Consider the following 71893-nt stretch of genomic DNA (forward strand, 5'->3'; position numbering starts at 1 on the left):
GACACTGCCCTGTGTAGGGTGCTGTCTTTCGGGTGGGATGTTTAAACAGGTGTCCTGACTCTCTGAGGTCATTAAAGATTCCATGGAACTTATCGTAAGAGTAGGGGTGTTAACCCTGGTGGCTCATTCCTTTCCCCTTTAACTATTCCCCAGGTCATTGATGTAAATGAGAATGTGTTCTCAGTCAACTTACCTGGGAAAATAATAATGTTTATTTCCTAAGTGTTCATTATTTCCACCACTATTCTGGCTGGACATCCCTTTTCAAGCACTTGTCTTGGGTACCTGTAAATGAACTAATAGTGAACCCCCCTCCCAGCTCTGTTGTGTGCGACTGGCTCCACAGAGAAGACAAGCCTCAAAGTGTTCCTTTTATTCTGTCTTTACTCCTCAAACATATAAACACACACTTGCTGACAACAGTACAGCGTAAAAGAAATCCCTGCTGGCGGAGGGTGGCTATGTGACACGCTGTCACTCCCTAACGTAGCGACAAATACTGCCCTCTCCCCCCTACCCATTCAGCCCCCCTCCCACCTCCCACTCCATTCCACTCCCATCTCCTGTGTACTGCCTCTCTATTTATGAGGCCTTGTCTTTTGCTGCCGATAGAGGATCATAACTCCCCCCGGCTCCCTCTGCAAATGAGATAAGGGCCCTAATATGATTGAGTGGGACTCTCTCACAGCATAGGGCAGAGAAAGGGGGCCGGGGACTGAGTGAGCATCCAGAGAGAGAGAGAGAGAGAGAGAGAGAGAGAGAGAGAGAGCCCTACAGGCTAATTTAATAAAAAACCCATCAGCCTAATGGAGCCTGGGCCTGAAGGACTCAAGGACCACCCACCCTCCTCCCTCCTCCCTCCTCTCTCGTCCCTCGTCCCTCCTCCCCCTAATCTCCTCCACTCCACTTCCGCGGCGTGGGAACCCATTGGCATTCATCACCATGCGCTCAGACGTCCAACACATGCCAAAGGAGAGACGGAGAGAGGGAGAAGGAGAAAGAGGGGGATGTGGACGACAGGGACATGGGGGGGACAGAGGAGGAGAGGGGCACAGAAGCCTAGTCTAGTAATAAAGGAAAATAGGATTTAGAGGACAATAGGCTATCATACAGAAAGGGTTGGGGGACTCAAGGGGACTCAACAATGCAGCACCGTGCCTTTAATGAAAGTCAGAACTTCTGCAAAGGATCATCCTCTCATGGCCAGGTACCCATTTCAGCAGGTCCACGGTCTTCGCATTAATAAAAGTACCTTCAAAGAAAAGTGAGATGGGAACTTTCTACACAGTAAGGGTTGTGTGTTCTAGTGTCTGATGTTACAGTACAGAACACATTTTATACAATCACACACCACTCCCCCCCCCATCCCCTCTCTCCTTTGTTATCTGTGATATATTTCCACTTGCTTAACCAAGTGAGGAAATTTGGACCAGCGTCAAAAAGTCAGAAGAGGACTTGTCCCTGAGCAGTAAAACCTTTCCTCTTCTCTCTCTCTCCAAATTTCCTCCGATCTCACTCACTCTGTGAGAGTGACTGTCCTCTATGTATTCTTCTGTCCCAAAATGCACTTTTATCTTGTCATTTATTCCCTTCCCTGCTTACTATCAATCGCTATCTTTCCCTCTGGGGGGGTTTACAGAGATCACAGATTATGGACGGTGTTATGAATGTGAGGATTTCATGTACATGGGCTCGCTGAGAACTCAAATGATACAGAACATTACACTTTGATTGACGGGTGGGCTCATCGTTTAGAGTGGTCTGTGTTACATGACGGACCCAGGATGAGAGGAGTGACGGAATTGATTGGTCAGAGGGTTGTTGCATCATTGTGAACAAGAATGAGGTGCGAGGCACTCCAATCAGGCTCTGCTCTATTCTGGACGTGTGAGTCTGCATGCCTGGCACTGGGCGGAAGGGCCACTCGCTTTCCTACGGGACCGGGAAATGAGGAAGAGGTTAATCTCTCCACTTTTGCCTGGGAATTTTTTTTCCTTCGTGCTTTTCTTGGCTTTGAGCTATAAAGGCCGATAAGCATGCATGGCTGGTACAGAGCCTACGGAAGAAGAGGCAGGGGACTATCATAACAACGTTGTGAGGAGAGAGAGGTAGAAAGGGATTTTCTGAAAAGTTGAGTTAGAAAAGTTTAGACAGTCCTACGTTCTCCTCCCCAGAGGACAGAGAAAGAGAGAAAAACTTGAACAGAGTCATATAAAAGCAGAACATTGATTTAAGCACGTCATAAAAACGCAATGATGAGCGGTCATGGGCAAAGTTAATGGCTTGGCTTGGCTGCGTGGAGCGACTGAGAGAGTGACGGCAGTGGAGATTCCCTCCAGCCACACACCCACAGCCACACCCTGCTGCTGTGTCCATTAACCCTCTCAGGGACCCACACTACAATACATTACAGCCAGGTCCAGTCCAAACACCAGGAGACATAAGTCTGGGGTGGAACACATCGCTATGTTAAATCCCAGCCTCTGAGGCGTCACACCCCATAAGGCTAAGCTAGGCAGTGTGTGATGTGTTTTCCATGGCTGTCCCCATCATCGCAGCTCTGAGATGGCCCATGCAGAGCTAATTATGGCACGGTCTTGTTTGTTAGGCAGAGGGTGGCCCTGGTAACAAACCATACTGTAGCTGTCTCCGTGCATCAGGAATTCCACCGAGCTAGCAGCCAAGTTTTATAAAAAGGGATTCAGAAACACAGCAGGCAAACACTCATGTACTTATAGATGCTATTGGGGGATAATGTTGCTCGGCCAAACCCACATTTAGTAACAAACACATATGTCAATGCCACACTAGCATCTAGTTTACGACTTTGAAATATCTCTTTAATACCATACAAAGATAGACAACACATTTCTCACAGACCAGTAATGCTGCCTGTCAAACGGAGAGAGAGAGAAAGAGAGAGAGTTTGGGAGGGAGAGAGAGAGAGAAAGAGGGTGTTTAACTCTTGGAGAAAGCAAATGTATAACAAGAAAATACCCTCACGTCAGTTCACTGTACTTTGAGGCAGAGGTTCCCTCGATGTTTAGAGCTCCTGCAGCTCACAGAGTCAGTCAGTTAATCTGGTACACAGCGAGGACTCTGCCTAGTCTGGCAGTGAGCCGCAGCCAGCAGCATCTCTGGCTTGTGATTGGACAACAAGAGGTTCTGGACTCAGTCAGGCCGCCAGGCTCTCCTCCTCTTTTACTGTCAGCAGTTCACTTTTCCTATACAGTGCATTCGGAAAGAATTCAGACCCCTTCACTTTTTCCACATTTTGTTACGTTACAGCATTATTCTAAAATGGATTAAATAAAATCATCAATCTACACACAATAGCCCATAATGACAAAGTGAAAACAAGTTTTTTATTTTTATTTGTGCAAATTCAAAATAAAAAACAGAAATACCTTATTTACATAAGTAGTCAGACCCTTTGCTATTAGACTCGAAATTGAGCTCATGTGCATCCTGTTTCCATTGATCATGCTTGAGATGTTTCTACTACTTGATTGGAGTCCACCTGTGGTAATTTCAATTGATTGGACAAGGTCCCACAGTTGACAGTGCCTGTCAGAGCAAAAACCAAGCCATGAGGTCGAAGGAACTGTCCATAGAGCTCCGAGACAGGATTGTGTCGAGGCACATATCTGGAGAAGGGTACCAAAACATTTCTGCAGCACTGAAGGTTCCCAAGAACACAGTGGATTCCATCATTCTTAAATGGAAGAAGTTTGGAACCACCAAGACTCTTCTTAGAGCTGGCCGCTCGGCCAAACTGAGCAATCGGGGGAGAAGAGCCTTGGTCAGGGAGGTGACCAAGAACCCGATGGTCACTCTGACAGAGCTCCAGAGTTCCTCTATGGAGATGGGAGTACCTTCAGAAGGACAACCATCTCTCCAGCATTCCAACAATCAGGCCTTTATGGTAGAGTGGCCAGACGGAAGCCACACCTCAGTAAAAGGCACATGACAGCCCGCTTGGAGTTTGCCTAAAGGCACCTAAAGGACTCTCAAAAAATGAGAAACAAGATTCTCTGGTCTGATGAAACCAAGATTGAACTCTTCAGCCTGAAAGTCAAGCGTCACCTCTGGAGGAAACCTGTCACCGCTCATCACCTGGCCAATACCATCCCTACGGTGAAGCATGATGGTGACAGCGTCATGCTCTGGGGATGTTTTTCAGCGGCATGGACTGGGAGACTAGTCAGGACCTGAAGATAGCTGTGCAGCAACGTCCCCATCCAACCTGACAGAGCTTGAGGGGATCTGCAGAGAAGAATGGGAGAAACTCCCCAAATACAGGTGTGCCAAGCTTGTAGCGTCATACCCAATAAGACTCAAGGCTGTAATCGCGACCACAGTTGCGGGTCTGAATACTTATGAATACTAATTAAATATTGATATTTCAGGGTTTTTTGTACAAACATGTCTAAAAATCAATTTTTGCTTCTTCATTATGGGGTTTTGTGTGTAGATTGATGAGGGGGGAAAAAAATTAAATTCATTTTAGAATAAGGCTGTAACGTAACAAAATGTGGAAAAAGTCAGGGGTCTGAATACTTTCTCAATGCACTGTACACACACACTTTCACACACACTTATCCACACACATGGTCCATGCAGTGTGTACAGTATCCAGCCTAACAGCAGGGCACCAGGGGAAGCTTGGACGGAGAATGTGTGGTCATGAAATTACCCAGAATACTGGCAGCCATCCGTTAAAAGAGAGGCCCAGAGAGCACTCTCTGAGGCACTTAGAAAAACACACATAAACCCACACATCCATGTGGGTTGTTCCACCAATTAGGTGCCTTTTGAGTAGTTTAACTTGGTGATTTTTTAACATTTATTTCACCTAGTTTTAACATTCTGTCATAAAGAGCTTATGTTCAACTTAATATAAAACATGTTTTCCCATCTGAAGAGTTACAACAACAACAAAAAAATACTATAGTAAGTGCCTATTTAGTGCCAGGGTTGACGACTTCATCTCAAATCATCCATAAATCCCCTTGTGACAGGGGGAACAGAAGCTGGTGTGTGCAACAAGGAAGGGCAATTGAATGCAGGCTTCACAAAAACGTTTAAATTGTTTAAGCATTTCCAGCCTGTCTATCTATGGATAACAGGGTTGATGTGTAATTACTAGGGCTTTACAATGATGGTGAAAACTTGGATAAATGTAATGTTGGGATTAAGTTGGTTAATTGTTCCTAGAAGTCAAACAGGATGCATAGAGGGACAGAATTTTGTCACTTTAGCAAGTCTTTATTAATATAAAAAATCGGCTTTAATGAATTTTCCATGTTGTCTGTATTAAAGGGCACTACATGAATATACAGTAACAGGCTTTTAAAATTCTATATTTGTGCAGAATTTCTACTTAAAATATCAAAGGGACGCAAAAGGCACTTATTTCGTGGAATTACCCACACACACGTGCCCACACACATAAACACACACGCACACACACACGCACACACACACACATCCCACTCTTCTAGTTTTAATGCTGGTCTCATTAGTGATAGCTTTGCTTGGCTTTTCTCTCTGATGGGCCTCAGACCCATCAATTCTCCTTTTTGAATTTGCCTCATCACAGGACTGATATCCTTATTTGAATCACAACAAGCCTTTATTCTCATTGTCAGAGTGTTGTTTCACCCCCTTTTGGTCAACTTCCACTCTCTGATCTACAATTTATGGCTAAATCAGAAACATGCTTTGTTCGAAGTCCGCCAAATTCTATTTTACACACTAAGCAGGAAAGCTGAAGGCAGATGTTCCACCCTGTTACTGAGGCTTAATAATATTTGTACGAACCTGAGGATATATATTGTGGATCCATACAGTACCACGTGCATGCAAAGCCAAAGCACACAACTAAACATAGGCCTGTTGCAAAATGCTGTCGTTAAAAGTCTGGATGCAGCTTAGACCATGAGTCGGATGTACCACGATCAGGATAGGATGGCATAGCACTGTAGAACAATAGAGTAGAGTGGCCCACAGAGAGGGGGAGATGGGGGGGGGGGGGGGGGGGGCGTGGTTTATGTACGTTTAGGGACCTTTCACAGGAAAGCCTGGGCTCTAGCCCTGTCTGTTTCTCTGTCTGGGAAAGGAGAGAGCAGCCGGGCACAGGCCTCGGTGCTCTGGCACGGAGACAAATTGGAGGAAACGGGGGAGGGGCCTTTCCAGGCACATATCATGACCACTAAGAGTCTGCTATTGGGGTGGGTGACTTGGATGTTGTGTGTTCAGTATTTGAGTGTTTTGTGTCTGTGTATGTGTGATTGCACATGATCTGAATGTTTTTCTCCCTGTATCTGTGCGCTTAGAGAGGTGAGCAGGGGGATTTTGACTGTCGTGTATTCAAAGCTCCAGTTGCTTTGGTATCGGTCACAAAGCCAATGACATTCAGTATGGCTAAAAACAGCTCCCGTATGAAGTGAATATATCACATGTCACATTGACTGATGATATCTAAGAATGGGCTTTGCTCTGCCCAGACTGCCAACCGCCTTGCCCACCGGGGCTAAACAACACACACAGATTTTTATCCCTGATAGATTGATGGGCAGTCGTGGCATCACTAGCCAGAAGGATTTTAAAGTGAGACAATGAGTAAACCTTTGACAGAGCCCCTGTTGTATCAGGACACTCATTCACTTCTCCCTCAGTCTTTTCCCTCATCCTCCTGCCTTGACGTTTTCTCCCCCAAAAACATTGTAAACACTCCGATTTAGATAGTTGACTCCTTTGTCACTCAGCACACTTTTTTCTTCATTTTATCTCCGTCAACCACGAGTGTAAAAGCAGCTTTCTCCGTTCCACCTGACCCACATTCACACACTCACATTACAGCTTAGTCAGAAGTGGGTCACATCAGCACTGGGAAGGGGAACAGAGGGGCAACAACATCTATGAACCTCTTCCTGGAGATCAAAAATACCGCCCCAAAAAACTCTGCATGTCATTGAAAGCTTACAAAGCAACACTGCTACTGCCGATGCTCCAGAGGAAGCAGGGACTGTGGCTGCTGACGACAATAGTCAAATTCAGTGGTCGGTATCCTTTCGATTCACCTCAGGTAATGTTCGCAGGCGGACAACTTTCTCATGGCTTCTGGAGGGAAATGCTGCAGGAATGCTCAACCGGTGTCGCTCATTCAGCCGACAGAAACTTTCAACCGGTTTTCCCCATTAAGCAGCGAGTCGGAGTCTGAGGCCGAGCCTTCTCTTGTCTCTACTCCTCCCGTTACGGGGTCTGAGACGCCGAAGCTTCCCACCATTAGCTCTGACAAATTGAAAACCCTAGTCATTGGCGACTCCATTACCCGCAGTATTAGCCTTAAAACGAATCATCCAGCGATCATACACTGTTTACCAGGGGGCAGGGCTATCGAAGTTAAGGCTAATCTGAAGATGGTGCTGGCTAAAGCTAAAACTGGCGAGTGTAGAGAGTATAGAGATATTGTTATCCACGTCGGCACCAACGATGTTAGGATGAAACAGCCAGAGGTCACCAAGCGCAACATAGCTTCAGCGTGTAAATCAGCTAGAAAGATGTGTCGGCATCGAGTAATTGTCTCTGGCTCCCTGGTATACAGAAAATACCCGAGCTCTGAAGCAAGCTTCCAGAAAATTGGAACGGAAATGGCGCCACACCAAACTGGAAGTCTTCTGACTAGCTTGGAAAGACAGTACCGTGCAGTATCGAAGAGCCCTCACTGCTGCTCGATCATCCTATTTTTCCAACTTAATTGAGGAAAATAAGAACAATCCGAAATTTATTTTTAATACTGTCGCAAAGCTAACTAAAAAGCATCATTCCCCAAGTGACGATGGCTTTCACTTCAGCAGTAATAAATTCATGAACTTCTTTGAGGAAAAGTTCATGATCATTAGAAAGCAAATTACGGACTCCTCTTTAAATCTGCGTATTCCTCCAAAGCTCAGCTGTCCTGAGTCTGCACAACTCTGCCAGGACCTAGGATCAAGAGAGACACTTAAGTGTTTTAGTACTATATCTCTTGACACAATGATGAAAATAATCATGGCCTCTAAACCTTCAAGCTGCATACTGGACCCTATTCCAACTAAACTACTGAAAGAGCTGCTTCCTGTGCTCGGCCCTCCTATGTTGAACATAATAAACGGCTCTCTACCAAACTCACTAAAAGTGGCAGTAATAAAGCCTCTCTTAAAAAAGCCAAACCTTGACCCAGAAAAAATAAAAAACTATCAGCCTAAATCGAATCTTCCATTCCTCTCAAAAATTTTTTTTAAAGCTGTTGCGCAGCAACTCACTGCCTTCCTGAAGACAAACAATGTATACAAAATGCTTCAGTCTGGTTTTAGACCCCATCATAATACTGAGACTGCACTTGTGAAGGTGGTAAATGACCTTTTAATGGCGTTAGACCGAGGCTCTGCATCTGTCCTCGTGCTCCTAGACCTTAGTGCTGCCTTTGATATCATCGATCACCACATTCTTTTGGAGAGATTGGAAACCCAAATTGGTCTACACGGACAAGTTCTGGCCTGGTTTAGATCTTATCTGTCGGAAAGATATCAGTTTGTCTCTGTGAATGGTTTGTCCTCTGACAAATCAACTGTACATTTCAGTGTTCCTCAAGGTTCCGTGTTGGGACCACTATTGTTTTCACTATATATTTTACCTCTTGGGGATGTCATTCGAAAACATAATGTTAACTTTCACTGCTATGCGGATGACACACAGCTGTACATTTCAATGAAACATGGTGAAGCCCCAAAATTCCCCTCGCTAGAAGCCTGTGTTTCAGACATAAGGAAGATGATGGCTGCAAACTTTCTACTTTTAAACTCGGACAAAACAGAGATGCTTGTTCTAGGTCCCAAGAAACAAAGAGATCTTCTGTTGAATCTGACAATTAATCTTGATGGTTGTACAGTTGTCTCAAATAAAACTGTGAAGGACCTCGGCGTTACTCTGGACCCTTATCTCTCTTTTGACGAACATATCAATACTGTTTCAAGGACAGCTTTTTTCCATCTACGTAACATTGCAAAAATCAGAAACTTTCTGTCCAAAAATGATGCTTTTGTTACTTCTAGGTTAAACTACTGCAATGCTCTACTTTCCGGCTACCCGGATAAAGCACTAAATAAACTTCAGTTAGTGCTAAATACGGCTGCTAGAATCCTGACTAGAACCAAAAATAATTATCATATTACTCCAGTGCTAGCCTCCCTACACTGGCTTCCTGTTAAGGCAAGGGCTGATTTCAAGGTTTTACTGCTAACCTACAAAGCATTACATGGGCTTGCTCCTACCTATCTTTCTGATTTGGTCCTGCCGTACATACCTACACGTACGCTACGGTCACAAGATGCAGGCCTCCTAATTGTCCCTAGAATTTCTAAGCAAACAGCTGGAGGCAGGGCTTTCTCCTATAGAGCTCCATTTTTATGGAATGGTCTGCCTACCCATGTGAGAGACGCAGACTCGGTCTCAACCTTTAAGTCTTTACTGAAGACTCATCTCTTCAGTGGGTCATATGATTGAGTGTAGTCTGGCCCAGGAGTGAGAAGGTGAACGGAAAGGCTCTGGAGCAACAAACCGCCCTTGCTATCTCTGCCTGGCCGTGCCCCTCTCTCCACTGGGATTCTCTGCCTCTAACCCTATTACAGGGGCTGAGTCACTGGCTTACTGGTGCTCTTTCATGCCGTCCCTAGGAGGGGTGCGTCACTTGAGTGGGTTGAGTGACTGACGTGATCTTCCTGTCTGGGTTGGCGCCCCCCCTTGGGTTGTGCCGTGGCGGAGATCTTTGTGGGCTATACTCGGCCTTGTCTCAGGATGGTAAGTTGGTGGTTGAAGATATCCCTCTAGTGGTGTGGGGGCTGTGCTTTGGCAAAGTGGGTGGGGTTATATCCTTCTTGTTTGGCCCTGTCCGGGGGTATCATCGGATGGGGCCACAGTGTCTCCTGACCCCTCCTGCCTCAGCCTCCAGTATTTATGCTGCAGTAGTTTATGTGTCGGGGGGCTAGGGTCAGATTGTTATATCTGGAGTACTTCTCCTGTCTTATCCGGTGTCCTGTGTGAATTTAAGTATGCTCTCTCTAATTCTCTCTTTCTTTCTTTCTTTCTCTCTCTCGGAGGACCTGAGCCCTAGGACCATGCCTCAGGACTACCTGGCATGATGACTCCTTGCTGTCCCCAGTCCACCTGGCCGTGCTGCTGCTCCAGTTTCAACAGTTCTGCCTGCGGCTATGGAACCCTGACCTGTTCACCGGACGTGCTACCTGTCCCAGACCTGCTGTTTTCAACTCTCTAGAGACTGCAGGAGCGGTAGAGATACTGTTAATGACCGGCTATGAAAAGCCAACTGACATTTACTCTTGAGGTGCTGACTTGCTGCACCCTCGACAACTACTGTGATTATTATTATTTGACCATGCTGGTAATTTATGAACATTTGAACATCTTGGCCATGTTCTGTTATAATCTCCACCAGGCACAGCCAGAAGAGGACTGGCCACCCCTCATAGCCTGGTTCCTCTCTAGGTTTCTTCCTAGGTTTTGGCCTTTCTATGGAGTTTTTCCTAGCCACCGTGCTTCTACATCTGCATTGCTTGCTGTTTGGGGTTTTAGGCTGGGTTTCTGTACAGCACTTTGAGATATCAGCTGATGTAAGAAGGGCTATATAAATACATTTGATTTGATTTGATTTAAAGAAGGTATGTGTGTGCGTGTGTGTGGTGGCTGGGAAAGGGTGTGGAGGGCTGAGTCTGGGAGAAAGGCATTGTGTGTGCATGTGGTTTGGGTGTGTGGGTTGGGAGGGGGGTGGGCTATGGCTTTTAGCACGTGAGCTGTAATAGTTCAGATCAAACAACTGGGACGTAGCAGCGGGGGGGGGGGGGGGGGCAAAGCACGCAACAGATGTGATTATTCTAATGAGCTTTGTTAGATAGAAATATGTCACATTCAGACGAGTTCCTTTCTCTCCCTTGATCTTCAACACTCCTTCACACGAACCACCGAATCCTCACCCGCATGACCAATTGTCAGCATGTCACAAAGAGTATGATGAAGGGGAACTCATGATACTATCATCCATCCATCAACAACCTCTTCCCTTATGTGAACATAAGTCAATAAATGCTGATGAGGCAAGACACTCTCACACCGGCCCAGGCTCCACCACATCTCACAATAAATAGATAGAGAAGAAGAGAACATGTAGGGGACTGACAGAGAAAGGAGAAGTAATGAGGTTTAGAGTAAAGGAGCCTGAAAGAGTGGGAGAGGAAGAGGGACTCGAAAGACAAAAAACAAACAGAAGGTGGAGAGCTGAAGAAAGAGAGGGGGTAGAAATAAATGGATGACAGAGGATAAAAGAGTTAGCGACCGGCTAGGTGGGTGGAGAGATTGGGAAGTTACATGGTTAGGGAGTCTCTAAGGACCAGTTTCATGCTTTTTAAGTTGATATATCCACTCTAAATGCACATATGTTTGCTATTTATTTCCAGCACTGATTCTGGCATGAGTTCTCTGGCTCTGTATCAAACCTGAAATGGTCATGCAAAGGTCACTATCGATAATATGGCAAGTCAAGAGGTTTTCTTAACCTAAGCCGTTATAAACTGTGTATAGTGTGAAGTGTAATCGTCTGGATTCATTTCATGTGTGATTGAGTCTAATGGAAGAATGATCACCCCCCAATGATTTATTAAAGACAGGACATTAAAGTTGTGCGCTCATAGAAGCACTTTACTCTGTGGCTCGTTCGATAATGACATCCGGTACAGACCAGACCATTTAACCACTGGAATGGGCTGAGCCCTGCATGTGGATCACTGGCCAGGTGTCTCTGCAGTGGGTATGGCTCAGTCCTGTCTGCTAGGGTTGAACTGGATGACGGGGTGACCTTGCTGCCTTGTCTCTGCCAAGTTTCGCAACGGGTCCGTGGGCTGTATTACCACCCAGCCCCCCTGGACAGCTGGCCACTGCCCACACACCCGCCCCACCCTTTCACACCCATTCCAGGCCAAACGCCCGCTAGTCTCCTAGATAACCAAACGTGTCGACCTCCTCCCACAGGAAACTCCCCCACCTGTTCCCTGCTGGGTGGAGAGTTATTCGTTACGGGGTTAATGCTGCTGGACCAAGGGAGAGAATGGAGAAAAAAAACCATCTGAGATAAAGCGAAGTATTGTAGCATTGCACGTGAATGCAACACATGCTGACCACACGAATGTCAAGTAAGCCTCACATGGCAGAAGCCCATCCCTTGCACCCTCCATCAGAATTGAATGGACTATTTCAGACTGCAGGCCTCGCCAGAGAGGGATTTGAGTAAGGTCAGTGTCAGGGTGTGTGCGTGCGTACGTACATGAACATGTTCGTGTATAAGGGTGTCTGCGTACTGTCAGGATGGGAATGTCCAGGGAAAAATACATTTGCCACTCCTGTTGGATTTCTTCATAATAGTAGAGATTCAGGAAATCTGTCCAGCTGATTATGTATTTCCACAGTAATGTCCTGCCTATAACTCCCAGACCACATGGGGAAGTTCTAATTACAGTACAGCGTGTATAGTTCTACTGCACTATCATATCCTATCAATATCAAATACTTCTCAACTGCACTGAGCACAATGAGTTCATCTCCACGCCTCCATCTTCCTGGCTTACCCAGCAGCCTTCTCCTGGGATGATTAACACTGTCAGTGGTTAAGGGGATACAGCTGGTTCTATGGTTAGGGTCAGAGAGTCAGGGGTTGAACATGGGGTTGGAGATACAGTTGGTGCTAGGGTTAGACATGGGATAGGAGTTGGAGACAAGGCTGGGGCTGGTGTGTGTGTGTGTGTGTGTGTGTGTGTGTGTGTGTGTGTGTGTGTGTGTGTGTGTGTGTGTGTGTGTGTGTGTGTGTGTGTGTGTGTGTGTGTGTGTGTGTGTGTGTGTGTGTGTGTGTGTGTGTGTGTGTGTGTGTGTGTGTGTGTGGTTCTGTTGAACGGAAAGAGACTGAGGTCAGTGTCACTCTAAGGCTAGGTGTGTTTAGTCTGGTTTTTCTCTGGTCATCTCATCACTCCTCATGATGGCAGGGAAGGGCAGGAGAGGGCAGGGCAGTGATCATAAGTGTAGAAGAGTCCTCAGCTCTTGGCTGTGACAAAGAGATGATCACAGGCTGAGGGGGGAGAATGAGAGAGACCTAGGGAGAATCTCAATTGCATACTCCTCGCGTCCTCTCTTCTCGCCCCTCTTTCTCAAAACCTATTGGAGGAGAAGGTCAGAAGGGAGGGACCTCTGGCTTTTTCATCCGATGGGTTTTGAGAAGGAGACGAGGAGAGAGGACGCGAGACGTATGCAATTGAGATTCTCCCACACGATGTGAGACATAGAAAAAGTACATTAGCACTAAATACACAATAGTTCATTCCCAAGAGAAATATAGCAGCCCACTACTCAATATGTCTGCTCCATTAGCTCTTTCCACCAGATCAATCAGTCAACCAACCCCAATGACCACAATCTGAGATCCTCTGTTCAGGGGCCCATGCAGAGGACTGCTATGTCACTGCTTTTCTCTGCTAACACACACATCAAGCCCACATCCCCCCTCTGCCTCCAAACTCACCTATAAAACAAATTTGGCCTCTTGGGAAATCATCCAGAGTTTATTCACAGTTGGCACTCAGTCCAAATAGTTCATTGTACTTTTTGTATATCTTATTTCGTTCCACTCGCTCACACTCTCTCGCTCTTTCTCTTTGTCCGGCTGATCCCCAGTGCTTTGTCGATAAAACCATATTGTCTTTAAAGTCAGAATGAAAAACAGATAAAGAGGAAGTCAAAAGAAGTGAAAATGTTCAGGCTGCTTGACAGTATGGTCATTTGGAAGCCATGTGTGGGGTGATGTTTGGTTTAATTCTCACAAAACTATCCCTCATAGTTTTGTCAACGCCGTTTTGTAACGAGAATCAATAACGTACACTAGGACATTAGTAATAATGAGAATCGATAATATATATTAGGACATTAGTAATAATGAGAATCGATAATATATACTAGGACATTAGTAATAATGAGAATCGATAATATATACTAGGACATTAGTAATAATGAGAATCAATAATATATACTAGGACATTAGTAATAATGAGAATCGATAATATATACTAGGACATTAGTAATAATGAGAATCGATAATATATACTAGGACATTAGTAATAATGAGAATCGATAATATATACTAGGACATTAGTAATAATGAGAATCGATAATATATACTAGGACATTCGTAATAATGAGAATCGATAATATATACTAGGACATTAGTAATAATGAGAATCGATAATATATACTAGGACATTAGTAATAATGAGAATCGATAATATATACTAGGACATTAGTAATAATGAGAATCGATAATATATACTAGGACATTAGTAATAATGAGAATCGATAATATATACTAGGACATTAGTAATAATGAGAATCGATAATATATACTAGGACATTAGTAATAATGTCATATTCAATCTGGTGTCGTGGCTTTCTCTCTTCTTCTTCAGTTCCGTCATCCTCTAACTGGCATTCGTTTAAAAAAAGAAGAGCAATTATGTTCTATCTAAGGCAATGTAATGAATATGCTGTACATTGCATTAACTCTGAATAAAGACAGGGGAAATCGATGCATATTCCATTACCTTAACTGTCCATTATTGTCCTTGTAAAGCATCTTATCAGTGGTGTGGTGCAGTCTCTGGGCAAGTGCTTACATTATGTAATGGACCATTTATTGGAATGAGAAATACCCCCTTCTCCCCCTTGGTTATCATCATTGGTCACTGGTGTGTGAATGTCTATGTATGGTGTGTAGTTTCACGATTGGGAGTAGTTGTGTAGTTGTGTTTCTGTGGATAGGACATTAGGGTGCAGTGTTTGTTTATTTGTGTCGGTGTGAAAAGGGATGGGAGAGGTGATTGAGTATGTGTGTATGTGAACGACTGAAGAGGGAGTAGAAGAGCGCACGATGTTTATTTGTCTAAGTCTGTGTGAATAACGAGTAAAGATGCGTGTGTCTGGGTGAATCATTTGGATCTTTTGTGTTGTCTTTAACGTTCATGTTGATGATGTATTCATCATTTGGTGTGCTTGCTGAAGGCAAAGCACAACTCTAGATTTCTTACATACTCATATTCTAATTATTTGATTTCTTTAGCCCACTCTAAGGCTTAAGTGATTTACTCTGTGAACACAAAAACCAACTTCAAAACGTACAGACGGCCCCAACTTAGATTGCTTGAGAAAATATTTTTGATAGCATTTATACTTTTTGAACTATAACAATATTTAAATGAGCTACCAATACATTTCAATGGGGAAAAAAGGGCCGCAGACTTGAATGGTAAAATAAATAAATAATTCTCTATGTTCAGGCATATTCTAACTTCAAATTCTTTAAGATCTTTATCAACTATAACTATATACATTTACATAAATGTGCATAAAATAACTCACCAACAGTTACTCTTGAAACGTTCAAGCTAGGGACACTAAACCAACTCTCACATGTTCAGGCTCTCCTAACTTCCAATGCTTAAGAACTTTATCAACTGTAACTATACATTTGAATACATTAGCATAAATTACCTCACCAACTGTAACTCTTGAACCATTCAAGCTAGGGACACCAAACCAACTTTCACATGTTCAGGCTCTCCTAACTTCCAATTCTTAAAAATTGTATCAACTATAACTATATAAATAAGCATATATTAACTCTCCTAAAGTAACTCTTGAACCGTTCTCATGTTCAGGCTATCCTAACTTCACATTCTTAAGAACTTTATAAACTATAAACAGTGGTAATTAGCATCAATTAGCATAACACTTCATGGAGTTAATGGAAAAATTAAGAACACAGTGGTAAACATTTTAAATGCTACCGCTCTTTAACTATTTCAGCTAAAAACATTAAAACATAAATATTTTCAAAACCATAAATACTTTAAAACAAGCTAGCAAGCACACCACATTTTCTTCAGGAAATAGTTAGTTTTTATTGACATTACACATATTTTCTCTTGGAGGATAAACTCTCGGATTGTTTTATTTACGCTAGTTTTTTTCACAACCTGGGTTCTACTGCCCCCTGCTGCTGAATGTCAGATTTGAGGTGACTTTAAATTAAAGTGAGAAAGAGGGATAGAAAGATGAGGATTAGGGAGACATAAGAACAGAGAATAGAGGAAGAAAATAGTAAATGGGAAGTGAAGGGTGTACTCTTGACGTTAGTACAACCACCACCCTTACCAGTGAGTGATCACTGTTATACCCACTCCAGGGGTCTTTCCACCAGCCACCACTTCCACATTCGCCCTCCTCTTGTCTGTCAGAGCCTAACATCAGCCTCACATCCAGCTCCAACCATATGTGTTTGTTTAACTCTTTTCCTGGCAGCTGTGATGATCAGAAGGGGTCAGGCAGGCCAGCGTGAGACAGGAGGCCTTATCAACCTCTTCAGTCACAGCAGGAGGAAGTGGTGGCCTTCCACAGGAACAACGCTGTGATGTTGCAATGACACCTCTGTCATTGTCATTTCCTCCACTCACACACACAATGCACAAACACGTACAAAAAAATTATAATTGTTGGAATCAAAAGAAAATAAATCAGAAATGTATTCACCATGTTAGGTTTATTTACTTTTCTAAGTTATCACTTGAGGAAAGGCAGATGAGGTAAAAGAAAAAAGGCAAACAACTGAAATCAAATGTCAAAAAGACTGTTAGATAAAGTAAAAGCACTATTAGCATAAAACTTTTAAATAACAGGTACGGGGTACCTCAAATATATTGACAGAAATAAAGAAAAATGAATTTTAGCAGGAACAATCCTTGTATAGTTGTAGCTGCTTCTTGAATATAATATACCAGTCTGCTGCGAGCATTTCATGTAATGCTGGGCTGACCCCTAAGTAGAAGAAACATTTGCCATCGACAGTGCATTGTCCAAAAATATCTAGATTATTGCTCACTTGTAACTGTAGTTACTTTACCAACGCCAACTAAGTGCTACTGTATGGTTGTGTGATGTTCACGTTGCTAGACTACAGTACACTTAAATACAGATTTTAATTAGAAATCCAATTTGCAGAGTTTCTCATAGCATCTATGTACCATAGAACATAGATATGTACCATAGTACCAACATTTACTGAGAAATGCTCCTAGGCACCGGTGAGAGCAGTTCTGAGAGTAGCTGAGGTATCCTTCTTAGAGCACAATGCTGGCAGTCTTCTGACTACAAGTGAAGATCTCACTCTAAGTACTATGTATTTTCGGACAGAGAAACATGGAAACACACATTGACATCCAAAGACACCACGGCGCACGCACACACACACACACACACACGCACGCACTCTCACGCACACACTTTGCTCAAAATGTCATCAACATCTTTCCCATGGAATGTGAACAGTCCATTTAACACACATCTCCTTCTTCTGTTAAACTTCTTTCAGGATGCAGGGATTCCTTCAACCTCTGTCTCGACTCTAGAAGATCCCAGGCAGCAGGCGATAGGGAACTGCATCCGTGTAGCGCTTCCAGTCTTTGCCGTACTTGCTGCTGCAGCGATGCTCGTCTCTCACACAGCGGTGCACCAGCAGGATGGTCATGTAGACGATGTAGAAGTAGGGATGAATGTGGCCGAAGCCGCAGGCTGCACAGTAGGCCAGCGAGCCCATCAGGTCGCCCGTGTAGTTGAGGTGGCGTGCCACGCCCCAGAAGCCGGAGGTCATGAGCTTGCTGTGGTGCAGGCCGCCGTCACCCGAGCGGTAGGCACACTCAATGAAGGTGGGCTTCTTGCCCCAGATGGAGCACTTCCCCTCGGTACGGCGGAACAGGTCCTTCTGGTGGTTTGTGGAGCGGAAGACGTAGTAACCCACCAGACCCAAGAGGAGGACAGCAGCAGCATGGGCTGTGGAGAGCTGGACTGGGTTATACACCAGGTACAGGCCCTGTAGAAAGAGACATGATGCCAAACATACAGTATGATGTCATGACTGTTGAATAGAAAACAAGAAAGACTGCATAACAGCCATATTTAACTCAGCCAGTATGATAGAAGCACGTCGATGCATCTATAATTTCCATTACTTATTCATATTTTTTGCAGTGGCTTCTGTGTTGGGTGTCGGACTAGTTTTTTTTAATGATGATGTGACTTACCTGCAGCGTGTAGAGGAAGGGCAGCCACACACAGTCTCCCCAGCCCAGGTACCAGCCAAAGTGGTCATGGCAGATGTCAATCGTCTTCAGGTACCATGCCTCGTTCCAGAAGAAGTCGAGAACATAGATTGCCTGGAGGAGTAGTTATTACATCAGTAGCCATTCACTGGAGGCCAAGCTTGCCTAAACTGGTTCAGTCAAAGCTACCACTCTAAGGTCTAGTTTACCACTGCCATCTAGTGGTAAAGGGAGAGGAGTGTCTCACCTGCAGCACGTTAACCAGGATCATAGAGTTGGTCACATAGCCATAGAGCTCCTGCTGTTTGGCTGCATAGGAGAGGTTGATTAGAGTCCAGGCAACAATACCAGGTCTCCCGTTGAAGAAGAGCTTGAAGTCGAACCATTTGCCGATGCGGGGATTGAACTCAATGCCCATCATGTAGTTATAGAAGACGTTGCCTGTGAATTTGCTGGAACATGACAAAGGCAATTCAGATGAACTATGCCCAAAGTGACAAGTTTTATGAAATATTACATATTATTGGATGCAAGTGACAAGTTTGAATATCCTAACATACTATTGGACGCATATAATCCTCACCAGTCCTCTGCATTGGTGGGGAAGAGGTAGGCCTTGACAAAGGCAAAGGTGGACACAGCATAGCCCAGTATGTTGGTGCACCACAGCAGTGGGATCCAGTTGTCGAAGATTATGGTGGGGGAAAACCAGTGGAAGTATTGAGCGTTGGCATACCACAGGGCATGGGTGATCAGCCACGACTGTAAACCGTTGATCTCATACTTGTTTATGAGGCCTAGGAAAGAACAAACAATGGGGGGTGAAACAATGACTGCATATGGACAAAGCCATCGGTCACGTGACACCATTCATTCCTATGTGAAGACTCAACAGCGCATTGAAGCCAAATTCAGTCGTTTAAGATGGCGTCTCATGAATACGACATGCACAGTTTGAGCTACTCCAGGAAGTGACGTTGCAGGCCAGCTCAGCGCTGCTCCCTCTCATTGAGTAACTCAAAGTTGAAGGCCGACCGGGGTACTGCAGACTGCCGTTAGCAACTAAATTACCCTTATAACTTTGTCTGTGTGTGATTTAAAAAGAATCGGCTCAAGGACATACATCAAGTGTATTAGAAGCAATTATTGTTACCATAAAGGTCTTCAAATATTATAATTTTTTACACGAAAATTGCCATTTTTTTATTCACTATAATGGGGTCCTGTTTTCTGCAAACCATGCCTGCAGTACCGCGATCCGTGGCTTCAATGAGAGGGGGCAGTCGTTCTCCTGGGTGGAACAGAGCCAAAGGTTTGCAGACAACTACACTTAACAGTATTGTGCGCATACAATATCTGTAAATATTAATAGAAACCAATCCTTCATGCTAGAAATCTCCAAAAACAACTTTTTCCTTCTCATGTGCCTTACCTGCTGGGGTGCGAGCTCCGTCCTGAACCCCACCTGCATAGCCAGGCAGGAACTTATGAGTGACATCAGGAACACACATGTAGAGCACCACCTGATGGAGAAACAGTGTCATTCCACACTCCCGTCTGTGAAATATTCTGATGCTATAAACCATAATAAAATGCAATTTGCCCAATTATTCACAAAATATCTGTTCCGATTGGTCAAAAGACCAATAATCGGGCAAACTAATTGGGCTATCTGTGTAAACGCAACCTATGTCCCTCTCTTCTCTGGCCCTACCTGGAAGGAGACCCAGACGGTGTAGATCTGAGCAGCGGTCCAGGTGAAGGAGGGGGCCTTGTCCCAGATGGAGCGCAGGGTGGCCTCTCCACTGTAGAGCTCCACCAGGGGCTGGCTGACCGAGCACTGGTACTGGTCACACACCATGACGAAGAAGAACACCAGGAAGGGAGCTGTGCACAGCAGCAGGATCACAGCGCTCAGAGAGAACCAGTCCACCTCCCTAACAGAGTGGTAGGTGTGGAGGAGATGGGGGAAATAACATACAGAGTTGTAATGGTGCAAATGCATAATCATTGGAGCATTTATAATAATTCATAATTCAATACATTTTTCCTTTAAAAAAACAAACACTTGATACTCTAATTTATTCGTGAGTTGTTATTATTAGGCTGTAGATCTAATCTAACAAACTCTATGGGCCGAGGACTTTGCCTTGTGGTGTTCTGCCAACTTTGCTAGAGTTCACTTTAAAAGATAAGCATGACCGGTTTATCTTACAGGCTCATTTGAATAACACTGATTATATGACAAGAATGATATAGGTCAACATTTTAGTGACTGTCTGTCCATGTAGTGACTGTCCAGTGGAGACTGTTGAGGGGAGGACGGCTCATAATAATGGCTGAAACGGAGCAAATACAATGGTAGCAAACACATGGAAACCATGTGTTTGGTGTATTTGACATCATTCTACTTATTCTCCTCCAGCCATTACCATGAGCCCATCCACCCCAGTGAAGGTGCCACCAGCCTCCTGTGCTGTCCATGTGCAGCACAAATCAACCGCATGAACAACATAAATCTTGAGAGCCTAGTTTTTCCTTTTTTTTAAAAAATAATTCTGTTGTGAATCCATTCGCTAACCTGAGCTATGTATAAGGGCTACAACGGCAAAAACATGTATGTCACTTTTCAACTTATTTCAGTGGCAGCGACCCATAACCCAATGACAACTGGAATAGACATATAATGGAAAGATAACGCGTGGAACGTCAGGAAGCTTGTGAACTGATTCAAACTGCTCGTTCATTTTCCGCAGTCAAATACTTGACTTCCTTTCCATACTACCTTTGTTGACTGGAGATTAAGCAGGTCCCCACACACAATCTTGCCCAATGTTTTGAGATGCTGCCCTCCCCAAAGAAATAGAAGGTCCCACTGTTCAGCAAGAATAGGAGCAGGAAAAATGTAATTCCGACAGCCATCAGGCTGCTGAACAGCGGGACATGGGACAGATGTAGGCCCGATGGTCAGACAGTAGGCCACAGGGACGGTGAATACGTGTGCATTAACGATGAACTTTCCAGTGTTTTCTATATTGTGTAGTTGTATGCTGACTTGACAAAAATGAATTTCCATATAAAAAAATGGACATTAAAGATGGAATCCGCAATTGGGGAAACAGCGCCGCTCTCCGCCCCATGGCCGTTTCTGTTTTTGTGGACAAAGCAGAGGTGGGGAGTGTAAAACGAATCTCAGTACATATGCTGCTGCTCTACCGTGCGCGCAACGCTGTTGCTTGCTTTAACTGCGTTGTTGTCGTGATATCGCAAACGGATGTGGCAGTTTCACCATTACGGACGCCAGCTTTAAGTATATCGTATCATAAATCAGTCCTGAACCAACAGAGAGTGAAACCAGTTACACGTGAACCCAGTTATCTGAGTAGAGGATTAATGACTATAGGCCTACAGCGGGTCACCTTCATCTTACCATGCTCTTCCCCACTGCCCTGCAGGTTCCTCTGTCGTCTCAGACGCCCCCCCGTTAGAGCTGAGCCTCTGGCGCCTCCGGGTGGCCTCCATGGCCACTGCAGAAGGCATCTCTAGGGAAACTGAGAGAGAGTAGAGAGTCATGGTAGTGACCAGGACAAAACAGGCCTACTGTACCTTATAAGGTAATGTGGGAAATCAAAGGACATCTGGTGTCCTTGAGGACCTGACATAACACACTCTGTGATGGTGCTGTACATGATGCATGGTTTGTGAATAGACTTGAGCATGATAATTCTACAATGAGAGGTTTTAGCAGAACACAATTGTGTATGTTAGCAAATCTAATGCAAGTGTTCAATCATATCAAACACATTGGAAAAATGTTTACGTACACTTTAATAAGACCATAACCGCCTATGGTATATGATTACTACATGGGCTCAAAGACACCATAGATCCAAACAAACTTTCCCACCCCCATTATTAAACTACCCATTAATAATGTTGCTCATCCCCTCCATTAAAATAAACATGTATGCATGCATTACTAAGTCGCTTCTGTTAAAAGTGTCTGCTAAATGGCATATATTATGTTATATTATTATACCAGAAATCAGAAGCCCTACACATGTACTGTAACAATCCACAGAAAACACTCCACAAACAGCGTCTGGAATAGAAAAGCAGACCCACAGGGATAATAGCAGGTCTCAGTGCATAGGTTATGTCAGCTGACACGTTTTTGGACCAAATCCAACATACAGATACAACGATAATGCTGAGGGGAACAACAGTTGTACTGGTTGACAAGGACACTTTTGGCTGAGTGTCCTTTTGCACACATTCACATAGACCACTCAAATAATGTTGTGTACAAGACTGATTGAAGTATGGGTTTCATAAAAAGCATAGACTTCATTCTCCACCCTTTTAACGTTACTTAAAATGACTGATGGGCCTACAACAAGCGTCAGCTGTTTATATACCCGATTATTGAATAAATATCCGCAAGTCCCTGAAATTGTATTGTCAATAATTCCGCACGACAACGGATCGAATGAATAAATAGACAATGGATAAAGGCTATCACAAAACAATTGATAACGAATTGCCTAACGCAGCCATAACGCACCTCCAGAAAAAGTCATAACTCATATGGACAATAGCCCATGCATAATGTCGAGGATCATAGACGGAAAAATTACATAAACATTATAAGCAGACATTGCATTTTAATAGGTCTGTCTTAAAGATAATTTCGTAGGCTACTCACCAACTTCTAGGACCTATGGGAAAACTCTTGGCCCAGATGTTTACGACATAACGAATAAAAGGTTCTATAATAACAACAGCTCCGCCCAAATAATAAATGCGTGTAAACGTACAGCCAATAACGTCTCAGTAGGGTGCGCCACACTGCCATATCGACCTCTGATTGGATAACACGGACCTGAAGCCACTACCGCCTGATGAGCTCATGAATGGATTGGCCATTAAAAAGAATTAATCTACAGTCAAGAGCCGACACGTTACCTGGGAGTAAACCTAAATAACTCCTCAACATATTTTGAGTGGTGGAAAAGGTACCCAATTCTGATACTTGAGTAAAAATATTGATACCTTAATAGAAAACTACTCAAGTAAAAGATAAAGACAAACAGTAAAATACTACTTGAGTAAAAGTCTAAAAGTATTTGGTTCTAAATATACTTAAGTATCAAAAGTAAATGTAATTGCTAAAATATACTTAAGTTTCAAAAGTAAAAGTATAAATCACTTCAAATTCCTAATATTAAGCAAAGCAGACGGCACCATTTTATTGTTTTTAAAATGTACGGATAGCCAGTGGCACACTCCAACACATCATTTACAAATTAGGCATTTGTGTTTAGTGAATCCGCCAAATCAGAAGCAGTTCTCTTGATAAGTGCATGAATTGGATAATTTTCCTGTCCTGCTAAGCATTCAAAATGTATTGAGTACTTTTGGGTGCTAGGGAAAATGTATGGAGTAAAAAGTACATTATAATCTTCAGGAATGTAACGAAGTAAAAGTAAAAGTTGTCAAAAAATAAATAATAAAGTAAATACAGATACCCCAAAAAACGACTTAAGTAGTACTTTAAAGTATTTTGACGTAAGTACTTTACACCACTGCATATTTTGAAACAAATGTGGACATCATCACACAGTTTGGATTGAGTAGTAGGATACTTTTATATTGTAATTTTTTTCATGAAGTCACAACTTTGAGATCTACTTTTCACCTTGGTTTTCCATAATATTTTTGATTTATGGAAGCATCACCATTTTTAAGTCTGAAAAATGGACAATTTCTAAAACATATGAAGACTACCGGTAGATCTACTCTCTACCGGTATCCTAATTTTATACAGCAGAGGCGCAGCAGCTGGTTGTGTGAATGAGCTACCTGTCTCTTCAATAAGATATATGAAGAGGAGGGGCAGTAGTAGCAATGATTTGTATAACTAACTGGCCAGAACAAGCGAGGTGGGCAGAGCCAAGCACGAGTTAGCGAGATCTTATTGTCGCGTTCTAGCAATGTTTTGAAACTTGTCGTGTTCTAGCAATGTTTTGAATGTTTTCGTAACGTGTTCTAGTTCTGGGAACAGAAAACTGTATTGAGATCAAATGTTTCAACGATGAGAAAATTAGCAGAATGTGGGACAAAATCCATCTCGTTCCATCTTCTCCCACTGCCGTTAACACGGCTTCCTCTCACTACCATATTTGTTACATTATTTGAGCGAGTGGAAAAGCCAAGCGGATGCTTCACATTTATACATCCGGTGAAATATCTGTCTCATTGTTGTATCTGTGGTTGGAGTGCCCGGATCGAAGTGACACAACGTTGCAGCTCAGATAGTATTGGTTCCAACGTTTGAATATCAGCAAGGATACTTTGTTGCACCATTATATGAAATGGGACGAAAGGTTATATTAGCTACGTGCTCATTGACACAACGGGCACTAGATTTTGACGGAAATTTGGAGAGAATACTAAGAAGTCCGAATAAAAAAATCCATTAATTGAAGATGCATTGTCCATTTAACCTAAACTGTAGTGGACTCATATACAGGTCTGTTTTAAAGGTCATATGGTGTTGTGATGATTTATAGACATTCCGCTCATAAGCCTGTAGTCTACTATACTAGGTTACTAGCTCTGCAGGAATAGCATGCACATCTTGCAAATCAGGACTCTGGACATTCCATTAACATTAATAATGATATATTCTCATGACTAGGTATCACGATAGCCAAGTCTCAGGGGAAGAATACAGATTGGGACAGGACTGACAATATGGTATTTATTAAGTACATCTCATTCATCGAAGTTGTGATTGTTGAGTACATTACTGTATACAGTCAGTAGCCTACAGCACACATTTACCTTATTAGACAAATGTATGTCTTTCTTTTTCTGACTCCTATAATGCTCTGTGCATTTGCATATAATAAGCATCCTACATGGCCATGCCTGCTCTGAATTTCCATGAACTTTCCCTCAACCTCCTCTCTTTCTGTCCCTGGTCATCAGTGGGTTAGGCTGTGCAGACCACTTCTACGAGTCAGACACCCTGCTGCGCTGCTTCTAGGTACTCAGGAAGCTGCTAGGGTCACCTGTCACCCAGGACATCATCTGACAAGCACTTCAGCTATGTTGTGCCTCTCTTTGCCTCCTGGACTATCATACCCCACTAAACACTGTATGTTGCACTAAGATTTCAGCAACCTGTGGCTAATGTTCTCTACAAGTGTCGGAAATAATCAATTCTGAATTGATGTAGTTTATGTGCATTGTCAATAGCAAGTAGGTGTAATTGTTTACAATTTTTACCCTCTTTTTAGAGGAAAATCTTGTTGATTCGACCCAAGATACTGCTGGCCAGCTATGGGAACAACCGGGAGTTCCGCTGGTTTTCACCATGGAATAAACTCAGGTTAGTGATCAACATAGAATCTGCACAAGAAAGCCTACCTTCTGAACATAATGATAATGCATTGATAAACAGTGAAATTAAAGATTCTCCGATACTTCTGTATACTTTTTAGACAGTAGTTCTGAAAGTAGGGCTCATAAGCCAAAAGTAGTCTCAGAAAATTGCATACTATGTCACAAATGTTCAGATATGTCCACCAAGTCATTGCTCTCTCTCTCTCGCTCTGCTGTGTGTGCATCTTGCTAGTTGACACTCAAATGGCGAGGGGCTGAAGCTTATTGGCTAGAACTGGAATTACTACAGGGCTGGCCCACGTAGGGGAACATTTTGGGAAAATGGCGCAGCACAGCTTCTAGAAGTTTCTAGAACAGTTGCTTTCAAACTAGGGATTTTGCGGCTAATTTAGGGTAGATAGTAATTTTGCTCATAGATTATGCATGTATGAACTACACACACACACTTTGGGCTGGACACTATCCAGCCCAAAGCGGGAGGTTTAAAAAATACTTGTATTCACCAAAGTTCCAGAGCATGTCTTTAAATGTTAATGGTCAAAGCAGATTTGGAAAGTGGAAAAGGACAATAATCCATTTATTTCACAGCCCTCATATTAACATATATGCATTTAGCTGCACCCGCCATAACACCTGCAAATCTCTGTACGCGACCAATAAACTTTGATTTGATTTGAACATGGCATTATTGTGCTTGTCTGCCACAGACATGTGGAGGAGTACTTCCTGCCCAGGATGATCCAGGATGTGACAGGATAGGTATGATCAATCTCTCTCCCTACCGCTCTCTCTAATGGCGGGGTGTTGGTATGCACTAACAAAGATCAGTGATAAGAGGATTATCAGCACGTTTCTTAATTTAAAGGGAAAAGTTTGGACAGACCTACTCATTCAAAGATTTTTCTTTATTTTTACTATTTTCTACCTTGTAGAATAATAGTGAAGACATAAAAACTATGAAATAACACATATGGAATCATGTAGTAAACAAAAAAGTGTTAAACAAATTAAAGTACAGTGGGGCAAAAAAGTATTTAGTCAGCCACCAATTGTGCAAGTTCTCCCACTTAAAAAGATGAGAGAGGCCTGTAATTTTCATCATAGGTACACTTCAACTATGACAGACAAAATGAGGAAAAAAATCCAGAAAATCACATTGTAGGACTTTATTTGCAAATTATGTTGGAAAATAAGTATTTGGTCAATAACAAAACTTTATCTCAATACTTTGTTATATACCCTTTGTTGGTAATGACAGAGGTCAAACGTTTTCTGTAAGTCTTCACAAGGTTTTCACACACTGTTGCTGGTATTTTGGCCCATTCCTCCATGCAGATCTCCTCTAGAGCAGTGATGTTTTGGGGCTGTTGCTGGGCAACACGGACTTTCAACTCCCTCCAAAGATTTTCTATGGGGTTGAGATCTGGAGACTGGCTAGGCCACTCCAGGACCTTGAAATGCTTCTTACGAAGCCACTCATTCGTTGCCCGGGCGGTGTGTTTGGGATCATTGTCATGCTGAAAGACCCAGCCACGTTTCATCTTCAATGCCCTTGCTGATGGAAGGAGGTTTTCACTCAAAATCTCACGATACATGGCCTCATTCATTCTTTCCTTTACACGGATCAGTCGTCCTGGTCCCTTTGCAGAAAAACAGCCCCAAAGCATGATGTTTCCACCCCCATGCTTCACAGTAGGTATGGTGTTCTTTGGATGCAACTCAGCATTCTTTGTCCTCCAAACACGACGAGTTGAGTTTTTACCAAAAAGTTATATTTTGGTTTCATCTGACCATATGACATTCTCCCAATCTTCTTCTGGATCATCCAAATGCTCTCTAGCAAACTTCAGACGGGCCTGGACATGTACTGGCTTAAGCAGGGGGACACGTCTGGCACTGCAGGATTTGAGTCCCTGGCGGCGTAGTGTGTTACTGATGGTAGGCTTTGTTACTTTGGTCCCAGCTCTCTGCAGGTCATTCACTAGGTCCCCCCGTGTGGTTCTGGGATTTTTGCTCACCGTTCTTGTGATCATTTTGACCCCACGGGGTGAGATCTTGCGTGGAGCCCCAGATCGAGGGAGATTATCAGTGGTCTTGTATGTCTTCCATTTCCTAATAATTGCTCCCACAGTTGATTTCTTCCAACCAAGCTGCTTACCTATTGCAGATTCAGTCTTCCCAGCCTGGTGCAGGTCTACAATTCTGTTTCTGGTGTCCTTTGACAGCTCTTTGGTCTTGGCCATAGTGGAGTTTGGAGTGTGACTGTTTGAGGTTGTGGACAGGTGTCTTTCATACTGATAAGAAGTTCAAACAGGTGCCATTAATACAGGTAACGAGTGGAGGACAGAGGAGCCTCTTAAAGAAGAAGTTACAGGTCTGTGAGAGCCAGAAATCTTGCTTGTTTGTAGGTGACCAAATACTTATTTTCCACCATAATTTGCAATAAATTCATTAAAAATCCTACAATGTGATTTTCTGGATTTTTTTTCTTCTCATTTTGTCTGTCATAGTTGAAGTGTACCTATGATGGAAATTACAGGCCTCTCTCATCTTTTTAAGTGGGAGAACTTGCACAATTGGTGGCTGACTAAATACTTTTTTGCCCCACTGTATCTTTTATATTTGAGATTCTTCAAAGTAGCCACCAACTTGCCTTGATGACAGCTTTGCACACTCTTGGCATTCTCTCAACCAGCTTCAGGGAATGCTTTTCCAACAGTCTTGAAGGAGTTCCCACATATGCTGAGCACTTGTTGGCTGCTTTTCCTTCACTCTGGGGTCCAACCAATCCCAAACCATCTCAATTGGGTTGAGGTCGGGTGATTGTGGAGGCCAGGTTATCTGATGCAGCACTCCATCACTCTCCTTCTTGGTCAAATAGCCCTTACACAGCCTGGAGGTGTGTTGGGTCGTTGTCCTGTTGAAAAACAAATGATAGTCCCACTAAGAGCGAACCAGATGGGATGGCGTATCACTGCAGAATGCTGTGGTAGCCATGCCGGTTAAGTGTGAATTCTAAATACATCACAGACAGTGTCACCAGCAAAGCACCATCACACCTTCTCTTCCATGCTTCACTGTGGGAACTACACATGCAGAGATAATCCGTTCACCTACTCCGCGTCTCACAAAGACATGGCGGTTAGAACCAAAAATCTCAAAATTAGACTCATCAAAGCAAAGGACAGATTTCCACCGGTCTAATGTCCATTGCTCGTGTTTCTTGGCCCAAGCAAGTCTCTTCTTCTTATTGGTATCCTTTAGTAGTGGTTTCTTTGCAGCAATTCGACCATGAAGGCCTGATTCACGCAGTCTCCTCTGAATAGTTGATGTTGAGATGTGTCTGTTGCTTGTGAAGCAACTCTGTGAAGCATTTACTTGGGCTGCAATTTCTGAGGCTGTTAACTCTAATGAACTTATCCTCTGCAGCAGAGGTAACTCTGGGTCTTCCTTTCCTGTGGCGGTCCTCATGAGAGCCAGTTTCATCATAGCGCTTGATGGTTTCTGTGGTTCCCCTTGAAGAAACTTGACCATTATGTTCTTGACCTTCATGTCTTAAAGTAATGATGGACTGTCAGCTCTCTTTGCTTATTTGAGCTGTTCTTGCCATAATATGGACTTGGTATTTTACCAAATAGGGCTATCTCTGTATACCACCCCTACCTTGTCAGAACACAACTGATTGGCTTAAACGAATTAAGAAGGAAAGAAATTCCACAAATTAACTTTTAACAAGGCACACCTGTTAATTGAAATGCATTCCAGGTGACTACCTCATGAAGCTGGTTGAGAGAATGCCAAGAGTGTGCAAAGCTGTCATCAAGGCAAAGGGTGGCTACTTTGAAGAATATATTTGTTTAACACTTTTTGGTTTACTACATGATCCCATATGTGTTATTTCATAGTTTTGATGTCTTCTCTATTATTCTACAATGTGGAAAATAGTAAAAATAAAGAAAAACCCTTGAATTAGTAGGTGTGTCCAAACTTTTGACTGGTACTGTATATGTGCAGCAATCAATAGTATAATCAATTTAATGGGATTGTTAATGAAATTATTTTCCATTGTTCTGTCTCTTGAAGGACACTGTCCCCTTTGTTGACTGCGTCCTCTCAACCAGACACCTGCATCGGGAGTGAGGTCTGTGCTGAGCTGTGGAACCCTAGGAGGTACATTCAATTAAGAGCCTCAAATTAAGGTCTTTTCTTTTCACACCTTTACTCAATTTCTGTAATGAGTTGTGTAATACTGTGTGTCGTTAGTCATTTGTGTAATGGATTGAAAGAGAGCTCAAATGTTTTTGAGAGATTAAGTGAGATTGCATATGTAAATAAATATATACAGTGTGTGTGTGTGTGTTTTTCTAGTAAGCTACAGTATGTAATGATGCATGTGGGAATGCCATGTGCTTGGCAGCCCCCATGTGGACATGGGTCTGGACGGTGTGGAGATCTTCACCAACTCCTCAGCCAGCCACCACGAGCTACGCAAGGCAGACCACAGAGTCAACCTGGTTAAATCAGCCACCACGAAGGTATTCATACACACACGAACGGACGGACGGACACATGCACATGTTACACAGCCCTCAAAGTCAACTCTGGACCCCGAAGCCGGTTCCACTGCATTTTTTATTGTTTCCCTCTAATCAGGGGCCGGTTTAGACCTGGGACAACAGGTGTGCGCAATTAATTCTAAGATCGAACAGAAAACCAGCAGGCTCCGGACCACGTAGGCTAAGAGTTGAGTACCCCTGTTATACAGTATGTTTAGTGAGAATAGAGGTACTGCATGTTGCCTGCCCAGTAACCACTTGGAGATACTGTTTTGTTATTAAAGCACTGTTCCATTTCATACAGTGTTTTGCCTACATGTATATTTTGATTAGTATGAGTTTGGGTAACGCTTATCATCACATTGATCCTAGACGTGTGTAATAACACTGTAATTACTACATAACAACATTGTTGTTACATGTTATTTGAGTTCATTGTTATTGCATAGTAATGAAGTTGGGCGGTTTCTGATATTACAAGTGGAATAAGGACAAGTGTGTTGTTGTTTTGCACAGAGTGGGGGGGGGGGGGTCTACATGTTTGCCAATCAGAAGTGTTGTGATGGAGACAGACTCTACTATGATGGTTGTGCCATGGTGGCCATCAACGACGACACAGTGGCCCAGGGAAGACAGTTCTCCCTGGACGACTTGGTAAAGACAGGCTAAACAAAACAGAAAGTAAATGTGAGAAGAATATCTTGCAGCCTATTCTTTCACCCTCACTTCACTCTCACTTCACACACCAGGGTGAGCTGTGTTTGATTACATGGCATGCCAAGTAAGCTTGTCGTGTAATGTTATTGCTAATGTTAGCCATTCCCAAAGTCAACTCTTGGACAATGTCTAACCTGTGTGTGTGTGTGTGTGTGTGTGTGTGTGTGTGTGTGTGTGTGTGTGTGTGTGTGTGTGTGTGTGTGTGTGTGTGTGTGTGTGTGTGTGTGTGTGTGTGTGTGTGTGTGTGTGTGTGTGTGTGTGTGTGTGTGTGTGTGTGTTGCAGGAGGTTGTGCCCCTCTGGGTCTGGAGGATGTCCGCAGCTACAGAGGAGAGTCCGCAGCTACAGAGGAGAGTCCGCAGCTACAGAGGAGAGTCCGCAGCTACAGAGGAGAGCATTGCCACCCACACGTGGTGAGCTGACATCTCTCTTCAAGACAGGGCACTTGTTACTTCTCATAAATGGTAGGTGTGATTCAGAAACACCTTACTCCCCTAGTGAAACTAGCCACTCAAGGGAAGCCAGAGGTAATCCTGTTCAACATTCAACTCAGGCTCTGTATCTGTCCGGTGTCGTCTTTCCTCCCTATACTGGGTACACACTCAAGAGAGTCACTTTAACTTCTCCCTTCAGTTACTGACTCAGACTCAAAATAGCATGCCCATTACATTTGAAATGTCACATGGTTTGCTGTTATGTCCTCCACTGTGTCCAGGAGTATGAGCACAAGCCGGGCCATCGAGACAAAGTGGACTTCTCCCGGTCTGATTGTGAAGATGTCTACCTCCCCACTCACCAGCCCATTGAGTGGCAGTTCCACACCCCTGAGAAGGAGATTAGGTATGGTACCCCCTGACAAAGACTGTGATCACAACATTGTTGTGTGGCTAAAATGCTGCCCAAAATAAATAGTAGCTATTTTTGACTGTGTCTCCCTGTATTTAGTTTTTTCCCCATGGAATCATTGGAAACAGACAGAGATAGCAGCCTACTAAATCGCCACACAGAGGATTCCGAAGCATGGAGTGTGACATTCATTTACCCTGACTGCTCCCTTTGTGTCTGAAACTGAGCTGCCTGTCTTTGGTGGAGGCAATCCATGTCTGAGAGAAGTTAAAACTAAAAATACACGTTTTTTGAAAAGCTACTTTCCAGATCATGTGACTGCCCACCTCTGTACAGTGTACAGTGTACACATACAGACCCTTCCATTCATGTGACAAACAAGCACAGGGCCTTCATTCTAACCTCCAATTTGACCCATGTCAAATACATGCACATGCGTGTCTCTGTGTTCTTGTCTTTGGTGTCTTCAGCCTGGGTCCAGCATGTTGTCTTTGGGACTATCTAAGGAGAAGTGGTCAGATGAGTAGTGCTATATTTGGTTTGAATGATGTGTAAATGTGCTTACGCTTACTTGCTTATTACTGAATATTTGTACTGAATATACAAAGGATATACAAAATGTACTGAATATTTATATTGTCTGTCTATCTCTGTCCATAAACACCCCTGTTATTCCCTGCTCCAGGCTGGTTTCCTCCTGCCCCTCAGTGGTGGTGTGGACACTTCCTCTACAGCCTGTGTTGTCTACCCCATGTGTGTGCTGGTCTGCCAGGCAGTCAGAGATGGCAGTGAGTACTGGACTGGATACAGGCCCATAATGGTTTGTTGTGTCCCACAAGGGACACATGGCTCTTATTCTAAAGTTTGACGTTGCATTCAAAGTTTGTCACTACAGCTTCTGACAGCTACAGCTTCAGCTTCTTCCCTCCCTCTCCCTGTATCAGACTCCCAGGTGCTGGAGGATGTTCAACGGGTAGTGATGTGATGTGTGCTACACCCCCCGGGACCCACGGGAGCTGTGCGGACGCATCTTTACCACCTGCTACATGGCCAGTGAGAACTCCTCGGTGGGAACCCGTAACAGGGCCAAAGAGCTGGCTGCTCAGATTGGCAGGTGAGCGTCACTGGCCCCATCATAGTCGGGCAGTTACAGAATAACAAATTAGAACACAAGAAGTCTTGCATCTGTTATAAATCTCACCTTGTGCTTTTCTTCTAAAGTTATTTTTCTTCTTTGTATTTTTCTTGTTTATTCAGTTCACACATGAACCTCAACATCGACATGGCAGTGAAAGGCATCCTAGGGAATCTTCTCCATGGTTACGGGAAAGTGTCCCCAGTTCCGTGCTAATGGTGGAAGCACCAGAGAAAACCTTGCCCTACAGAATGTGCAAGTGGGTTAAGTGTAAAGGGTCGAGGAGTACTCCAATACATTGTTCAGGTGATACCTGAAACACTGCAACAAAGCAGAGACACGTTTTTTTGCAAAGTGGAAAAACAAAACAAATCTAAGATGAGCAGGGCTTTGGTCCTCGCTTGCACTTCTCTTTTATTGCGCCATTTACTTGCATATTCACACAGGCTCACCACAATCCTCACACCATCATGTTTCAGTTGAACAGTCTGAGCTGAGAAAACAATTGTGTGGTGTGTGAATTTGATGATCCTTTATCTACTGTTTTTGGGGCGGCAGGTAGCCTAGTGGTTAGAGCGTTGGGCTAGTAACCGAAAGGTTGCTGGATCAAATCCCCGAGCTGACACCCACTGTTAACCCACTGTTTCCCGGCAGGCCTGTCCCACCCCGGCCCGTATCAGGATGATTCTGGCCTACCTCTTTGCTCAGCTCAGTCAGTGGGCTGAGGGTAAACCTGGTGGCCTTCTAGTCCTTGGCTTAGCCAATGTGGATGAGAGGTTAGTGAGTACTAGAATTTTCTGTCTCACTTTTAAAAAACTCTGTGTTGTCTGCTTCAGTCCAACAGAAAATAACAAAAATAGTATGGACCCCTCTCTCGATTTGACCTTCACCTCAATACCCCTCTATTCTGCAGCCTCGCTGGCTACTTCACTAAGTAAGTATGACTGCTCAGTAAGGCAGACCTGACAAGCTTCCTGCGGTACTGTGTCGAACAGTTCCAGCTCACCGCTCTCAGAAGGTGAAGCACGCTGCTCTGCAAACCCGTCTTCTTCTCTGGGACAATACAAAACAGTCTGTATAATGTCAGGAGACTCACCGTGTTGGCAACTGTCTTTATGTCCTCTGTAGTATCATGGCTGCACCTCCCACTGCAGAGCTGGAGCACCTGACGGACGGCCAGGTGTTGCAGACTGATGAGGTAACGAGTCAGCATGTCACCTCTAGTGGAGCCAGATGTGGCCTTGGGCCCTCTAACTATGTTGATCATTGTGGGTGTGGGCCAACCACATATGAAGTGACAACTTATTATTCTTTTTTTCTTCTCACATACTGTACACACACTGCTGGGATTGACCTTTCTTTATACGTATTAAGAAAAGTTGACATTTAAGACTTACAGGTTAAAGTCATATCATATACCATAAATAAAAACCCTCAGCTCTATTCAGCTTGACTACTGTTGTTATTGTCCCGCCATGTTTTTCCTCTGTGGCTGTGTTGACTGTGTGACTCAACTTTCCCTTGTCCGTGACTGCTGTCTATATATACCACCTCACAAGCTTGGAAGATGGATGTCTCTTCGGAGATGTCATCTGTGCACATAGCTTGTTCTGTTGTGGTGTAATCTGACCTCTTCCTTATCCCTTGCTGTTGTCCTCTCTCTGGCACTCTCTGGCACTCTCTGTGTCCCCCTCTCGTCAGTCTGACATAGAGATGACATATTCCTGTCCGGATCAGGAAGTGCGGCCCGTACAGCTTGTCCTGGAAACTCATCCACACGTGGAGGGAGGCCCTCTCCCCTCTACAGGTCACTCTACACCCCTGTATTAGATGCCTACCGTGTAAAAACGAGGAAAAATCTCAATGATAGAGTGTTATGTTTCACACAAAGTCATGTTCACACTGAGTGTACAAAACATTAAGAACACCTTCCTTATATTGAGTTGCATTCACTCTACAAGGTGTCAAAAGCGTTCCACAGGGATGCTGGCCCATGTTGACTGCAATGGTTCCCACAGTTGTGTTAAGTTGGCTGGATGTCCTTTGGGTGGTGGACCGTTCTTGATACACACGGGAAACTGTTGAGTGTGAAAAACCCAGCAGCGTTGCAGTTCTTGACACAAACTGGTGCACATAGCACCTACTACCATACCCCGTTCAAAGGCATTTCAATCTTTTGTCTTGCCCATTCACCCTATGAATGGGACACGTACACAATCCATGTCTCAATTGTCTCAAGAATTAAAGGTTGTTATTTAACCTGTGTCCTCCCCTTTAATTACACTGATTGAAGTGCATTTACCAAGTGACATCAATAAGGGATCATAGCTTTCACCAAGATTCCCCTGGTTAGTCTATGTCATGGAAAGAGGAGGTGTTCATAATGTTTTGTGCACTCAGTGTATGATATCTATTTGTTTGATTGAGAATAACACTTCTTCTGACCATTGCCATTTCAGGGGGCAGCCAAAGGGAAACACTTCATCCAGATGTATTCTGTGAACAGACACAAAATGACAACTGTGACACCATCCTACCACGCTGAGGGCTATGGCCCCGATGACAACCGCTTTGACCTCAGGCCATTCCTCTACAACACTCGCTGGTCCTGGCAGTTCAGAGCCATTGATAATCAGGTGGGGATCCAGTAGTCAGCATGACATTTTACTGTGGATCTCTCACATTTGCTTGTTCCCTCCTCAACGGCTTAATCGGATTTGATTTAATCTCACAAAGAATTGTGAACGTTCACTGAGTACACTGAACATGGTAAGTTATTGTTATTTCATACACAGGTGTCCAAGATGGAGGTTGGGAATGACTACCACAACTAAGGTTCCTCCCAATTCGAGAGCAACATCCCAAAGAAGCCATCTAAACTGTGAGAATTAACACTGTGGTGCAACAGTGCAACTCCAAACAATCTTACTGTACACACAATGCCTTCTTACTGTACAGCAGTGGAGATTTTAGCATGTAACTCTTGGTGGGGCACGACAAGCGGATAAGAGGTAATCCATCATTTTGATTAAGACATTAATGAGCGAGCTAGGATGGATGTAGTCATAACTATTTGTTCAGCACTTTTGAAATGTACAGCGACAGAATTCAGAACATGGGCTGTTCTTATAGTGTTCTCCCTGTACACCAAGTCAGAACCGTAGGATAAATAAAGGGGGCATATAAGCAGACAATTTTTATTTAACTAGGCTAGTCAGTTAAGAACAAATTCTTATTTTCAATGACGGCCTAGGAACACTGGGTTAACTGCCTTGTTCAGGGGCAGAACGACAGATTTTTACCTTGTCAGCTCGGGGATTCAATCTTGCAACCTTTCGGTTACTAGTCCAACGCTCTAACCACTAGGCTACCTGCTGTCCCATTAATGAAAGCTCTTACAATATTAGATGATTACATTTCTCAAAAACAGGTTATAGGTTACATGTGCACCACCAAGTCAGAACAGTAGGCGAAATTAAGAGTTGAAAATATACCAAATTATTAGGGTGAGGCACATGGGCTACGAACAGCTTACTACACAACATACACTTAGTATTACTTTCTTAGCTACAGTATACATATCCCCCTGACATATTACATAATTTATGCAGCAGCATACAAAACATTTTTGGACTCACCTTGTTGTACTGTGCTCACTTAAACAGGAAGGTGGTGCGGCGGTCCTTCGTGGGCAAATTTTGTCATCAAACTTGGTCATCAAATGCTGGCATTCTCTGGATTTATGGTGCTTTCAAGACAACTGGGAACTCTGGAAAAAAATAAGATTGAATCATGATGACATCAGTGATCTTCAGGTCGTAGCTCTAGAAAAAGGCCAGAGTTCCCGATTTACAATTTCGAGTTGGATGAAAGTTCAAAACGCATTTTCCCAGTCGTTTTCCCGAGTTCCCAGTTGTCTTGAACTCACTAAAGTCCGATTTTGCAGTTCTGAGTTAACAGTTGTTTTGAGTGCGGCATAAACCATGCTTCATTGACAGCATGGCCAATGTTGAATGTTTATAATTTTAAACTAGGAAAAGAGACCCTTAATCTTAGACTTGGGACCACACAGCCACTCCACTGAATAGCAGGCTAATGACTGCTTTGAAATGCTTGCAGTTAGCCACTGATTCCTTCCAAACCACTCATTGTTGAATTTGCGAATTCCAACTTATTGTGTAATGGTTATGTCCAATGGCCGATGAGCACCGCTACGTTTTATCAATCATTTATTTGAATTATTTATTTTCATATGACAAGGATTAAAAAGGATTTCCCAGCAGATTGTCGACTTGATTCATGATGATGACTGCTAGCTAAGATTTTGAAAGTATGATGTTGTCATGATCAGTCCAATCAAAGTTACTGTAGATAAAACGTGATTTGATGTCATTTTATCCGTAGCCAATGCCCTTGAGCCTTCTTGGATGGGCACTTCTAATGTAACTCTATGGCAGTACCCAAGGGGCTAGAATTTTTGAGTTCTACCCTTAGACTTGGCAGTGACGTAGTGTCCCCATGAGTGACAGAACACTGAGCCAATCTCGGCACAACGCTCCGTATTTTCTACTGGCTTGCCCCACCACCACAGAAAGCACGGAGCTAGGCTGAAACACCTGCATTTTGGAGCTGCCTTACTTAAGAAAACAAAAAGAGACCATGTTTGTATGCGGCTTTATTAACTCAATTATATATATTTTTTATATTGTTTGCAAACTGATATGTGTCACGTATTAATGCCAGAATAACAGGCAAGCACAAAAAAACGATTGTTATTTATTTATTTTTGCTAAAAATGTGGGTCTAACTTGCCTTGAATGACGGGTCGCCACTGCTGTACAGTATACCAATTTCTGAAAATAGACCTAGACTACTGATTGATATTGTAGACTCTAACAATGAAGGGTATTCAAAATGACTATTTTGTGTCAGTTGTTCAGCATTATGTGCATTATGTTGTCATTCTTCATGCTCTAGGCCAGCTTAAACTGGAGGTCAAAAATAGTAACAATGTCTTTAAAAATATATTCACAACAGTCTATTCTCTCAGGTTCAAATACAATACACTTGTTCATTGAAATATTGATGTTCAGCTTTTCTATTAAACAGTGCAAAACACCTCTGGCCATTTGGAATGGGCATCAACTATAACCAGAAACATGTGCTTTTCAAAGGGACCAGCGTAGTCCACATGAATTCTCTGCCATGGCTCTGTGGGCCATTCCCAAGGGTGGACTGGGACAAGAGCAGGCATGTGAAGGGTTTCCAAACATCCGCTACAGTTCTTCGCCATGTTTTCTATCTGTTGATCCAGACCTGGCCACCAGAAGTGGCTCCTTGCGAGCAGCTTCATTTTGACAATTCCAACATGACCTTCATGTATTTGCTGCAAAACCTGATGTTGGCATTTCTGGGGTATCATGACTCTCATTCCCCACATCAAACATCCTTGGTACGTTGTAATTTTGTTTCTCCGCTGGAAATACGGAGTCAGCTCCTTTCTGCCAGTAGCTGGCCATGTAGGTGTACAGTTTTGACAAGCTCACATCTTTCCTTGTCTCCTGTTTGATAACTGTGCTTGTGACCGGTAGTGCCTCGAGCTGAGCGGTGTGGAAAATGTCCACTGCATCCACACTCCTTTGTCTTTCTCTTGTACACGGCAGTGTGGATAATCCATCTGCATTTGTGTGGAGGGACGACGGCTTAAACTCAATGTTATACATATGACTGGCGAGGAACAAGGCGTATCGCTGTAACCTGGCTGCTGTCATTGCCGGAATGCCTTTCTTTGGACTGAAAATGGAAAGCAACGGCTGGTGATCCGTAACCAGTGTGAAACGCTTGCCATATAGGTATGCGTGGAATTTCTTGACGCCCCACACTAGCGCCAGTGCTTCTTTGTCGATTTGTGAGTAGTTTTTCTCTGCATCATTCAATGTTCGTGACGCGAATGCAACTGGCCTCTCTGACCCATCTTTCAGTGTGTGTGAAAGGACGGCCCCTAAGCCATAAGGGGACGCGTCACAAGCCAACTTCACTGGCAGTTCAGGGTCGTAATGCATCAGGACCTGTTCAGATGTGATGAGCCGTTTTGCCTCAAGAAATGCATTTTCACACTGTTCTGTCCACCGCCATGTCCTATTCTTTTCCAGGAGCTGATCTAGAGGCTGGAGTACTGCTGAAAGGTTTGGGAGGAATCTTCTGTAGTAATTGATCAGTCCCGCAAAAGATCTCACTTCTGTGATATTTTGTGGTCGTGGTGCCTGTACCACTGCCTCGATTTTGTCCTGTGTTTTGTGCAATCCATTGCGGTCAATTTCATGTCCACAGAAGACAATCTTGTCTTTGAAGAACTCACACTTCTGTAAGTTTGCCTGTAGACCATACTCTTTCAGTCTTTTCAGGACCTCTTCCAGGTTAGCCAGGTGTTCTTTGTCGGTGCGTCCTGTTATGATCATGTCATCCAGGATACACTGGGTTCCTGGGATTCCTTGCAAAATCTGGTCAATAGTTCGTTGCCAAATGGCTGGGGCCGATGCGATGCCAAAAACCAGGCGGTTATACCTGTATAGACCTTTGTGTGTGTTTATTGTCAGGTACTGTTTGGAGCTCTCTTCAACCGGTAGCTGCAGGTAAGCCTGTTTCAGATCGATTTTACTGAAGTGTTTCCCACCAGCTAGTGCAGCAAAGATGTCCTCCAGACGTGGCAAGGGGTATTGGTCCACATGCAACATTGAATTCACAGTTACCTTGAAGTCCCCACACATTCTAACAGACCCGTCTTTCTTCACAATAGGAACTATGGGTGTGGCCCATTCGCTTCTGTCCACTTTCGTCAGGATCCCTGTATCCTGCAAGCGATCGATTTCCGCTTCCACCTTTGGTCTCAGGGAGTATGGAACAGATCTGGCTTTGCATAATTTTGGGGTTGCGTCATCTCTCAGTACAAGTTTTGCTGTGAAGCCTTTTACTGTTCCCATCTGATCACTGAAAACTGTGTTGTATTTCTTCCGCAAGTGTTTCAGTGTTTGGTCTGTGTCTTTCTCTTTGGACTGGAACGTGTGGAGCATTTTCAAATCACACCAGTTCAGCTTTATTTTTGAAAGCCATTCCCTGCCAAATAATGGGGGGGCAGTTCCAGGCACCACATACAGCTTGTAACTGCTGTGTTTGCCCCCATAACTCACTCTGACCTGCAACGCCCCCATTGGGCTCAATCTCTCTCCTGAGTAGGTCTTCAGCAACACATTTGTGTTCTTCAGCTTGATAGCCTTGAAGTGCTCATTGTAGACAGTAGTGGAAATTATAGACACTGCAGATCCTGTGTCCAGCTCCATTTTGAGGGGTTTTCCTTCGATATCTGGTGTCACCCATATTATGCTACTGCTGGGAGAAGTCACTGTGTTTAACTCCATTGTACCAATTAATCGTTAATCTGAATCACTGCTACTGTTCTCTGCTAGTGCATTCACAGACCCTTTAATTTCCTCAGTTTTACTGTTGTGACTGAATTTTGCTCTGCATGCTCTTTGAATGTGCCCCCTTCTACTGCATTTGTGACAAATTTCGTCTTTGAAACGGCAGTCGTCTGCTCTGTGACCATCTCTGTCACACCTGTTGCATTTTTCGGCCACACGGGGGCGCTGTCGGCTGCGCGAAAACATGTGCAGGGAAGTTTGTGATAGGTCAGTATTTCTTTTACTTTGCAACTCAAATGCATCTTTCGTCGCGATTTCCATAGTCACAGCAATTTCAACAGCCTTTGCAAACGTGAGATCTGATTCTGTGAGCAAACATTTTTGAATGTGTTCATGTTTCAGTTCACAAACAAATCTATCCCTTAATGTGTCATTTAGGTTCTCTCCAAACTGGCAATGTTCAGACAGTTTCTTCAACTCTGCTACATATGTACTAACACCCTCACCCTCATTCTGATCTCTCTTGTGGAAACGAAAACGTTCCGCGATGGAGTGGTTTAGGTGATAGGTGATTTTGCAATATCTCCACAATCTCTGTGAATGTTTTATTTGAGGGCTTCAGAGGGGCAGTCAGATCTCTTAGCAAACTGTACGTTTTTGGGCCAATTAAACTCAACAACGCTGGTACTCTCTTGTTATCAGCAATGTCGTTTGCAATGAAGTACTGTTCCAGTCGTTAAATGTAAGTTGCCCAGTTTTCTTGCGTGTCATCAAACACATCTATTTTCCCGATGCTAGCCATTCTCTTTACCTCCGGCTCCACGGGTCTTTGATCTGCCGCCTCGTTCTCGTCAGCTCTCCCCTCGTCGTCACTGCTTGCTAGCTGTTGTGCTACAGGGTCAAAATCTTCCTCTCTTCCTATGAGCTCCATCTGCATTCGTGATGCACACTGCAGGTAATCATCCTCGTCGCCATTGTAGTGTCTTAGCTCTTATTACTTATTTATATAATAAGAAAGACTCTGAATACAAGAAATGGAACTGGAGCTTCACATTTGACTGGAATCAGTTAGTACCAGAATAACATAGAACAACACTGCGCATGACCAAGGGTGCTCCAGTCTTACAGGGGACATCAGTAATTCACAGAACATAACAGTCACCAAATGTAATTATTGACTGTAATGTGACTGTATCATGAGCGCATACCCCGTAGCACTTCCAGGGTGATCTGCATCTCCTTTGCAGCACCTTCTCTCATATTGACTAGTATAATAAAGGTTACATTTAAAAAATATGAATAACGTTACATTTTGAACAAGGACAACAGTTTTGTAATGGTCCAACTTCTCCATGAAGGTGGAGAATCTGTGAGAGAAAGACATAGAGATTTGTGACTGATGCTGTGAGGAGTCTCTCAGGTCAAGACAACAAAGGATAATGGTCTATCATTACATTCATTATTGGCTATTGTCATTCAACTGTCATTTTGACGTGAGTGGGCTGAAACAGGGCCGGCCATCTGTCTTTGGGTCACTCACAGGAATTTAGACTCGAAATTTGTTTATGGCAGCCTCCCTCATTCTTCACCTCCGCAATGGATACAGATGCATGAGCTAGCTACTTTCTCTGAAAAATACAAGAACAGAAATCAGAGTAGGGTATTGTAATAAATATCATTTATTATAACACAAGCATATTTGCTAATACATTGTTATAACTAACTTCTTTCCAAACAGGGTTTCTCACAAACTCATAGCAGAAACGGAGACCCACACACACCCAGAGACAGATGGCTGACACAGGCCTTTTCATAAAGACTGATAAGAAAAGTGGTGCCTGGTACTGCATATCACGAGAAACTGAGACACACACATACCCAAGGACAGAGGGCTGACGTAAACCTTTCATAAACACAGATAAGACAGGAACATCTACGCACACACAAAAACTCCTCTTCAGTCTGAACATTTTACAGAGACACACAGAAATGTCAAAATAGGAACATCTACGCACACACTTAATCTCCTGTTTTAGCTGAACATTTCTGAAGACAAAGAACTCTACTCAGAGCCAATGGGACAGTGATACTGGCCTGAAGGAGACCTCGCCCAACTCATCAGAACCAACCAGAGGACCAGAACTTCCAGACTCAACCTACTTTCTGTACTGTATAAAATGTATATGCACTCTGTTATCTGGGCTTCTTTCGGATAGTTCCATTTGAGCTTGATGAAAAGGGTCCGTGCACGCTATTTCAGATATCTTTACCTCTGAATAAATTGCATTTAATTAAACCTCATCCACCCTGTCCAGAGTCTCTACTTCGTCTCAGTTCTCCAGTAAACATGTTTTATCAACAGTATACAACATGCGGTAATACCGCTACAGAAAGATACACTAAAATCTAAGACCAAGAGCTAACACATTAAAATACCAATTTCTCAATGTTTTCATAACATATAGCTAACGTTAGCTCTCAACTATTCATTTACAATAGCTTGCTAGCTACCTAGCTATTTGAACCTTTATTTAACTAGGCAAGTCAGTTAAGAACAAATTCTTATTTACAACGATGGCCTGCCGGGGAACAGTGGGTTAACTGCCTTGTTCAGGGGCAGAACGATAGATGTTTACCTTGTCATCTCGGGGTTTCGATCCAGCACCCTTTCGGTTACTGGCTCAACGCTCTAACGACTAACGTTAGGCTACCCTGCCGCTAGTGTTTGTACATCTCTACAGATGGTGTTGTGCAAAACTACTAGCTAAATATTCACCCATGCATTGTAACGTTATAGACATCAACAGTACAGCTATTATCCCCGCAACGTGAGGTATTGAAAGGTATTGAAAACAGGGGTGTCAATAAGTTTTACCCCTACCTTTTTGAGGAAAAAAAGTGTTACTTGTTAAACAAAATATTTTTCTCTGAGCAATTGTATTAGTATAAAATCATATAATTTCCCCATTTGTTGAGCATACAATATAGCTCGTATTTGACACACTGCCGATTTTTCAGGTTTTCCTACTTACAAAGCATGTAGAGGTCTGTAATTTTTATCATAGGTACACTTCAACTGTGAGAGACAGAATCTAAAACAAAAATCCAGAAAATCACATTGTATGATTTTTAAGTAATTAATTTGCATATTATTGCATGACATAAGTATTTGATACATCAGAAAAGCAGAGCTTAATATTTGGTACAGAAACCTTTGTTTGCAATTACAGAGATCTTACGTTTCCTGTAGTTCCTGACCAGGTTTGCACACACTGCAGCAGGGATTTTGGCCCACTCCTCCATACAGACCTTCTCCAGATCCTTCAGGTTTCGTGGCTGTCGCTGGGCAATACGGACTTTTAGCTCCCTCCAAAGATTTCTATTGGGTTCAGGTCTGGAGACTGGCTAGGCCACTCCAGGACCTTGAGATGCTTCTTACGGAGCCACTCCTTAGTTGCCCTGGCTGTGTGTTTCGGGTCGTTGTCATGCTGGAAGACCCAGCCACAACCCATCTTCAATGCTCTTACTGAGGGAAGGAGGTTGTTGGCCAAGATCTCGCGATACATGGCCCCATCCATCCTCCCCTCAATACGGTGCAGTCGTCCTGTCCCCTTTGCAGAAAAGCATCCCCAAAGAATGATGTTTCCACCTCCATGCTTCACGGTTGGGATGGTGTTCTTGGGGTTGTACTCATCCTTCTTCTTCCTCCAAACACGGCGAGTTGAGTTTAGACCAAAAAGCTCTATTTTTGTCTCATCAGATCACATGACCTTCTCCCATTCCTCCTCTGGATCATCCAGATGGTCATTGGCTAACTTCAGACGGGCCTGGACATGCGCTGGCTTGAGCAGGGGGACCTTGCGTGCGCTGCAGTATTTTAATCCATGACGGCGTAGTGTGTTACTAATGGTTTTCTTTGAGACTGTGGTCCCATCTCTCTTCAGATTATTGACCAGATCCTGCCGTGTAGTTCTGGGCTGATCCCTCACCTTCCTCATGATCATTGATGCCCCACGAGGTGAGATCTTGCATGGAGCCCCAGACCGAGGGTGATTGACCGCCATCTTGAACTTCTTCCATTTTCTAATAATTGCGCCAACAGTTGTTGCCTTCTCACCAAGCTGCTTGCCTATTGTCTTGTAGCCCATCCCAGCCTTGTGCAGGTCTACAATTTATCCCTGATGTCCTTACACAGCTCTCTGGTCTTGGCCATTGTGGAGAGGTTGGAGTCTGTTTGATAGAGTGTGTGGACAGGTGTCTTTTATACAGGTAACGAGTTCAAACAGTTGCAGTTAATACAGATAATGAGTGGAGAACAGGAGGGCTTCTTAAAGAAAAACTAACAGGTCTGTGAGAGCCGGAATTCTTACTGGTTGGTAGGTTATCAAATACTTATGTCATGCAATAAAATGCAAATTAATTACTTAAAAATCATACAATATTTTTTTCTGGATTTTTGTTTTAGATTCCGTCTCTCACAGTTGAAGTGTAACTATGATAAAAATGACAGACCTCTACATGCTTTGTAAGTAGGAAAACCTGCAAAATCGGCAGTGTATCAAATACTTGTTCTCCCCACTGTATATAATTTCATGATCTATAAAATTTATGTCAAGTATGCCTTTTAAAGTAAAACATTATGAATTACATTTGACACATTGGCTCCAGACAAAGTACATTTGAAAAACAAACAATAAACTTGTTAAAGAGCATACTACTGTCTGGACGCCTATCACGTACATCGCCATATATCAGTCATAAGTCACACATGCTGTTCTGCTCCTGCAATCATCCCAGTCATCAGCAACAGAGCATTGGGGTAGGCACATGTTTGACATCAATGTATGTGCAATTACCATGGTAATAAAATGGCCAATTTCAGGAAATGTTATATAACAGACTATTTACAAGTAGGCTATGCTGGAATGGAATGGTTTGCCTTGTGTGGTGGGTTTTGTGGGTTTTGCCACTCTTATGTAGGTGTCATAACCAGTCATAAAACATTGCATAATGTCACAACACATATAAATATGTGTCATGAGAGTGTTATGACAATGTTATGACAGGTTATGATATGTTACGCCAACTGTTATAACATGTTATGACATGGTTATGACCGTGTTATAAGGTGTCCAGTGTTATGACACTATTTATTATTTTTTATTTTTTTATTTCACCTTTATTTAACCAGGTAAGCTAGTTGAGAACAAGTTCTCATTTACAACTGCGACCTGGCCAAGATAAAGTATAGCAGTGCGACACAAACGGCAACACAGAGTTACACATGGAATAAACAAGCATACAGTCAATAACACAATAGAAAAAAAGAAAGTCTATATACAGTGTGTTCAAATGGCGTGAGGAGGTAGGCAATAAATAGGCCATAGCGGCAAAGTAATTACAATTTAGCAGATTAACACTGGAGTGATAAATGAGCAGATGATGATGTACAAGTAGAGATACTGGTGTGCAAAAGAGCAGAAAAGTAAATAAAAACAATATGGGGATGAGGTAGGTAGATTGGGTGGGCTATTTACAAATGGACTATGTACAGCTGCAGCGATCGGTTAGCTGCTCAGATAGCTGATGTTTAAAGTTAGTGAAGGAAATATAAGTCTCCAGCTTCAGCGTTCTTTGCAACTCGTTCCAGTCACTGGCAGAAGAGAAGTGGAAGGAAAGGCGGCCAAATGAGGTGTTGGCTTTGGGGATGACCAGTGAGATATACCTGCCGGAGCGCGTGCTATGGGTGGGTGTTGTTATCGTGACCAGTGAGCTGAGATAAGGCGGAGCTTTACCTAGCATAGACTTATAGATGACCTGGAGCCAGTGGGTCTGGCGACGAATATGTAGCGAGGGCCAGCCGACTAGAGCATACAGGTCGCAGTGGTGAGTGGTATAAAGGGCTTTGGTAACAAAATGGATGGCACTGTGATAGACTGCATCCAGTTTGCTGAGTAGAGTGTTGGAAGCTATTTTGTAGATGACATCGCCGAAGTCGAGGATCGGTAGGATTGTCAGTTTTACGAGGGTAAGTTTGGCGGCGTGAGTGAAGGAGGCTTTGTTGCGAAATAGAAAGTCGATTCTAGATTTGATTTTGGAGTGGAGATGTTTAATATGAGTCTGGAAGGGGAGTTTACAGTCTAGCCAGACACCTAGGTATTTGTAGTTGTCCACATAGTGTAAAGTGTTACCAATTGTTTTTCATGTCTCAAAACTCTATTTGAGTGGTCCAAAATGTGTTTATAAAAAATCTTTAAGATGCTTGGTGACAGTAGAAATCATTGACAGGAAGTTTTCTTTGGCAGCAAATTGTGAACTGCTTTTGAGAAAAGTTGCCCTGTCACAGACAGCCACAATGAGTGATGACACATAATGTGGTTGTAGTGGCCCAGCGTTGTTTGGCCGGGGTAGGCAGTCGTTGTAAATATGAATGTGTTCTTAACTGACTAGGTAAATAAAGGAGAAATAAAATTTTACAGAATTGTCAGCAGTGGTAGTGTGGAGGGAAACAAAGTCTAATATGAGTCATCCAGTCTGGGGTACTAACAATTGCTCTATGGGCAGGACATGTTCTTTCAAAATATGGGGAGAAAAGAATAGTCATCTGAAAAGGGAAAGACTATCAAACAGTCATCTGACCATGTATTATGACTGGAAAATGTACCTTTAAAAGTTTGACCAGTGGAGTGACATTGCAGAGGCAGTGGAATTCTGGGTAAACGGTTCAACTGTGTGTCGAGAATTTGAATGAAGCCTATCTTTCTTGTTGTACTAAATGGAACAATAAACATCCCAAATCCTATGAATTGCCCTGAAGCCAGGTTGAAATGCCAAACTCCACATTGTGTTATGTCTTGTTGAACAAGGATGCCCTAGATTACCCTGCCCTAGATTACTCTGCCCTTTTCAGACATCCCGTCTTACTGATGATGTACAGTACAGTAGCTCTTCTTTACACCCCACACAAAGCTTTTGAAAGACAGTGATGTAATGAAATACACTACGTGGCCAAAAGTGGCCTGCTCGTCGAACATCTCATTCCAATATCATAGGCATTCATTTGGAGTTGGTCCCCCATTTGCTGGAATAACAGCCTCCACTCTTTTGGGAAGGCTTTCCACCAGATGTTGGAACATTGCTGCGGGGACTTGCACCCATTCAGCTACAAGAGCATTAGTGAGTTCGGGCACTGATGTTGGCCGATTAGGCCTGGCTCGCAGTCAGTGTTCAAGTTCTTCCACACTGATCTCGACAAACCATTTCTGTATGGACCTCACTTTGTGCACGGGGGCATTGTCATGCTGAAACAGGAAAGGGCCTTCCCCAAACTGTTGCCACAAAGTTGGATGCACAGAATCGTCTAGAATATCATTGTATGCTATAGCGTTGATTTCCCGTCACTGGAATTAAAAACCTATTCCACCAAACTTTACAGTTGGCACTATGCATTTGGGCAGGTAGCGTTCTCCTGGCATCCGTCACACCCAGATTTGTCCACTGGACTGCCAGATGGTGAAGCGTGATTCATCACTCCAGAGAATGCTTTTCCACTGCTCCAGGGTCAAAGGGCGGCAAGCTTTACACCACTCCACCCAAATTTGGCATTGTGCATGGTGAACTTAGGCTTGTGTGCGGCTGCTCGGCCATGGAAATCCATTTAATGAAGCTCTGCTTTCAAAGGCAGTTTGGAACTCGGTACTGAGTGATGCAACCGAGGAAAGACAATTTTTACGGGCTACGCGCTTCAGCACTCGGCGGTCCCATTCTGTGTGCTTGTGTGGACTACCACTTTGCGGCTGAGCCGTTGTTGCTCCTAGACGTTTCCACTTCATAATAACAGCACTGGCCAGGGAAGCTCTAGCAGGGCGGAAATTTGACGAACTGACTTGTTTGAAAGTTGGCATCCTATGACGGTGCCACGTTGAAAGTCACTGAGCTCTTCAGTACGGGCCATTCTACTACCAATGTTTGTCTATGGAGATTGCATGGTTGTGGAGATTGCTCGATTTTATACACCTGTCAGCAATGGGTGTGGCTGAAATATCCCCATTCACAAATTTGAAGGGGAACAAATGGGGACAAAGACAAATCCAGGAGATGATATGGCTTCTTATCACAGATCAGAATAGCTTCATGAATTGGATTTAAACCGAAAATGATAATTGAATTGAAGTGACAGTCCAGTCCAGTAAGTGAAAGAGGGTTCAGTTGACATTTAGATGTGCGATCAGCTCTGTGGAAAAATGCCTGGAATCAGTAGCTAATTTAATCTGACCTGGCGAGGGATGTTTGGAACACGCTATTCATCCAGACTTGGGTATAATTCAATTGGAATATTTGAACGACTAAGATGAATTCAGACAGGCTAGTGTTGAACTTTACTGCATACACATGCACACAGGCCTACTGTAGGATTAGGATATGGGCTCAGACTTTGACCTCTGTGGAACTGACTGCGCTGTTTTTGTTGTAGAATCAGTGGCCACTGATAAAAGGAGATCACGAGATGCACGTTTGGTTGGGGTTTATTAATTTGCTTGAGAAAAGCGACAGATAGGGCGACGGGTTTGTTTTCAATGTTTTGTTTTCAATCAATACAGAGTATGACTTTATTAGCTTGAGAACGACGATTGTTTCACAGCACTTGCTTTTGACAATGTACATGCGTGATCATTTCCCCCTCCTCATACACAGGTGATGAGGATCTCTACCTCCAGCAAGCTGTTGTGTTTATTGAGGACGCCATACAGGTGAAACATATATATCCTTTGTATGAACTGTCGCTGTAACTGATTGACACATATTATTTGTATGACTCGTGTTGATTACGAACTACCCCTAAACTGCGGTTTCAAAACAATGAAATGTGTTTTTCGTTCTACAGTACCGATCCATCAATCATAGAGTGGATACAAACTCATTACGTCTGTACAGGTGGTACTACTCCAGGTTATGGCAATGGTAAGTCGCTACTGTCGTGAGTCAAAGTATATCGTTCTGGAGGGTTCTGCACGCTTCTATTCTTATATTTGTCCTATCCTCTGAAGGATGTCAGTATATCCCCTCTGCAATGTATCTCACTGCAATATGTGACCACACTCGGCATTGCTATGTCTTAACTCGGTCCTGTCTTAGCTTCCTCTGTGGTTAAGGGTAGTGAGAAGAGCACTTTATGACAGTGAAGCTAGCCATCACCGTTCTCGTTCTCAGTCAGATGTTTGAGCCCCACGGGTTTTGTGTCATTGCTATATGACTGTCTGTGTTGCTCAGGGGGCTGGACCTGACTATTGCGGTCGTCTTGATGCTGGCTTTCATCGAGAGGCCCTCGTCATTCTCCTACACATCAGACCCTCGCTTCAGACCTCCCCCCTGGGAGCCCCCCTGTGGCCTGACAGAGGGCATAGAGATAGTCTGCCTCGTCATCTTTGCCATTGACTTCGCTACCAAGGTAACCATCAGACCACGTTTCTGCCAATGCCAACGGGGAAGAGACACAGTAGATGGGGAAACTTCTACATGAAAATCCATTTTGTGGCTTTATTTGCAATAAAAATAGATATGACTCTAACTGAATATATTGTTCTCAGAGCTACTTGATTGGTTGGGAGGAGTTTCGGAAGCGCAAGTGGTTGATGGTCTACATCTTGGCCGTCTCAGCGTCTGTAATTGATTGGGCGTTGACGTTGAGTATGTATTGTGATCAGGTGAGAGGATATTCATAATGTTGGTTTAAACATCCTCTGTAATATTTAACAGTTCATAAAGACATGGTTTGCAATGCAAAGATTCGAATGGAATGTTGCTCTTTCCCTTTTGTTGTCGACGGCAGAACTTACGAGTTAGGAGACTCATTCGGCCATTCTTCCTCCTTCAAAACTCCACCCTGATGAAGAAAACCCTAAAGTGCGTCAAGAGGACCCTCCCAGAGATAGCCAGGTAGTTGTGTTTGCCACCAACACTTTGTTCAATCTCATACCTTCCCTTCACACCTTTACAATTATCGTCAACCTCAAAATACTCTCACTTCTGTGATCACATACATAGGTCCCTGAAACTGCAACGTAGGGTATATTTAGGCTTATATACATACATGATTCACTCTTGTTTCAGTACATGTGAGACCCACAGAGGGCACCCTAATATACTTGCATATGTATATAGGCCTGACTGTCATTGCAGAGGTGTGTGTCTAATGCACCCCTCCTCTCTCTCTTACCTCCCAGTGTTATCCTGCTCCTGGCTCTCCACCTCTGCCTCTTCACCATGATTGGCATGCTGCTCTTTGCCAAAGGAGAGGTACGCTCTGTTCCACCCTGCTGGCTGTTCTGTTGACGCCCAGTTCTCAAGCCTGAATATGCCCTTTTACCTTACCTCACTACTGTTTTATTCACCCCGGTGGTACAGGCTTTAACAGAGCTTTTAACACCAACCGGTGGTAGATGTGTCATATTACACTTGTCTAAATAAAGACCTGTACAGAAACTCGCCCTCACGTGACCATTAAGACCAGGATAAAGCACGATGAATGTCCATTTAGCATTGTTGTTATAAGGGACTTAAATATCTCCGTATTACCTCTGTTTTGTCCCTAGAAGCCTAAGCAAAATGGGGAGTGGGAGGCCTACTTCAGAGACTTGCCCACATCTCTCTCCTCTCTCTTGGTGCTCCTCACTACAGCCAATAACCCCGATGGTAAGTTCACTGTGTAGGTCACAGTGAATTAAACATATATTTTCTGCTGCATAATGTACAGATGTCTTCTCCACCTAAGCCTGTCTTCGTGTTTTTTTTAACAGTGATGATTCCGGCCTATTCCTTAAACCGAGGATACTCCATCTTCTTCATTCTCTTCAGTGGTTTTGGTAAGAACTAGCCACCAAATGAACTGTTAAGAGACACGGAAAATATGAAACTAATTGAGTGGTAACACAATAGGTTGATAATTTGTCTTATTTACTGCTCTCAGGAAGCTACTTCTTGATGAACTTGCTAACTGCCATTGTTTACAACCAGTTCAGGGGATACCTGCTGGTGAGTTTAAGACTGGCACTGGATTGATATGATTTAAATATCAGACCATTTTAAGGTACAGTGTAAACCCTATAGGTAATCATGATGAAACTGTTCTCTTGTGGCAGATGTCTGTCCAGGCATCCATCCTAAGGAGGAGACTGGGCGTCAGAGCTGCCTTTGAGGTCATGTCCTGCCAGGGGCGGGGTCAGGACGCTACACACTCAGAGGAGAATGTGTGAGACTGCTCATTCTCTTACCCTTATCCCTACACAGACAAAGACACACACACACACACTGAATGGCCTTACATCTTGTCCCTCCCAGAGAGCGTGTGCGGGTGGATGCCTCTTTGCAGGTCATGGCGAGGGTACAAATGAAGTCCTACTACAGACAAGCCATCATCAAGGTGAGAAAAGACTACGGTGCAAATCTTTAGAACGTGTTGGATAAACATTTGAATATAGCTCCCTTTGAATGTGCCTCTCTCCCTCTTTTTCTCTCTCTCTTTTTCCCTCTCTCTATGTGTAGAGAGTGCAGCAGTTGTCAGATGGCTTTATCCAGTGGGAAGCCTTCCGGAGGCTTTTTGACGAGCTGGACAAGGACCGCATCAAAGAGGTGGGGCCACATCTCATTAACTGCTCTGTGCTTCTCCACTGGATCAATGTTACTGTAATGGATTTAACTTCAATATTGGTTCTAAACTGGCTTATTTTACTTGTCTAAATGATAGCTAGATTGCTCCTGTATGATTTGACGAGTCTTCATTGTCTTTCTCCTGCAGCACCCTCCAAAGCCAGAGTACAACTCCTCACTCCTCCAGAGGCTTCAGTTGGTTTTCAGCCACTACTATGTTACGGTAGTGGGCAACGCCGTGGCCCTGACCAATGTCATGTGCATCTGTGTAAGTCCAGGACCTTCTTACAGACAGGATGTCGTGCCTGTTGTTTGTGTGTCCATCATATTAGACAGAGCCTCAAGTTGTTTGGTCTCTCGGTGTCACAACTTCCTCCGAAGTCGGTCCCTCTCCTTGTTCGGGCGACGTTCGGCGGTCGACGTCACCGGTCTTCTAGCCATCGCCGATCCACCTTTCATTTTCCATTTGTTTTGTCTTGTCTTCCCACACACCTGGTTTCAATCCCATCAATTACATGTTGTGTATTTAAAACTGTTCCCCACATGTCCTTGTCCGGTATTGTTTTTTGTAAGTGCTTGTGCACGTTATGTCTGGGGTTTAGTCCCATTATGATTATTGTGTTTTGTTCACGGCGATTTCTATCATTAAACTGCGCCGTTGGAACACAGTCTTTGTTCTCCTGCGCCTGACTTCTCTACCGCCAGTACGCACGCCTTACACACCTTTTCTCTCTGTGTGTTGCAGACCATACTGGTGCTTGACTCCGAGAAGTCCATTGCAGAGCGGGATGACTACTACATGGAAGTTATTAACTGTTTCTTTATTCTATACTACCTGATGGAGATGAGTCTTAAGATATTAGCCTTTGGGTGGAGAGGCTACCTGTCATACAGAAACAATATATTTGATGGACTTCTCACAGTTTGCCTTCTGGTAAGATATTCTGTAAATGAAAGGAAACATATTAAAGGTGCAATATGTAGAAATCACTCAACCATTTCAATGCTTCTCCTAATTTCAGTTTAACAATGTATAGTGTGTAGAGAATCATTGTGCAGTCTAAACTGCTCTGAAATTTATTTTCATTAACCAAATATCTTGTATTCAACTGTTTGAAGCTGGTATACAAAACCGAAAGAGAAAAGATGCTTGCTAAAACGTAACTTAACAGGGAGCATAGAAAAAGTGCACATCGAATCGATCTACCGCTTCTCAGATCTATAACTCACATTTCTATGTGAATTTGGTCCGGTCGCCCCCCAAAAAGCTACATACTGCCCCTTTAAGCATATTTCTGTCTTGGTAATATAACTCAAAAGTATTTGATTTTTTTTTTAACAGGTCCTTCAGATCACCATTTTTGCCACCTACAGGCTTCCGTTTCCTAAATGGTTGGTGTCTTCACTTCGGTCATATTTCTCTCTCAACAAATATATTCTGTATAAGGAAATTGTCTTGAAGGATGGTGCTCATTTGTATATACAGTTACAATAGTGATGAAAGAGTAACTTTGTTTACGCACACACACACACACACACTCACACACAGGTACATGGGGATGGTCGAAAACAGGAATAGAAACATGGACATATAGATATGGTACATGGTGATGCACATGATAAACATAGCAGAGGAAGAGTGTTACTGAATGAAACACTACGAATGGATGAACGATAAGTAACTAACTAAGTAGCACTGTGAGATTGAATAAACCTTTGTGTGGTGTTGTTGTCCCAGGAACCCAGCGTCGCGTGGTCTGATGTCTCTGTGGGAGATGGTGCGTCTGGTCAACATGCTCATCGTCGTCCGTCTCCTCCGAATCATCCCTGATATCAAGGTGAGGAAGTGGTGCCCCTGGGTAGAAGTAGTGCCGTCGTTTTGGGCCTCCCGAGTGTCGCGGCGATCTAAGGCACTGCATCTCAGTGCAAGAGGCGTGCCTACAGTTCCCGGTTCAAATCCACGCTGTATCACATCCGGCTGTGATTGGGAGTCCCATAGGGCGGCGCACTATTGACCCAGCGTCGTCTGGGTTTGGCCGGGGTAGGCCGTCATTGTAAATAAGAATTTGTTCTTAACTAATTTGCCTAGTTCAATAAAGGAAAAATAAACAAATAATAATAATTAAATGTATGTGATGAGACGTTGTATTTGGCTCCACCTAATGGTGGAAATGGTTTATTGCTTGACGTTTGCTCTATTTTAGTGTAACGGTATGTCAATAGATTTGTATTGTTGTAAATTCATGCCGGTACAGCCAATGTCTTTATCATCTCTGGTTATGGATGTTGGTATTACACTATAGAAATAGTCTTCCTTGTGTTTTAATGCCTCTTTTAGCTGATGGCCCTCATAGCAAGTACTTTGGTTGACCTGGTGAAAAACCTCAGAGCTTTTGCAGGAATACTAGTGGTGAGTGACTCAACGCCACTTGTTTTTTTCCTCTCTTTTTGTTCTCTCATCCAACTAGTCATTTGAAATGCATGTCTATACACTAGGCGTCTGTTTTGCTGGACGTCATGGATTCCCTATCACAGCTAACATCTATCTGTGTTTTTGCGCCTCGTTCTTCTTTAGGTGGTGTTCTATGTGTTTGCTGTCCTTGGCATCTGGCTGTTCCAGGGAGCCATCACAGCTCCAGGGCAGATGAGGTACAGTTTGACAATGATGTATTTGAACGCTTGTACACTATTCACAAACTTCAAAGTAGCAATGGCCTCATACAGCAGCTAATGTGGCTGTTTTAATGTGTGAGGTAATTGAAGTTGATTTGTATGTATTCCTCTACAGTGTGATGTCCAATTCCAGTATGAAGAACATCACCGTGGAGTGTGGTTCCTACGAGCAGCTGGGCTACTGGCCAAACAACTTTGACGACTTTGGTGTAGGTGCCCTTCTCTTGTCTCTCACTCTGCCAGGCCGTGAAGCCGAATCATAGGCAGAGAACACAGAGGCTTAGCTCAAGGCGAACATTCTGACTTTAACGATAGCATTCTCTGCATAGCCCTGTCTACTGTCATAAGAGACTGGTTTAATGAGAATACGCTTTGGAGGGAATGAAACTGTAAAACACATGGTTGGCATTCTATCTGTGCCTCATCTGTACTGGCTCTGACTGGGAAAGCTAGTGTTGTGGGGGTAACCTCTCAAAGGGATAATGCACTGAAGTAACTTTTACAAGATTCCCACCATGGTATTTGATGGGTATGTTGACATTTCAGTCCTGATCAATCCAATTAGTCTTTAAATTGTGTCTAAATGTTGAGAGAGAGTGGACACGAACCTCTGTTTTCGTTCTCCTCTCTCCCTCTGTTTTGCTCAGTCTTCCCTCGTCCTCCTTTACAATGTCATGGTGGTGAATAACTGGCAAGTGTTCATGGATGCCTACACCAGATACACCACAGAGTAAGCCAACCATAATACAAATCAATACATGAGTCTTATGATCCAACTGTCAGATGCTTCACTTTGTTTCCCTATCCACTAGAGGGCAGCAGTTGACGCTGAAGCGCATCAGTCCTTTTCATTTTTTGGGGCCATGCCTGACTTTAATGAGCTCCCGCTTCATAATATTTATCTAATTTCAGTTGTGCCCTAAAGAATTGCAACTGTTTGGTTGGTTAAACAAGCTTTTGTACCCAACTCAGGACAAGGCTAGTAATGGTGAAAATGCATGTAGGAGTGGGGGCATAGTCATTATTTGTCCTGCTTAAAGAGGACGAAGACAAGTTAATTGTGCATGGGGCTCCGTTTGTAAAACAGTGATTATGGGTAATGGTGATGTGTCCATGTAAACAGTTGATCTGGTTACTTTTCTCCTCCCAGGTGGTCCAAGGTCTACTTTGTCTCCTGGTGGCTTACCTCCTCTGTCATGTGGGTCAACTTGTTTGTGGCTCTCATCTTGGAGGTATGTATGAACTTATGCTGGCCTGATCTGTACTTACTGTGTTTTAAGTGCAAGATGTTTCTGAAAAAAACATGTGAACTCCACGATACCTCTGTTTTATGTAACAGAACTTCATCTATAAGTGGGACCGGAGTGTCATGTGTTCAGTGGCGGACGTTGAGCGAACAGGTTATGAGACTACCGTCCAGCTCATGTTCAGGTAGGTTGCTGCAACTCTGTAGCTGCTTTTTAACTCTGGCTCTGGCTTTTTTGCTTCTGTTTGTTGTCTGAGTGGTTGCATATTCCTACTATCTGCTGTTGGTTTTAGGCCTAGAGGTCAGTCACAAACTGGGATACCCTCACTGTCAGCGGTTCTGTCAGTTCTCTGTGAACTGCCGAAAACCATGCTCTTTGGCTACTCACGTTTCAATACTGAATCACTTTTCCCAAAAAATCTTCGGAAATGCTTTTGTCTGGGCAATTGTGTCTGGTGAGCTTTCTGATAACAAACTGTAAAATGGCATGTATTTCTTCATGACCTTGCTTGCAGATAATGTGTTATATAATTTAGGGCTGGGACCTAACGATATGATATTATCACAATACTTAGGTGCAGGCACAGCTTAGGTGTTTAGGTGCAGGTACAGCCGACTAGCACTTTTTTGTTGTAAAAATCGTCAAAAATAATATTGCGATATGTAACCGTATCAATTTTTACCCCATCACTAATATAATTGGTAGCAAAAACATCCGCCCACCCTTTTAACCGCTCGATCAACTAAACGCATGTTGCTGAACTATTTGCCGAAGGTGCTGTTGTTATGTTTAGCAGGGACAAGTCAGAAGAGCACGAGCCCTAAATGCACGTTGTGGACTACAGCAGTCGCCTGCATGAGCGCGCTCTGCTTCAACTCGTTGTGTGTCTCTTGACACTGTTTCGTGTCCTGTCTTTAAAACTCCACTGTACCTTCCAGAGAACAAATTCAGGAGCCTACAGAGGAGGAACTGGTCACCCAACTCCACCAGCACCCTCACCTGCATCTCAGCTGATGACCCTTCACCCCTCACACACCATTGGGACCCTATGTCCGACCAGGCTTGTACAGTAGCAATCCAAAATAAACAGGGCCTTTACTGGCTATCACGTATGTCTGTGTGAATGGCAGGGGCACAAAAGGGACAATATTGTTAGGGATCTCTCAATTCTGATCAGTCCTATGTTGTCACATGTTGTATGTTTTTGCACTCAAACCACTAGACAACTGCCTCACTCCCTGCATCTGTTACTTTAAAAGTGAGTTTGAAAGATTAAGTTGCTAAATGTTTTGTTCATGTTAAGTTCATGTTATTATTATTATTTTTTAACCTTAATTTAACTAGGCAGTCAGTTAAGAACAAATTCTTATTTTACAATGACGGCCCACCCCGGCCAAACCTTCCCCCAACCCGGACGACGCTGGGCCAATTGTGCGCCGCCCAATGGGACTCCCGATCACGGCGGGTTCTGATACAGCCCAGGATCAAACCAGGTTCTGTAGTGACGCCTCTAGCACTGAGATGCAGTGCAGTGCCTTAGACCGCTGCGCCACTCGGGAGCTCCCCTGTTATTACTTTAGTTTGATGGCAGTCACTGTATGCCATCAAACAAAACAAAATACACAACTGTTCTTAATGAAATTATTTAATAGGGAGTAAAAAGGGGAAAGGACTAGTTTTTATCCGTATATTTGTCTTGAAAGCTGTTTCTTTTGCTTACCTGCCTTGCAATGTAAATAGGATTTTGCCTTTAGCTAAATAACGAAATACAGGTTTAATCTCAGTGACTGTTATATAAATTATGAAATATGTGTTTAGCATGGCTGGAAATGATTCTCTCAAATGTGTAAAACAAATTTTTGTTGTTGCATTGGGTCAATTCTCTCCTGAATAGCTATAGCTACAATTTCATCTTGAAGTTACATAATTACCTGACTGTTGCAATCAGTTGGAAGGTGTCGAGGTTGTGTGTTTTCTGAGACCCTCGGGTCTTCCGGCCGTAACCACCAACTGATATCTCCCTCCTCCTCACTCATCAGGTCAGGCTAGTTAGTGATAAGCGTAAATGAAGATTTCCTGCTGATGCATCCTGGTGATGGTCATTTCAGATAAGGGTTATTAGCGCTCCCCAGGGGCATGCAGGTCTTGACTGAGGAATCCTGCTCACACTGCATGGAATGGCATGGTATAGAATGGAATGGAGAACTGTTATTCTACCTGAAGGGCAGCGGGAGAAACATGTGCTTTTGAGAATAATAAAAATGGCATGTTTTCCAACGTCATAATAAAATGCAATCAGAAAGATAATTACGGTGATAAAGGCATGGCACCATTCTAGGCATTGCCCCCGGGGTTTGTTCTGTGGTTCTATGCTAATAGAGTACACAGACACACACACACACACACACACTGGTGTTGACACTCCACACCCCACACACTCAAGCATCATGTTTTACTGGAAACAGACTAGGGCAAACAAGCCAACCTCCAGAGGATCTGACATCAAAGGTCTGACCTCCTCCTCTCTTCCCACTATTTGTTTGCTTTTCCTCTTGTTGAGTTTGGGCTCGTGCAAAGGCCTTACCACAAACCCTGTCCACAACCACATAAGAAGGTAGGGACATGTCTGGTTAAAAGCCCATTTCATGACAACATGACAGGCCATTGAGATATGATGTCGGCTAGCTAGCCTGTGAAGGGCTATCTGGACGCTTCTCTTTGAGTCTTTTCAGAGTAGTGATTTCTAGATTCTAGAACAGGGATGGGCAACTGGCGGCCCCCATTTTTGAAGGCACGCGGACCAATTTGAATAATTTTTTGGGGGGGAAACTCAGGGTCTCAACTTACTGTTGAGAGTTAGAATAATAAAATACACAATTTCGATATTTGGTTGTGCATCAGAAGTCACACAATTAGCCCATGACATGTTTTTTCTTATTGGTACGTTCGTCTTGCGGCCAGCTATCTAAACTTGTAGTAAGCATGGTCGAATTACCAAACAGCTTGGGGCCCGTTGATCATCAGTTATCATATTAAAAACTGCAAACATTTTCCTCCACTCTATGGCAAAATGTGTATTAAAAAAAATCTGCCCGATGGCAAATTTTTTAGAATTGCATGAAATTAGTTATAAAACTTAAATAAATTCTCTACGCACCACGGCAAGATGTGCAGAATGGCAGGAAATTAACTTTAAAACTTCAAATGTTTATCTTCGCTGTCACGAGTTGTCACCGTCAAAGTTGCCCATCCCTGTTCTAGAAGGTTGAAGCTTCCATCAATTTTGCCAACATGTCAGCTATGTTCTATCTAGAGCCCACCACTGCAGTGACGGCAGAGCCAGAGGCATCCAGGACGAGGCATGATTGGCGATAATTAGAAGCATGTGGTTAATGAGTCCGGCAGACTAATGAACACCACACACTCCTGTTTATCCAGCTTGATGAGGACAGATTAGGTAAACATAGCCTGGCTGGCTGGAATGCCAACACTAGCAGGGAGGGACAGGCCAAGGTGATGTGTGGTAGAGCAGAGGTTCCAAAACTCTTTTACTCAGGCACCCTTTCCAGCATTGGGGAACATCCCCTCCCCACTTTATATTGGCACAAGCACTGTTCATGACACAAACTGTTCACACTCCTCTTGTTGGCGGAGAGAAAATGTTGCATGTTTAAAGCTAATTTCCAGCAATTTTCCACATTTTGTCATGGTGTGGTGCAGAGAACATTAAAGTACATTTCCTGGAATCCTCCACATTTCCCTATGTCTTATGTGTTTATGTGATATTTGAGTGACTCAGACATTGACAAACAAAATCAATGGGCTACAAAATGTTAGCTGACATGGGCTAATTGATCTGTACATTTCTGAGAAGTTATAAATAGCTCTCTAGGGTCTGCAATGACTAAGATGACAAGAGGAACTGATGATGCACTACCCAATTTCGAAATTGCACCCTGTGCATTCTGCTGTTACCACAACGTTCAGGGGTAAATTGGAAGCCGGATTGAGTTCCTTAAAAATCCAACAAAATCATGCCCTTCACAGGCTAGCTCTGGGGCCACAGTTTGGGGACCACTGTGCTAGAGGAATGCAGGCATTAATAGTCATTACATCCCCTAGGAACCTACGATATCACTGCAGTGTGTTTCTTTACCACACCATAGTTTGTTGACCCTGTTGTTTGTTCAGTCACTGAGGTTGGCTGGGTTTGTTTCCGCTACCTCATTGTTGGTCAGCCTCACTTCTCACTAGACACTCAGTTTCATCAACGTCTAGACCAGTGTTTCCCAAACTCAGTCCTGGGGACCCAAAAGGTTTTGGGGTTTTGCCCTAGCGCCAAAGAGCTGATTCATATTGAAAGCTTGATGATGAGTTGGTTATTTAAACCTTGATGATGACTTGATTATTTGAATCAGCTGTGTAGTGCTAGGGGGGAAAAAAACAAATCTGGGTTCCCCAGGACCGAGTTTGGGAAACGCTGGTCTCTAGGCCTACTAAACAGCATGAGGAATCAGGGTTATAGTAATTGGTTGAATAAGTCAAGTGTCTCTCTATCTGATCACAGGGCCTGTCTGATCTCCAGCTGTCAGTGCCTCCATCCCCACCACACACATTCCCTGCAGAAGATGCTCATGGGAAGTTAGCAGTCCGTGTTACCTGCCAAACTAAGTTATGTCATAGCCTGGTGACCTTTTGCTCTGTGCGCTGAAATGCCAGTGATGAGAGATGTCAGTTCTCCAAGCATGTGAAGAATGCAGCTGCCGACAGGGGAGTTGACCCAACAAGGGTTCTCTCTCTCTCTCTCTCAATTCAATTCAATTCAATTCAATTCAATTGACTTTATTGACATGGCAAGTTATTATTACTTACATTGTCAAAGTATACATATCGAAAAATTTAAATAAAATATATATGTATATATATATACACAAAATATATATATATTTATATATAAATAAATGGTGGGATTAACAGCAATAATAATAGTAGTAGTGGACATGGGATTACCATTAATAACAGCTACAACAACAATATTAATCAGAACAACAATACATTAAAGCAACAGTAGTAGACCAGTGTCAACATGACTGAGAAGACACATGACCTGGTACGAAAGACAAAACAAAACTAAGCTAAATGGGAAATATTATCAACATTACTTTGCATTTTTCACTGGCTGTCCCTCAGGCTGTGGCAGGAGGACACATATTTGGCTGCCAAAACTGCACATTTTGGCTTTTCACCCAATAAATATTTGAATTTTTCTTTATCTTTTATAGTTTCAAATTCTTTGTATTGAATTATAATTTTGGGAAAGAAATATGCTCTTAGGTCTGAGTATTTGTCACAGTGTAGTAGGAAATGCACTTCTGTCTCTACCTCTCCCCTGGAGCAGAGTGAGCACAGCCTGTCCTCCCTGGGCAGCCAGGTTTGTCTGTGACGACCGGTCTCTATAGCCAGACTGTGCTCACTGAGTCTGTACCTAGTCAATGTTTTCCTCAGTTTTCTATCAGTCACAGTGGTCAGATAGTCTGCCACCATGTACTGTCTGTTTAGAGCCAAATAGCATTGAAGTTTACTTTGATTTTTTGTGGTGTCTTTCCAATAGGTTATATATTTTTCTTTTTGTTTTGTGATGATTTGGTTGGGCCAGATTTTCTGAGGGCTGTCCCGAGGCTCTATGGGGTTGGTTTGGGTTGGTGAACTGAGCCTCAGAACCAGCTGGCTGAGGGGACTCTTCTCTGGTTTCATCTCTTGACATTGTAGAGCTGTGTGATGGAATGTTTTAGGGTCACTTGTTTTTAGATGGTTGTAAAATTTGATGGCTCTTTTTTCTATTCGAATGAGGAGGGGATATTGGCCCAATTCTGCCCTACATGCGTTATTTGGAGTTTTTCTTTGTACTTGCAATACAGTCTTGCAAAACTCTGCATGCAATACTTCAATTGGATGTTTGTCCCATTTAGTAAATTCATTATTAGACAGCGGACCCCATACTTCACTGCCATATAGAGCAATTGGTTCTATAACTGATTGAAAAATTTTGAGCCAGATTCTAATTGGAATTTCAATTTTGATGTTCCTTTTAATGGCATAGAATGCTCTTCTTGCTTTGTCTCTCAGCTCATTCACAGCCATGTGAAAGCTACCTGTGTTGCTGATATTTAGTCCTAGATATGTGTAGTTTTTGGTGTGTTCTAATAGAACTGTGTCCAAATAGAATTTATATTTGTCATCCTTATTTCCGGACCTTTTTTGGAATATCATTATATTTGTTTTTTTTAGGTTAACGGTCAGAGCCCAAGTCTGACAGAACCTGTGAAGATGATCTAGGTGTTGCTGTAACCCCTCTTTAGTGGGAGACAGCAGCACCAGGTCATCTGCGTACAGCAGACACTTGATTTCAGTGTTGTGTAGGGTGATACCAGGTGCTGCCGATTCTTCTAATGTTTTTGCCAATTCATTAATGTAGATGTTAAATAATGTTGGACTTATTGGGCAGCCCTGTTTCACTCCCCGCCCCTGAGAGAAGAAGTCTGTTTGCTTGTTGCCAATTTTAACCGCACATTTGTTTTTAGTGTACATTGATTTAATAAAGTCATATGTTTTCCCTCCAATACCACTTTCTATTAGTTTATAAAAAAGACCTTCGTGCCAAATTGAATCAAATGCTTTCTTGAAATCTACAAAACACGAGTAGATTTTGCCTTTGTTTTGGTTAACTTGTTTATCAATTAGAGTGTGGAGGGTGTAAATGTGGTCTGTTGTACGATAATTTTTTAGAAATCCAATCTGGCTTCTGCTCAGGACGTTGTGTTCGTCAAGGAAATGATGTAGTCTGCTATTTATAATACTGCAGAGAATTTTCCCCAAGTTGCTGTTAACGCATATTCCTCTGTAATTATTTGGGTCAAATTTGTCTCCATTTTTATAGATTGGTGTGATCAATCCCTGGTTCCAAATATCGGGGAAAATACCTGCAGTGAGGATAATGTTGAAGAGTTTGAGTATAGCCAATTTGAATTTGTGGTCTGTATATTTGATCATTTCATTTAAAATCCCATCAGCACCACAGGCCTTTTTGGGTTGGAGATTGCATATTTTTTCCAATAATTCTTCTTCTGTAATTTGGGTATCCACAGGATTCTGATAGTCTTTGACTGCTAATTCAAGGATTTGTAATTTATCTTGTATATCTTTTTGTTCTGGGCTCTTTGTTATATTGCTGTAGAGGTTTGCAAAGTGATTTCTCCACATATCCCCATTTTGGATAGCCAACTCCTCATGATGAGGTTTGTTTAATTTATTCCAATTCTCCCAGAAGTGGTTTGATTCTATGGATTCCTCAATTCCATCCAGCTGATTTCTAATGTGCTGTTCCTTTTTTGTTCTTAGGGTGCGTTTGTATTGCTTCAGTGTTTCCCCATATTGAAGGCGTATATTTTTGTTGTCTGGTTCTCTGTGTTTTTGATTAGATATATTTCTCAATGACTTTCTTAGATTTTTGCAATCATTATCAAACCATTTTTCATTATCTGTTATTTTTGGTTTGCTCTTATGCTTCTTTAGATTAGCCAAGGAGGCTAATTTGTCAAATATAAAGTTTATGTTCCTAACGGCCAAATTTACACCTTCATTGCTGAAGGAGAATGTTAAGGCTAAAAAGTTGTCCAGGAGAGATTGTATTTTTTGGCTACTAATTGCTTTTTGGTAGATGTCTGTACTGTTTGCACTCCATCTATAGGCTTGTTTAGTACCATGTAATTGATTGGGCCATGATGCTTCATGGTTGGGTTCTGCTCTTCTCAGATACACTGTGATTTTACTGTGGTCTGAGAGAGGTGTTAGTGGGCTGACTGTGAAGGCTCTGAGAGACTCTGGGTTTAGGTCGGTGAGGAAGTAGTCTACAGTGCTGCTGCCAAGGGATGAGCTGTAGGTGTACCTACCAAAAGAGTCTCCTCTCAGCCTGCCATTGACTATGTACAGACCCAGTGTTCGACAGAGCCTCAGGAGCTGTAATCCATTTTTGTTTTTCACTTTGTCATAGTTGTTTCTGTGGGGGTATGTGGGGAGGGAAAGGTTATTGCTTCCTGGTAGGTGTTTATCCCCATGACTGTTAATAGTGTCTTGTTCTTCTGCTATTCTAGCATTCAGGTCTCCACAGACCAGTACGTTGCCTTGGGCCTGAAAGTGACTAATCTCTCCCTCTAGAATGGAGAAGCTCTCTTCGTTGAAGTAGGGTGACTCTGAGGGGGGAATGTATGTGGCACAGAGGAAGACATTTTTATCTGTCAAGATAGCTTCCTTGTTGATTTTTAACCAGATAAAGAATTCTCCTGTTTTGATCAATTCGATTGAATTAATTAGTTCAGATTTATACCATATTAGCATTCCCCCTGAGTCTCTGCCCTGTTTGATTCCTTTTAATTTAGTGGATGGTATGATTATCTCCCTATAACCTAGTGGACAGCCAGTGGAAACATCACCTCTGCACCATGTTTCCTGTAGTACTAAAATATCAACATCATCAATTTCTTTCAGGAAGTCTGGGTTTCTGCTCTTTAGCCCAAAAGCAGAGGACTTCAATCCTTGTATATTCCAACATGCAACGTAAAAAGACTTCATAACTTTTTTTTTTCTCTTTTCTTTACCTTTCAAAATGAGACAAACACTCACAATCCAAGAAGAACCATTAAAATAGGATTTTTCAATTAAAGTAAACTCTTATTTTGCAAATGTGATTTGTTTATCATTTAGATAGAATTTGTGTCATGCCACTTGGGTGGATGTAGTGTGAGAATGGTGGAGTTCTTGTGCTCATCTTACTATGACCCTCGGCCCATCACATGTGAGCATAGTAGACTCAGCATTTGTTTAATGTCACTCATTTGGTTGGTGGGGGCTGGGCCAGTTGCTCCTCTCACAGCCTGTGCGTAGCTCTGCCTGCTGGGCTGTGGCTCCTCCAGGTGTGGGTCTGCGGTGGGGAGGAGGGGGGTGGTAGGCCTCATCTGGGTGGCTCTGAAGCTGGGCTGGGGTGGTCTGTGCTGCGCTGGCTGTGGTGGGCATTGAGGTTGGTGGTGCTGTGGTCGTGGCTGGGGGGTCCAGGGTGCTGGTCCGGGATGTTGTCTCGGTGATCTCGGCGGGGTGGAGATTGCTCCGCTGTTCCTGGGTGGAGAGTTCGGGCTGCGGTTTAAAGCGACGTCCTTGAGAGTCTTGGCAAGGATGGGGACTGTCTCCCTGTACAGGTGAACATGGTCATAGAGACAGTCCAGATCGAGGGTGGGATGGTGGGCCAGGTGTACATTGGGTCGCAGGGCACAGTCCCGGGATAGGCTGGCGTTTATTCTTTGGATTGTGGCAGGGTGGAAGTCCCTCCTCTGTAGAAGGGTTGACACTATGATTCTTGAGTTGGGGAAGATTGCGGAGGCCTTCTCAATCACTCCCCGTAGTGAAGTCGCCACCCTCTCCTGCTGAGCACGCAGGTCGTTGCTTCCGGTATGTATGATTATGTGGCTTGGCGACCCGAGATGGTTCTTATCAAGCAGCTCCATGGCACTTTGCGTTGTTGGGCACCACACCTTTCTCGTTTTGTGTCTAGGGAAAAGTTTATTCTCCTGAACATACTTCCCATTTGAGTCCATTAACAGGACGATGTCAGCCAGTGTTTCTTCTGGACTGGGGGGGGCAGAGGGGGGGCTGGTGGGTGTTGGAGCTGGGGTGTGGCTGGTCTGTGTGGGTGCCACTGTCAGTGGGAGGCTGTTCTGTGGGTTGGGGAGGAGGGGTGCAGCAGCCAGGGCTGGGGAAGTCTGGCTGGTTGAGCTGGGCTCCTCTGCTGTGTGAGGGCAGGTCATAGGGTGGTGATCTATCTGCTCCTGCAGCCTGTCCTCTGCTCTCTTTCTCTCCTGCAGCTCCTCTCTTAGTGCGGTCAGCTCCTTATTGCTGCTCTGCCTGTCTTTTTGGAGATCTCTCACCTCCTTTGTTAGATCAGCCAGCTCTCTCTTGAGTCCGTCTCTCTCTTGCTGAACCTCTTTCAGCTGTGTTGCAAAGCTGCTGTCCTGCTCTGTCCTCACCTTGGTTAGGAGCTCCTCTAAGGTGTGGTTGTCTGGTTGCTGTTTGCTCACGCTCTCCCTGAGCAGGACCACCTCCCCCTCCAGTTTGGTGAACTCATCCCTCATGGCAGCCATGGTGGTGAGGAGGGCCTGAGCCTGCTCTGCACTGAGGGGGTCGCTCTCCTCTTGGGGCGTGTCCTCCACTATGGTGGGAAGAGAGGTGCTGGATGTGCCTTGTTGGGTGGGGAGGGTAAGGGTGAGGGTGGTGCTGGGGGAGTTTGTCTTGTGGGAGGGCATGTCACTGGTGGTGTCCTTCTCTCTCTCCGCTCTCTCCTTAATGGTCTGAAAGTCTGTTTCAAACAGCCTGATGTTACCTTGCACCATGACAGTCCCAGTCTTGTAGAGGTTGATTGTTATCATGGTGCTGTCAGGGTCGTCTGTCTCTTTGATTTTCAGCTTCCACCCATTACAGATTCCCTCTTTCTTTATGCATGGGTAGTGAGAGCAGACTGCTGAGCGCCATGCATTTGGCTGGTCAGTGAGGAAGATGAGATTACTCACGTCACCGTTTTTGTAGAGGTCTGCAAAAAGGGTTTCTGGCCTCTCCTCTAGTAGTTTCTGTTTGAAAGCTTTCCTCATTGTGTCATTTTTGACCTTTTTTGGGTAGAGAATGGATTCTGAGCTGAGGGGGAGTGGGGACATGGTGTCTGTGCGCTCTGCTACTACCGCTGCTGCTGCGCTGTTCTGCTGCCCCGTTGCCATGGCAACCGATTTGTTCGTCTGCTGTTCGCGCTACTTTCAAAAATCAGCAAATATAGTGAAAAATCCGACTGAAGATATGTTTACAGTTAGTCCGTGCTCCTTTTTGGTTTACTCACTCAGTTTGGTCGTTTGATGTAGTTGTATTAACTGACCTTGTTAGGTTTGTTCTAGCTCGTTTCTTATGGCTAGCTTGTTAGTCTGCTGGCTGGGTCTTTGTTGTGTAGCTAGCTAGCTAGACTCAAGACTTCTTAACTTGAGGCGCAAAGTTACTTTTTTTTCTATTCTGAATGTATAGAGTTGTTGTTCATCACTTCTTGTCTGGAATTCTTCTTCGATTAGAGTGTTTATCTCATTCTAAAAACCCAAAAAATCAAATATATCAGGAGCTCATGTTGAGCATGACTCTCTCTCTCTCTCTCTCTCTCTGTCTAGATCTCTATCTCTCTCTACTAAAGAGGATATTGGAAACAAAGTGAGGCGTTCACATGCAGTTGCAAACAGAGACTAGTTGGCCTTGTCTCCTACTGCTTGAAGAAGGTGTTGTTGTTTGCTCATTGTGGGTTTCGGTTGATCCTTCCCTATGTTTGTGTTATTCCCTGTGTGAAGCAGTTGGCAGGACTACCAGTGCTAGTTACAGCACGTGGGACTGACCTCTGGTAACCCTTTTTGTTTCTGGAGTAGCAGAAAAGATCATGATTCAAACTGCTTCTGAACCTGTATTTCCCTGCTAGTGACCTCATAATGGCGGTCGCCAGTCATTCCAGAATTTTCCTGATAACATCTTTGTCATTCTCACTGCCCTGAAAGGGTTCTGTGCAGCTGCACCATGTTCTCACTGATTACCGAGGGGAGTTTTTTTTCTTCTCTTCTCTCGTTCTGTAATAAGGGAATTACTGCACTTTGGGTTCCTGAGCAATATGCTTCACCTGATCAGTCAGATGGTTTGACTGTATCTCAAAAGTTGTATTTTATTTGGGTGAATAGGCCTCATACCGACATATATGCTATTGAAAATCCAATTAAACTGCCCGATTCTGTCCCTCTATTGAATCTCAAGCTGTCACCCTTATAAGTAGTGTGGCGTCTAGAAAGTTGAAGAATATTGAACAAAAAGATTTCGTTCACCATCCAGCTGCTGATTGTGGATCATCTTTCACGTCTTAAGTCTCGGCACCATAGTTACTAGAGCAGGAGCGAGGAAACTGATCCAGGAGCAACTGTCGAGGGGCAGGTTTAGTCGCCACCTACTTCTCCACCCTTCCCCTGTTCACCTGAAGGCTTTAGCTAACCTGCCTCTATAAGCCCTAATGATACATGTTGGCCCCGGTCCGTTCTCTCACCCCTTTCACCAAATGCGGGAGACCTGCTTTTACAGGACCTTTTGAAGCTGCCGCACCTGGTTGCGATCTTATATTTCGCTCAGGGAAAAAACGTTGATTTATATAATTAAAGGGATTGGGATGGGAAGAAAGAGCCTTGCGACTCCACAGGTCTTTATTGTGTGGTATTGGGCCATTCTCACCCTCTGTGAAGCCACAGGAAGAGAATAGAAGGAGATGTCCCTTCGCCACCATATACCCTTTACCCTTTACTTTGAGACCAGAAGAACCATATCTGGACACGGGAGAGGTATGACCTACACCACATATCACCTCCCCTTTACCACGTACTGCCTCACAACTCTGTCACCACATCTTCCAGGTCCTATCTGAGGTCTCCCTGACTGTAATTACTCAGCCGCCCACCAAAAGGACCGGCCAGCCTGGCCGAATTGGCTCCTTTCTTCTGTTCAATGGCTGCCTGTCTGCCCTACTCTGAGTGGGAGCAGATGCACCTGTCTTGTCAGGCCCTGCCCAGCTCCTTTCTCTGCCTGGAGGAGAGGCGGAGCTGGGGCTGGTGCCCACTCAGGTGAGAGGGGCCGTTGATCTGGGGCATGGTGCACCCTGGCAGCCTCCTCCAACACCTGCCAGCCAGGTGCCACTTTATCGCTTCGCCGCCCCCTCCCTCTCGCTTCTGTTTGTCCGGTTTCACTCCCCATAAAGGATAAGGAGGGCTGTAAACAATAAGGGAGAAAAGTTCAGGACATTCCACTTTCAGCCTGTCTCACGACCCAGCCCATCTTTAGCAAGCAGCAGCTGGTTCTCACTCGCCCACTTTCTCTCTCTGTCCCTCTCCCTTTCTCTCTCTCTCTCTCTCCCTCTCTCTCTCTCTCTCTCTCTCTACCTCTCTCTCTCTCTCTCTCTCTCTCTCTCTCTCTCTCTACCGCTCTCTCTCTCTTTCTCTACCTCTCTCTCTCTCTCTCTCTCTCTCTCTCCCACTCTGGGTGTGTGAGGGAGAGAGAGAGGTGCATTGCTTTGATCAATACTCCCAAGTTGCATAACACCATAAGAAGCATTTTAGTTGAAATGACTAAGCATTAGCTACAGATATTTTATTGAAGTGCCCTTTTCAGTGATTGAATACTCAGTCCAAAAACTCACAAGAGTACTTTCGTCAAGTTTCTTCCACACTTTATGGCAGAGCAGACTTCAGAAGAAACTGGATGCTGCTCAAAGCACTTTTGGTTGCCAGCCTAATGACATGAAAAGAGATTTCTGCAAACACTCCTCTCTGTGTCTGGCACTGTAACTCTCCAGTAATAAATTAACTTGTGGCCAAAGTGCGGAATGCATTCTTCAGCAGCGGAAGCAATCAGTCTGCCCGTACTGCCCTTTCTCTCCCGCTCAATACACTTAGAGAGCAGGCTCATTAGCATACAGGTGAGAAGAAGAAAGCAGGTCTTTAGAAAGGAAACAGGGAACGACCAGGGCGACGATTGTCGAAGTAAGAAGCAAAGGTGTGTTTTTTCTGGAGACTGAATGTGGGGGATTTTCACTCAAAAAAAGGTTTAGGTCAACATTGGCATGTAGACAGAAGCCAGCAGCTGTCCTCTGGGCTCTGTCTGTAGGAGGCAGGGCAGCCATTAGTCTCTGTCAGAGCAGAGCTGCTCTGGGGAACTTCCATACTTAATGAGAGGGATCTCACCGCTAGATGGCAGTAGTTGCTTCCTAGATGCGACAAGTCCTAGATGCAACAGGTGGTGAATTCTATGAGACTATCTTACCCCCGCTTTTTCTATGAAGAGAAAACAAAGGGCTTGTAGTTTCTGGAAGTTTTTAAGACCTAGGCCTACAGTGTTACCAGTTTTATCAGGCATGGTGTGCAAACATGAACATGAAAAAAGTCCAGTTCCCTGTTGTTGGACATAGCTGGCTGTATGGTCATGCTGTTTGGTGGACCCTGGTTAAATGGAAGGACTGCTCTGCATTGCTATGATAATGATGAGGTTATCATATGATGTCCATTATGGCCCAGCTCTTATCACCCCTACATCAGCGGCCCCTACTCCCATCCCAATCTTGTTCTGATTTCTCCGTGATCCACCATGTCAAAGTGTCTCATGTTTTTATTAATGCTGATTGACCCCTATTTGGATATAATACCTATCTACCTACTCTCCATATAAGGGCCTATTGTTCATCGTCCACATTCTTGTGTGCGTGTGCGTGCGCGCGCGCGAGTGCGCCCGTGCGCGTGTGTCTGTAGAGATGAGGGGGAGCCATCTCCTGTGGGCAGAGTTGTACTTAGTTGCGGTGAACGTGAGAAGGGTCACTGATGTGGCGTCTTAAGTTTCCTGGTAATCGCTCTTGAAGGAAGTGTTCAGAGTTTCCCACAGAGACAGGACAATGAGTCTAGTCTTGCTTGGTGGAACGCGGCTACCTGCCACCCCTCTCCCTCACTCCCCCCCCAATCTCTCAAATCATCCTTCATTGAAAGGGAGCCTACATATGATCAAAGATCAAGTCTCTTCGCGGACGGTATGTAGTGGATACCGTTGGAATGGAACTGTTTCCATTGGCTTTAATAGATCTACAACCTGACCGTGAAAATGTCCGAAGCAGTTTCAGGGATTTTTAGGGAATGCGATTTCTTAGTCATGTTTTTGCACCGGTTATACGGTAGGTGGGGAGAGTTCCACCTAGTGAATTCAGATGTGTTTCAAAACGTAGCGTCGTAGTCCTTGATGAACCACTTTTATTGTTCTGAGTGTGGTGTCGTTTTGGCACGACTGTAGCCTACCCAAGTGCCTTGAGGAAATGTGGTGGGATTGGCCCGGATGAACGCGTGTGTTTTTTGGCATATTAGCGGACCCATCCTGTTAAAGCGAAGGATTATTCTCCGCTTTAAGCCCATGTCACCACTATTAATGACTGTTAGTGGTTTAGATGCGCTCCAATACGTTTTCTTAGAGGCTGACGGAACCACCTAAGCTCATTACAGTCCCGTGGGCAGCAGTGTGGTGTCTAGTGGTCGACCCTGTTGACCCCTGATGGTCTTGGGGTCAACGGAGGGGGTGCCATACAATGAGGCCGACATGATAAACATGAGCTCCCAAGGGACAATGCTAACAGTTCTCTATTCTGGGTCTATACCCCTGTGCTAGAAATTGAAGGCATCCATCCAACTTGATTTCATTGATGACCCGGAGAAGGAGGGAGTCTATGGGAATCAGGGGTGAAGTCGGGTGAATGGTTGGTGTGGAGATGGGGAGCTAAGGAACAGACATCCTCACTGCAATGTCCAAGCTGAGCTCCGTGCTCTGCTTACAGCCCTCTGATATGACTTGGCTGCAAAGTCCAAACATTGTCCTGGCCTCCAACCTTAACCCTTGTGACCGATAGTCTTCATGGCTCTCCCAGGCAGGGCAGACCACCACCACGCCAGGGATGTGAGAAGTGAAGTGGGGAAAGCAATGAGCTTGGACGTCGCGGTGCGAGATGTTCTGGTGTGGATCTCGGGTGGATGCGGACTCGTCGGAGAAAGGGAGAGCTGGAGATAAAAGAGGGTGAAAATGATGTCAATGAAACAAATGAGAATAATGAAGAGGAATAATCTCGTGGAAAAGAAAGCTCCTCGTAGTCTGGATGGATGAGCGAGGGAGGCGGGAGGGGAGAGGAGGGCAGAGAGACAGGGTGCTGAAGAGACGGGGGCTCCTCACTTCGCTCGTCTGCTCGATTAGCACGGTGTGCAGTATTTTAGCGCCCCCCCCCTCCTCGCGCATGCCTCACACAGTTGCCATCGTTAGCGGCGGCAGTAGCCTGTCAGGCGCTCTGGTGTTCAGTGCAGGGCCTCCTTTGTGCCAAGGTGGGGA

At 43.8% G+C, this 71893-nt stretch overlaps 2 protein-coding genes, 1 long non-coding RNA gene and 1 pseudogene across 3 annotated transcripts; 3 read left to right on the forward strand and 1 right to left on the reverse strand.

The window, feature by feature from the left end:
• Window positions 1–16668: 16668 nt before the first annotated feature.
• On the reverse strand, window positions 16669–23048 carry LOC139576239 (7-dehydrocholesterol reductase-like). The gene is made up of 8 exons (XM_071402066.1): window positions 22948–23048; window positions 21673–21793; window positions 19957–20179; window positions 19675–19765; window positions 18826–19039; window positions 18490–18694; window positions 18225–18356; window positions 16669–18013 (listed from the first exon to the last, which is right to left on the reverse strand). Exons 2-8 carry the CDS (start codon window positions 21780–21782, stop codon window positions 17549–17551), a joined length of 1440 nt encoding a protein of 479 aa, XP_071258167.1. The 5' UTR covers window positions 21783–21793; window positions 22948–23048; the 3' UTR covers window positions 16669–17548.
• LOC139575299 (glutamine-dependent NAD(+) synthetase-like) lies at window positions 21918–34722 on the forward strand (annotated as a pseudogene).
• A 651-nt stretch (window positions 34723–35373) lies between these two features.
• LOC139576240 (uncharacterized) lies at window positions 35374–36267 on the forward strand. Its single transcript, XR_011675077.1, has 2 exons — window positions 35374–35540; window positions 35700–36267. It is a non-coding gene; the product is annotated as an uncharacterized lncRNA (long non-coding RNA).
• A 12574-nt stretch (window positions 36268–48841) lies between these two features.
• On the forward strand, window positions 48842–59662 carry LOC139576241 (two pore channel protein 2-like). The gene is made up of 23 exons (XM_071402068.1): window positions 48842–49072; window positions 49207–49283; window positions 49593–49770; window positions 49910–50026; window positions 50152–50258; window positions 50546–50618; window positions 50915–51014; window positions 51119–51184; window positions 51289–51353; window positions 51461–51570; window positions 51660–51741; window positions 51864–51950; window positions 52117–52236; window positions 52714–52902; window positions 53311–53360; window positions 53707–53806; window positions 54307–54378; window positions 54544–54617; window positions 54757–54850; window positions 55289–55371; window positions 55792–55873; window positions 55981–56072; window positions 56827–59662. Exons 3-23 carry the CDS (start codon window positions 49624–49626, stop codon window positions 56900–56902), a joined length of 1986 nt encoding a protein of 661 aa, XP_071258169.1. The 5' UTR covers window positions 48842–49072; window positions 49207–49283; window positions 49593–49623; the 3' UTR covers window positions 56903–59662.
• The last annotated feature ends 12231 nt before the right edge of the window (window positions 59663–71893 follow it).

The sequence above is a fragment of the Salvelinus alpinus genome, chromosome 5 (assembly GCF_045679555.1).
Source record: "Salvelinus alpinus chromosome 5, SLU_Salpinus.1, whole genome shotgun sequence".
In the NCBI taxonomy this organism is placed as follows: domain Eukaryota; kingdom Metazoa; phylum Chordata; class Actinopteri; order Salmoniformes; family Salmonidae; genus Salvelinus; species Salvelinus alpinus.

What these genes read in the sequence shown, in the direction of transcription:
- LOC139576239 (XM_071402066.1), bottom strand. Translation starts at nt 21,782, where the DNA reads ATGCCTTCTGCAGTGGCCATGGAGGCCACCCGGAGGCGCCAGAGGCTC. An exon ending in TCCTGGTTAACGTGCTGCAG is followed by an intron (nt 18,357 to 18,489) that starts GTGAGACACTCC and finishes CTACTCCTCCAG; the next exon opens with GCAATCTATGTTCTCGACTT. An exon ending in CCTTCCTCTACACGCTGCAG is followed by an intron (nt 18,014 to 18,224) that starts GTAAGTCACATC and finishes CTCTTTCTACAG; the next exon opens with GGCCTGTACCTGGTGTATAA.
- LOC139576241 (XM_071402068.1), top strand. Translation starts at nt 49,624, where the DNA reads ATGCTGGCTTTCATCGAGAGGCCCTCGTCATTCTCCTACACATCAGAC. An exon ending in ACAAGGACCGCATCAAAGAG is followed by an intron (nt 51,951 to 52,116) that starts GTGGGGCCACAT and finishes TTTCTCCTGCAG; the next exon opens with CACCCTCCAAAGCCAGAGTA. An exon ending in GAATCATCCCTGATATCAAG is followed by an intron (nt 53,807 to 54,306) that starts GTGAGGAAGTGG and finishes TGCCTCTTTTAG; the next exon opens with CTGATGGCCCTCATAGCAAG.